General features: G+C 50.6%; 1 long non-coding RNA gene across 2 annotated transcripts; it reads right to left on the bottom strand.

Annotated features, from left to right (window-relative positions):
- Positions 1–28,882: 28,882 nt before the first annotated feature.
- Positions 28,883–59,913, bottom strand: LOC309613107. Of its 2 annotated transcripts, XR_014235529.1 has the most exons (4): positions 59,466–59,913; positions 42,004–42,069; positions 32,416–34,501; positions 28,883–31,566 (listed from the first exon to the last, which is right to left on the bottom strand). It is a non-coding gene; the product is annotated as an uncharacterized lncRNA (long non-coding RNA). The 2 variants fall into 2 exon arrangements; XR_014235528.1 differs by having other exon boundaries at positions 28,883–34,501.
- Between the last annotated feature and the right edge of the window lie 11,914 nt (positions 59,914–71,827).

The following is a 71,827-nucleotide window of genomic DNA, read 5'->3' as shown; positions in this document are numbered from 1 at the left end:
GCACAAAAACCATAAAAACCACACAAGGTCTTTCAACCAAGAGAATTTAATATAGGAGGTTTGTTTTGCAGCTTGGACTTTCTGAGGAGCCAAACGGGATGGCAGGGTGACCAGAGAGTTTAGTAACAGCGGAAAGTCACTGCTGCCACCACTAGGGCCAGGACAGGAAGGGAGAAGCTGGGGTTACCAGAGCCCACAGTTCAGGCCACCTGGCAGGAGCTGGAACCACAGCAGAGATGTAGCCACTGCCACGTAAGCCACCAGAAGCACGGGGTGGGGTGGGAAGGAGATTTCTAACCCTAGCAACTTACCCTCCAAGGTAGTTATTTTTACCCCATTTTAGAGATGAGGAAACTGAGACTTAAGTGACTGACCCAACCAAGACAGAGGTCAGTGAAGCCCTGATCTAAACCCAGGTCAGGGTGTCTGTCTTCATGCTCTGGCCAAACCAGTCACCTCAGGAACTGTGTGAGCCATGAAGACCTCAACAACAACAAAAGAAGACAATCTAGGAGGCTTCAGTTTCCAAACACTTGACTAGTATGGGGTCAGGGATCAAGGGGTGACAATGGTGCCTACGTTTTTCTCCTCTTCTGTCCCCCTAGGTCCCAGCTCTAGCCCAGAGAGGAAAGTTACATGAAGCCACAGCCAGGATTCTAGGTGTTGGGACTACAGGGCCATTTTTACCTTTGTGCTCTTCTGTACTTCCCAAATTTTCCCGGAGGAACATGCACACCCTCATTAATGGGAAGGACAAATCATCTCCAGGCATCACTAAAAAGGTAGAAGGCTCCAGACGAAGCCTTTAGCAGAAAAACAGCTGGGGCCAAAGATGGTGACAGGAGGGAAGACTGGCCAACACAGATGGCTCGTCACTGGCCTCCTCCCCTAGGAGGGGACACAACCAGGAGGCGAAAGCATGCCATGGCACCAGTTGCTCTTCACACATACACACACCCACCCCTCATATGCACAAACACACACACGACACACACAAATGTACACACACAAACACGTGTGCTCTTTTTTTTTTTTCATTTATTTATTTTTGGCTGCGTTGGGTCTTCGTTGCTGTGCACGGGCTTTCTCTAGTTGTGGCGAGCGGGGGCTACTCTTCGTTGCGGTGCGTGGGCTTCTCATTGTGGTAGCTTCTCTTGTTGAGGAGCACAGGCTCTAGGCGCGCGGGCTTCAGTAGTTGTGGCTCACGGGCTCAACAGTTGTGGCCTGCGGGCTCTAGAGCGCAGGCTCAGTAGCTGTAGCACACGGGCTTCGTTTCTCCGCAGCATGTGGGATCTTCCCGGATCAGGGCTTGACCCCGTGTCCCCTGCATTGGCAGGCGGATTCTTAACCACTGCGCCACCAGGAAAGTCCACATGTGTGCTCTTATAAGCAGGACCAGCCACAACACATATGCACACATATCTGCTTACATGTACACATGAAAGACATATAAACACACATTCCCATACACATATCCACACATGTGTATATACTAGCACACAAGTGTACATTTACACATGCCAAACAGAAGTCTCTTGTACACATGCACACATCACACCCATGTACACGGGCACACACACACACACACACACACACACACACACAGGCTCATTCTGCTTCACTTTTAAAATGGGACTTGGCAAAATGTTCCTGTCATAGCATCTCCCAAGGTAGTATCTGGCCTCCTCAGAGCAGCTCCCAGTGACACCTCCCAGGGGCAGGGAGGCCTTCGCCTTTCAGCCCCAGAGCACGAGCCACAGGTGCCATCTCAGGTGTGAGCTCCAGAGAGCAACTCCCCCGTGACAGCGGCTGGAGGCCCAGCGCGTCCCCTTGAGCACCCAGAAGCCCAGCAGTACCCAGAAGGGCGGCCCATGAGCTCCCTGGGGACCCACACCCCGATGAGCCACCCACCACTCTCAGGAGTGGGTGCAGCTGGCAGAGTCCACATGTGCCCAGAGGAAGCCACAAGGCCAGACCTGCCTGGGCTCACAGAAAGGCCCGTGGAGTCTCTTCCGCGAGTGGTGCTGGGAAAGCTAGACAGCCGCGTGCAAGTCAATGAAGTTAGAACACACCCTTACACCATGCACAAAAAGAAACTCAAAATGGCCTAAAGACTTAAATATAAGACAAGACACCATAAAACGCCTAGAAAAGAACACAGGTAAAACATTCTCTGACATAAATCATACCGATGTTTTCTTAGGTCAGTCTTCCCAAGGCAATAGAAATAAAAGCAAAAATAAACAAATGGGATGTAATCAAACTTATAAGCTTTTGCAAAGGAAACCATAAACAAAACAAATAGACAACCTATGGACTGGGAGAAATTATTTGCAAATGATGCGACTGACAAGGGCTTAATTTCCAAAATATACAAACAGCTCATACAACTCAACAACAACAAAAAACAAACAACCCATTCAAAAAATGGGCAGAAGACCTAAATAGACGTTTCTCCAAAGAAGACATACAGATGGCCAACAGGCACATGAAAAAATGCTCAACATCACTAATTAGTAGAGAAATGCAAATCAAAACTGCAATGAGATATCACCTTACGGTCAAAATAGCCATGATTAAAATGTGTACAAATAACAAATGCTATATACTTAAAATCCAAAATGCTGAGTCACAGGCTATCTTAGAAAATGGTACTAGATGGCTCTCCAGATGACCAGCCTATACTCCCACCTGCAATCCATGCTAGTGTCAGTATTCCCACTTCTCCTCAATAAAAAATATTTTTTCAGCTTATTAAGGTTTACCATTCTAAGACATATAGTGATTTCTCATTTTTGTTTTAATTTGTATTTTTATGGTTATTAAAATTTTAAGTACTCCTTCATATTCTCATAAGCCTTTTGAGATATCTTCCTCAGTAAATATCTTGATCATAAAAAAAATAAAATAACAAATGCTGGAGAGGGTGTGGAGAAAAGGGAATCCTCCTTCACTGTTGGCAGGAATGTAAATTAGTGCAGAGAACAGTATGAAGAACAGTATGGAGAACAGTATGAAGATTCCTCAAAAGCCTAAAAACAGAGTTGCCATATGATCCAGCAATCCCACTCCTGGGCATATATCCAGAGAAAACTCTAATTTGAAAAGATACATGCACCCCTATGTTCATAGCAGCACTATTTACAATAGCCAAGACAAGGAAACAATCTAAATGACCATCGACAGATGAATGAATAAATAAGATGTGGTACATATATACAATGGAATATTACTCAGACATAAAAAAAGAATGAAATAATGCCACTTGCAGCTACATGGATGGACTTAGAGATGCTCATACTAAATGAAGTAAGTCAGAAAGAGAAAGACAAATGCCATATGATATCACGTATATGTGGAATCTAAAATATGACACAAATGAACTTATCTAAGAAACAGAAACAGACTCACAGACAATAGAGAACGGACTGGTGGTTGCCGGGGGTGGGGGAGGGATGGAGTGGGAGTTTCGGGTTAGTAGATGCAAACTATTGTATACAGAATAGAAAAACAACAAGGTCCTACTGTACAGCACAGGGAGCTATATTCAATATCCTGTAATAAAACATAATGGAAAAGAATATGAAAAAGAAAGGCCCTTGCTGTCAGAAGACTTGAGCCAAGCCCCTGCCTGTCTGTGGGCCTCTGTTTCCTTATCTGTAACGAAGGGGCCTCTCAGCTCTAGACCCAGCTCGGCGCGTCCCTCGCCTGCTGCATCAGGGCCTTGTAGCTCGCGCTGCAGATTTAGCTCCTGACCTTACGAGCAGCTGGAGAGAAATTTAATTCAGAGGCTGAAGTGCACCCACCACAGTCACTGCCACTATAAATATACATGTGGCTCACTCACCAGAGAGCCCAGGTGGCCCAGGGGAGGCTGGGGGACAGACCCCCCACGCCAAGCAGTGCATTCACCCACTCCTGGCCCCTTCAGGTTAACCGCAGCCCCGTGGCTTGCCAGAAACATCTGCCGGCGTGTATCCTGGATGACAGTGGAGCAGCAAAGGGCCTGGGACGGGAGGGGCCCTCTGGGAGCTGAGGGCCTCCAAGAGGTCTAGAACAGGAAGGGGGTGGCAGGCACTGTACCTGCAGGTGTGGGGACAGGGGCTTATGGGCAAGCCTGTGCCTTTTGAGCACCAAGGCAGGGGACATGCTCAGGGCGGGCAAAGATTCCCCTCTGCAGCGAGGTAACCTTCCAAAGAGGGTGCCCCGCAGAGACTGAATTTAGAGCTTTTGCTTCTTTAGAGGAAGACCTTGCCCATTACATTGTAAGATGGGTGAAGACTGGACATTAGCTTGAAATGACCTGAACTTGGCATCCCTTGGAAGAAGGGATGAGCCCCCGACGGTCCAAGGAGTAGGGAGTGGGCCCAGAGGGAAGGGGGTAACTCAGGGTGCCCAGAGCAGTGCTGTCCTTTGACCCTGGTGAGAGCCCCAACCCTGGCTCTTCTGGGCCACGTTCCTCCCTACAGGGTGAGGAGTTGGTGAGGCCAAGGGGACATACCCAGCTAGACGATCCCACACACCCCCTTCTTCTAGGGTAGCATCCCCAGACTCCAGGGGTGGCCCGGGGCCGCTGTCTACCTGGGTAGCTGCAGCGGCCAGGGTCCCAACCGGAAAACAGAGCCCAGGCCAAGTGATTAATCGTGAATTAATGTAAGGAAGGAGTAGCTGAAACCCTAATAGGGGCAGTGAAGCAACCTAAATTAGAAGCGGCAAGAAATCGCTGCTTCCCTAGGGCTGGAGGGACAGAAGAAGAGAGGGTGCTCTCAGGAGCTGGAACCACGGAGGCGACACAGCCCGCTCTGGAGACACCACTCAGAGCAGGGGGACGGGAAGGAGCCCCACCCGCTTCTCCCCTCCCCCACGGCGCCAGCCTCCCTCCCCGCTTCCCATTGGCTGCACCTACAGGAAGCCGGCGTGCAAGGGACCCTGGGAAATGTGGTCCATGGGGTCGAGACCCGCAGCGCCGCGGAGCAGGGGAGGCTGAGGGGGGACCGGATGGCTGTAGCTGATACCTCAGCTGTACGGTGGGGCGGAGAAGGGCCGCTGTGCCCGCCTGAAGGCAGGAGGTGGCCTCTGCTGACACCTTCGGGGCTCCTCTGATCCACCCAGCGGTGGAGGGTGAGTCCTGGGGGAGAAGCCGCTGTCACTCTGCACCATCCGGAGGGAGAGTGGGAGAATGACCTTGTGAGCACTGCAGGTCCCTTGACCCGGGGTCTGGGGAGCCAGCGCGCTGGATCCCAACCCTTGACCTTCCTGTACGGTGGCTCCTGAGCGGCCCTGCCGGCCAGAGCTGGGCACCTGACTCCTCCTTAGCAGAGCGCCGGCAGCATTGGGGGCGGGGGGTGGGGGGGTGGGATAAGAGCAGCAGTTGCTGTTGGTGAAGCAATTAGGAGTCTAGGCGCTAAGCTTCATGCTCTAGGTGGGCTGTATCATTTCATTCTTTTAACAACCTCTAATACACACCAAGTGTGTCCCCATAAAACCCAGGAAAAAAATTATTATAATCAAAAAAAATTAAAAAGTGAGTCCCACGTGTACACAAATAAATGAGCAAAGTCAAAGTCCTGAAACTGAAAAAGGGGAACCTCCCAGAAGGTCTGAGCACATGTGGTGTGACTGCTTGAGGCCAAACTAGACCTTGGGGTCAACATAGTTTTCTATGAGGTAGATAGAAAAATGTTCACTTCTGCATATGTTCTATGTAACAAAGCCTGCATCAGCACCACCTCTGTTTTCATTCAGTATTTATCGTGATTCAACATTGTAAATGTTTCACATGACATCATACTTTAGAGGAAGAAATGAAGGATCAGAAAGGTGGAATAACCTGCCCAGGGTCACACAGCTTATCAATGAGAGACTCCGTGATGGAGTAGCTGCTAGTTAACCCCCCACTACTGACATTTCCCCACCTGTCAAGTCAGGTTCAAGGCTCCTGGCACTGAGCCGAGGTGGGCAGGGAAGGGGTGTACGTTCTGACAGCATCCCAAGGCCAAATACAAACTGGGGAAGGCACCAGAGTGTGATGCCACCCCCGCCTCCACGTCATCACAGTGAGTACATTGTGTGCAAACAGAACGTGGTCAGTACGCTCTCCCGGTGGTAGAATGGACAGTCAACTCTCGGAAGCCTCTCTGGCCCTCCCTGGCTTTTCCCTTTAAGCCAGTAAGAAGGGGCTGTGGAGCATTCCAGTCTCCCTTACCCTAGGCAGGCCCAGAGGCGTTGGGTGACTTGCCCAAGGTCACACAGCTGGCTGGAGGAGAACCCTGGACCACACATGCAGCTGCAAACCCGTTTCATGGCCTGCTTCCTCTCTCCTTCTCTGGAATGCCCCTTTGCTGCTAGAGTTTCAGTGGTTCAAACCTAGAGGGCAGAATGGGTTGGGCTGGGTTTTTCACAAACTCCTTCACAGGTTACAGACAAGATTTTACTCTTGAACAGAAAGTAGGAATTTATTAAGTATGGTTTAAGGCACAGCTCTCTCCCTCCTCCCCACTCCAAACACATTAGTATCTTTTTTCCCCACCCACCCCTCCCCCAAAATTATTCTACAGGGCAGAAAAGAGGAATTTGTGAGTTTTCCCATTCCTAGTGGGACGTTTCCCAAAAAAAAGACAATTAAATCTTCACTGCTCAATAGGAAGAGGGCAGCTCCCAGCCCCGTGGCTGCCTGAGACAAAGGCAAACGAGAAGAAAGCTCAGCTCAGGTCCAAGGCCACAGAATCCAGGCCTCTCGTCCAATCGTTCCATCTGGGACCCAGGGGTCCACATCTTCCAGGTCCCTCTAGGAGGATTAATAGTCTGCCAGAACTCATGAGCTGTGGGGTCAGCAGTGCTGATACCTGAGTTCATGGCTAATGAGCTGCAGGGAGCAGGAGGCCATTTCTACCTCACTCAGAGATGGACCGTCCAGTTGGAAGCTAAGCTACTTCTGAAGGATGGTAAGATATCAAGGATGGTATTATATCAGTGAGCTTTTGCTGCATAACAAACCACCCCAAAACTCGGTGGTTTAAAACAACAACCATTTATTTAGCTCATGATTCTGCAGGTTAGCAATTTGGGGTGGGCTCAACTGGGTGATTCTTTTGGCCCCAGCTGGGCTCACTCCTACATCTTTGGCCAGTGGCAGGGTCTGCCGGGCCTGGCTGATCTAGGAGGGCTCGGCCAAGGTGGCGTGCCCCGGCTCTGTGTGGCCTCATCCTCAGCAGGGAAGCCTGGGCTTTATACCTGGTAGCTGGCAGGATCGCAAGACAAGAGCAGAAGTACTCAAGGTCATAAAGTCACTTTGACCATATTCCAATGGCTAAGTCAAGTCACAAGGCCAAGCCTGAATTGAGGATTGAGAAACTGGCTCTAGCTGTTCACGGGAGAAGCTGCAAAGTCACATCACAAAGGGGCATGGATACAGGGAGGAGAGAAGGACTGTCACCATCTTCCCAGATGCCCTTTCTAAATTCTTCTAGGAACAAAGTAGGGGCTCCAGACGAAAACAAAAATGTGGAATAGAATAGTCCATCCAAGCAAGGGTTCTGTGGCACCAGCCTGACGTGCACCTGCGAAGTGCAAACTTTAAGCCTTAGCAGTGGTGAGCTAGAGCCCATGAATGCTGGTGCACGACAGCCAACTGTTAAACACTCCGGAATTTTGTGAGCCCCTTGTTAAACCACCATTGCTTGAAATTGGCCACGGTGGGAGTACTTACACCCTGGGAATTGGCAAGCACTACAAATCAGAGAGCTGGCTTAGCAGGGCACCACTGCCCTTAGGCCAAAACAAATATTTTCTCTTCCAATCTAATGAGTAAGATGGACAGATACACAGTGAAAGAGTATAACACACTAATCAGAACATGATGAGTGCAGTACAGGAAAGAAATGGAGAGACCAGAGAGTCAGAGAGAAAGGAACTCATAGTTCCCGAGAGGTGGGGATTAGCTAAGTCATCGTGGAGGAGGTGGCCTTTTAGCTGGGCCTGGAAGGATAAATAAGCAGAGGCCAGGCGGCAGCACAGGCAAAGGCGGAGAGCGGGGCTGAGATCACACCGTAGTGTTTAGTCTGAGTTTGGCTTCCAGCGAGGTCAGAAGTTTAATTATCCCCATCTCCATCTTGGGAAGTAAGTGGTCCAGGCAGGCACATGGCCCTGCCCCCTACCTGCCCTTCCCCCACCCTGTTCTAGAATCTCAGAGAACAGCTGCAAGACCTTCTCCCTCTCCCTCCCCTTCTCGGCAGCAGCAGCAGGTGGTCTATCCACCACCGCGGATTTGACACCTGGCTGTGTGCACTCAGACAAGTTGCTTCATCTTTCTGAGTCCTGGTTTCCATGTCAGTAAAACAGAGCGAAAGTAATTGCAGTGTCACCAGGATTCGGGGGTGGTGCCTGTGTAGCACGGTGGCTGACCCCGAGGTGTGGACACTCGGGGTGGGGAGTGTGTGTGTGTGTGTGTGTGTGTGTGTGTGTGTGTGTGTCTCACTCGGGGTGGGGTGTGTGTGTGTGTGTCTCACTGGGGGTGGGGAGTGTGTGTGTGTGTGTGTGTGTGTGAGAGAGAGACAGACAGACAGACAGATTAGTTTTTTCCTTCTTTCTAGGCCCTGGCCAACCCCCTCTTGGCCTCCTCCATCTGCTCTGGGAGGTGAGGCCGCTCTCCTTCCCAGGCTTGGGTGGGTGGGGAGAAGGCCTGGGTGGCCTGGCCGTCTGTTGGTTGGTTCTAGGTGGGCAGCTGCGCTGAACCTTGGCCACTTCAATCCAGCTTCGCTGATGTAGCCACTTCAGACAAAGGGTCCGTGGTGACGCCTGGCCCCAGCCCCCAGCCTGTCCATCTTTGCCCGCAGCCCAGGCCCCCCATGAGGGGACTGTGCCAGCCAAACCTGCCCGGAGAGACCTCTTCAGGAAACAGCACCAACCCCTCCAGGGACAAGGGGCGGGGTATCTGGTTGGGACAGGGCCCAGGAACAAGCGGGCCGCACATGAGGGCGCCAGGTCAGCCAGGTCAGTGATCCAAGCAAATATTTGGCATATCAGTGCTCAAGGCTGACCTTGACAGTGCATCACTGCGTCCTCGGAAGTGGTATCAGGCTGCTCTCCCCCACACCTCCCCTCATTACAGCGATAGGTATTTCTAGCTGGGGGCAGGGGCCCACCCATCTTCCCAGCCCCCGGCCTACAGCTTCTGCCTTGCCCACCTCATCCCGGGTGGTCCCTGGACAAATCAGTTTCTCCCCCAGAGTGAGCTGCTGGGGGAGCCAAGCATCCGTCCCTCCAGGAGAAAGGCCGGCTGGCTCGCCCTCCCCCAGACCACCCCAGCACACACCCCGGACCCCTCCAGCTGGTGAGGATGTCCCTCTCCAAACCCCTGAGGGAGACAGCCTCGGAGGGAGGCGAAGGAGCTGCACCCACGCCCCCTGCGTCCCCCGCGGCTGGAGAGGGCGTCCTGTGCTTTCTCAGAAAGCTGCTGAGCGTGGCCCCAGCCAAGAGCCAAGAGCGCAGCACTGCCTCTCTGGGTGCTTTGTTCCACTTCCTGGAGGCTAAAAATACCCTGGCGCTGCCAAGGCAGCCCTTGAGAGCCCAGGGGAGCCGGCAGTGGGAGCGGTGATCCGGCACCTGGCACAATTAAAAGGAGAAACGCAGTCACTCCTTCAGCTCAGAATAAGCCAGCCTCCTGGGCGCCCCGCCACCTGCCCACTTGGTCTGCAAGGGAAGCCTCCCTGCACCCCTGCTGTGCCCCTGCTTCCTTTCTCCTTCCCCAGGCTGGACCACCTCCATCCCCGTCTGGCCGGAGCCTGGGGTTGCCTACACGACTGTGCTCTGACACGTGTCAGAACAGCAGCTCTCCTGCAGAACGTCCCGGAAGCCTCACATTCCTCTAGCAAAACCGCAGTTAGCACCCAGGCTTCAAATGGAAACTCCCTTAGTGGGTGACAACCCAGTGGCTTAAATTCAAGACAACCTGCCTCAGTCCATCTGCATCTTCTCAGGACCTCACGCCTCTGTGAGCATCTGATGAGAGCACTGGCTCCAGGGCAATATTCTCCAAGCAATTCGAGGGAACGTACGGGTGGCCTGAACCCCATCCAGGACTCCCCACAAGCACCCCCAAGTGAGGAGCCCTCCATGTTCTGGAAGCCGGGCCCTGAGCTACACCCTGAGATGGAAGATGGCGGAGTGGCACGCGGACGAACACCAGCCAATGGCGCGAGTGCGGGGCGGTGGGGTGAGGACCAATGGGCTATGGGACTGCGGAGGGGAGGAGGCGCCGGGACAAGCGGGTGTGGAGGGGAAGAGGGTGCGTTAGAATGGGGTTTCGAAGGACAGACAGGATTTAACCAGAGAGAAAATGCAGGCTCAGAGAATTTGTGTTCATAGCAAGGCGTGAAAAAGCAGCCTGGTTTGGGAGCAGGGGTGGCCAAAAGACTTGTACAGGGTATGAAGGGCGAGTGTGCTGGTTTTCCATTGCTGTGTAACAAGCAACACACGCTGATTATCTCACGGTTTCCGTGAGTCAGGAGTGAGCACAGCTCTGCTGGGTTCTCCTCTCACGAACTGGGTTCTCAGCTGGGGCTGTGACACCCCCCCACCCCACGCCTGAGGCTTCAAGGCAGGAAATCTGCCTCCCAGGTCATCCAGGGGATTGGCAGAATTCCCTGCCTTGCAACTCCTACTGCCTGGGGGCTGGAGGCTGCCGTGGGCTCCTAGAGGCCTCCGCAGTTCCCAGAGGCTGCCCCCAGCCCCCTCCCCGTGGCCTTCTCACTCCATAATTTGGCCAAGACAGAATCTTGTATAAGGTAACCTGATCAGGGGCAACATCCCTCTGCCTTTGCCATATTCTGTTGTCAAGCAGCCAGTCACAGTTCGTCCACACTGGGGGAGGGGATCATACGGGGCCGGGGGGGGCGGCGATTAAATATAGGGAGTGGAAATCATGGGGCCATCGTAGAATTCTGCTGACCACGGTAAGACTTAGCTGGAAAACAGGGTTACAGCCCAGTTGAGAAAGCCCTTGATTCTGTGGGAGACAGAACGCCACTGAAAGGGGATGGGAGGGAAGAATGAGAGCAGAGGCACAGGTCATTGCCCTTTGGGAAGGTGGTTGCCATGGTTCCAGGGGAGAGGATGAGGGGCTGTGGCCATGGGGATGGAGAAGAAAGACCCGATAGCCACCCAGCTGTCTAGTCAAGTGTCACCTGATCAGTAAGGCTCTCCCTGTCCACCTGACATAAAATGACCACCTGTCTCTTCTCCCAACTCCGCACCCAGCCTTATTGTCTCACAGCCCTGACCACCATTGGTCATGCTCTGTGTTTGCCTGTTTATCAGCAAACATAATTGTCTTTCTCTCCCTCATAGAATGTAAGGACTTTGTTTGGCTTACTGCTGTATCTCCAGCCACTAAAACAGTGCCTGAAAAAACAAACAAACAAACAAACAGTGCCTGGAGTATAGTACATGCTCAATAAATATTTGCTAACTACAAGAATGAATGGATGAATGAATGGGTTTAAGAAATTCTGGCAATAGACTTGCTTGAACTCCATACAATTAAAATGTAGCAGCAGAAGACGGCTGCGTTGCTGATATGCTGAGGTTGGTCTTGATAGATTTCGTGGTGGTGCTCAGCATCTCCTTGGGAAGGGGTAGGTCAAGATGGGAAGTAGTCACTGAGGTTAGCTTTGGTCGAGTGGATCTGAGATGGTTAGGATCAGCCAGGTCGGGATATCTAGTGGGCAGTCGGAATTGTGAGATTCAGAGCTCCTGAGATGAATAGAGAACAAGGGAGTAGACTCTGCAGTCAGTGCTAATAGAGGGCAGACGAAGTCATGAGGGTAAATGACAGACGAGAACCAAGGATGCGCCTGGAAAGAAGGAGCCCCTCTGAGAGGTAGGAGAAGAGAGGGGAGGGGGTGCCAGAGAAAGAGTTCTGGAAGGAAGGCAGGCCAAGCAAACAAGACAAGGACCGAAAGGCTGTGGCGATGAGGGGGCTGCCGGTGACCACGTGAGCGCAATCGCAGAGTCGTTGCGGATTCCAAGTCAGCGAGAGGCTGCATGTGGGTACCAACCACCCTTCCAGGAGGAACCTGGGGCGATGCTGAGAACGGACATGATGGCGAGGAAGGGAGGAGGGGGAAAAAGAGGGCGGGTCCCAGAGTGGGCGGAGGAGATTCTGGGATGGCCTAAAAGCACAGACCCAGCAAACTCACCGGAACATTCCCCACCCTGCCTGTCCCAACCCTCCCCTCGGCAGAACGTGGGCAGGCACAGGAGGAGCTGAGGAAAGGAGGGACTTGGGTGCAGAACACATGCAGGTCCTTGGCCTTGAACTAGCTGTTGAGAGAAGCTTAAAATGGAAACCTCAGGGGAGCTCAGGAGCTGAGGGCGCCTGGTTACACGTGGAGCGTCCTGCTCTCAGCCTTTCCTCCGGGCTGGAACCCGTTACAGCCCTGTGGTGGATGGCATTTTCTAAAAATGGCCACAGTATCTCCCATCCCATGTGCTCTTCCGCGATGGGACCTCGACACACTGCCATCAAGAGGTGAGGCCTGTGTCCCTCCACCCTGAACCTGATGGCCTTTGTGACTCAACTAGTAGAGTCTGGCATCAACCACGGCAGGTGACCTCATCCTCGTGGTTGGACCTCACGGTTGGACAGGGCCATGCAGCTTCCGAAGGTTTCTGTCTCTGGAGACATGTGTCTTTGAAGCCCTGGATCACCATATAATAAGTCTGATTAACCTAAAACCACCACAAAGAGAGACCCTCGGCCCAGCCTCAGCTGAGCTCCCAGCCAACACATCCATACCACGCCTCTCGCGAAGGCTCTTGACTGTGGTCTGCCTTGTTCCTGGGGTGGATCACAAGGTCCTGCCCGTTCCCCTTCCCCACCGAGCATTCCCTGGGAAGGCTGGCTTTATTCCCCCATCCGGAGCCCAGAGTAAGTGATAAGCAAGCAGGCCCTCGGCGGGGTACCCACCCTGAGCAGGTCCCAGTGGTCGTGGGCACAGGTCACCTGCCAGCTCCCAGACCCCCACCTACTCCACTCCAGGAAACATGGAAAATCCAGAGACCATCCCGGGCCCAGCTGCACTCCAGGAAGAGACTGGGCAGGTTGCCCAGAATTACACAAAATGGACTTTGGGCTGAGCGCCCAAGCTGGACTGATGCCCCCACCTGCTTAGAAAGGGCACTTTTCCGAACCAAGGCCACACCTTGTCACGAAAGCCAAATGTTGGCAGAGCAGGACAGATGGGTGGGAGGGGTCGCTGGTAGACGAGGCACCTCCCCGGTGCCTCCCCAGCCTGTCAGTCGGGGGAGGGGAAGGTGGCCCTCACGTGCAGGTAGTCAGTCATCCTCGTTATTGAGGGCAGCCCAGCTGCTTCTGAGAACGGTCTGCTAAGGCATCTGGGACTCATCCCCCAAATCCCAGCCTTTAGCAGTGAGACAAATAGAGTTTAGGGAGCCTCACGAGATGGTCCTCCTTAGAGCAAAACCGATAAGTGAAAATCAGGAAAAAATTGTTTCATATCCTGCACTTGTGATGGGATACATGTAACCTGCCATTTAAGATAGGATTTGATTTATTATTTAAGTTGCTTTATTCCCAGTTATCCATTCTTTTGATAAATATCCAGGGAGCATCTAGTATGCGCCCAGCACCAAAAGAAAAAGACATGTTTTCATGAATACCTATCAATATATGTGAGAATATGCAAAGGCTATTTCCAGAACAGCGGTCCTCAACCAGGTCCCTGGGGACATTTGTTAATGTCTGGAGATATTTTTGGCATCTAGTGGGTAGAGGCCAAGGTTGCTGCTACGTATCCTACAGTGCACAGGACTGTACCCACAACATAGAGTTATTTGGTCTGAAATGCCACTAGGGCTGAGATTGAGAAACTCTGGCCTGGAAGGATGAACATAACACAAGAAACAGGTGAGCAATTGTTACCTGTGGGGAAGGGGAACTGGGAGACCAGGATACACGGGTGTGTGAGATGATTATTCTTCATCATGTGCTGTTTTGAACCATTTTGTAGGATTTCTTACCACGTGCATGTATTACTTATTTTCTAAAAGGAATAACTATGACTTGTCGTTGCCATACTTACTTGGTGGCCTTCTCCTGGCTGTTGGGGGAAAGGAATTTGAAAAGGAGGGAAAACCAAGGTGTTCACAGCCCATGGTGCCTGCAGCCCATGGGCCATCCAGCCTCCTCTGGTCCAGGACTCCTCAGCCTCGCCCCACTGACACTATGGACCAGATCGTTCTTTCCTGTGGGAGGCCATCCTGTGCACTGTAGGATATGTAGCAACATCCCTGGCTTCTGCCCACCTGATGCCAGCAGCGTCCTCCCTTTCGTTGTGACAACCAAAGATATTCCCAAATGTCCCGGGGGAGGGTGGCAAGGGGCAAAATCACCTCTGATTGGGAACCACTGTGCCAAACCTCCTCTGCAAATCCAAACACAAAGAATTTCCCATTCACTGACCTCACAAATCTACGGTGGTGCAGCTGGACCCTCAGGTGGACACATAACCGCGCAAACTGGCACAAGGACGTGGAGGGAGCAGAGGCGCATGGAGCAAAGAGTGGGGTCCCAGCTGCCCGCGGGAACTGATGCTCACAGAGACTAAGAGGGGTCTCAGGGCTCCTCTGAACCATCCACCCATTTCACTGAGGAGGAAACAGAGCAGAGAGGTGATGTGGCCAAAGTCACACAGTGTATGATGACCAGTGACACTGGCACCACTCTATTCCCTGTAGCATCCCAAGACGTCCCTCGGAGGCTTTCCTTGTCCCTCATCCACTCCCTGTTCCATGGGCACCCCAGAGTCTCCTGGGATCCCCTCTTGAAAGTGGACCACCTAAGATGGTGCTTGGCTAGTGCGTGTGTTTTCTGCATTCACCCTCTCTTTCTAGACAAGCAATCGCTCTGCTGTTCCCGGCACAGCATGGGCTCCAGTGTGAACCAGCTTGGTTGTGGACACAGAGTTGTCTCCTAGGGACTCCTTCTGCAGCCACAGGCAGCTGGGACCTGGGGAAAGCTGGTTTACAAAACTCTCTGACTTTTCATTGATAGAGAGCAGCAGGGAGGAATGGCATGAGAATCAAACCCCACCTTGTTTCAGCTCCCTGGGGAAGGCAAGTCAGAGTGAGCCTGGCCTTGGCAATGAAGTCAGCCAAGCCAGCTGGTCCCTTCTCTCCTTCCGGTGTGAAAACCAGGTTGCTTTTTTCATGGTGAAGAACCCAGGCTTTGAAGCTGGACTGCCTGGGTTGGTAACTCCACTCTGCTACTTCCTGGCTGTGTGGTCTCAGGCAAGTTACTCAACCTCTCTGAGCCTGAGTTGCTGCATCAATAAATAGCAATAACAGTGTTGGCTTCATAGTATCATTAGAGTCAGCTGAGATAAAACACGTGACATTCTTAGCATGGTGACCAGCACATTGTAACTACGAGTGAAATGATTCCTGCTGCTATTACTGTATGATTCATTATAAATATAAGTATGAATATAATGTTTATAAATATAATTATATAAATTTCATATATATTATAATAAATATAATAATACCATGGCTCACGGGCCCAATACAGGTTTTCACAAATAAATTCCATTTGGGGACAGACGGGCTGGAAAACTAATGAGAAATTTCTGGTCATTTGTATGACATCCCTCCCCCCACCCCATATTGGAAAATAAAAGGATCTTTTAAAAACAAATTTTAATGGTGGTCTAGCTCATCTGAACAGGACACAATTGCCCTGTTCTTGGTTTTGGCTGTTTTCCAGCCACGGTGTTCTTCTCATTGATCAGAGAGAAATCCCCAAGGTTTGGCAAAGGAAGCTTTTAATAGCTCTGGATGGACCGATTTTTGGCTTAGCTGCTCAAGCATATAATTGAGGGAGAGACACAGAGAAAGAGAATGAATCACTTTGAGATTACTTTGAGATAAATATATAGTCAGACCTCCCCCTTCCTGATCAGACCTAAAACAGACACCTCTCCTGTCTCCCCCAGCTCTGGGAAAGGAGGGCACAAAGCAGGAACTGCATTTTCTTGATCTTTATCAAAATAATGATGTGTGATAATAACAACTGCTCTCCTTCATCATATGTGCTTGCTGTATGTTGGATTTCCCCAGAAACAGACCCTGAGACAAGTATCTAGTCAACCTACTTTATTTGGAGGGAATCCTGGAGGCACCAGGAAGGGATAGGGAAAGTGAGTCAGAGATTGGAAGTCAGCCACTAAAGGGTGTGTTATCAAGCACGTTATCACTGGGGCGCCCGGCACTTACTCTCCCCGGGAACTGTGGGACGAGGGAGCTGGCGAATGTATACCCCAGCCCATCAGTCACGGCATGAGGGCTGCTCCTGGGGGGGTCAATTCCCTGGCACCTGCAGCCTCCCCCAGTGCAGGCAGCCAGAGGAAGCCCTGGGCAAAGGGTCACAAGAGACAGAGTGGGGCTTTCTGGAAAGAGAATGTGTGGGGTGAAGGGGCACCAATAGCACCCAAATAACAAACTCCAAAATATGATGAGTCCCTATTTCCCCACTCAAAAGATCCAAAGGATGTGTGACATAATTGAATGTATAATCTTTCTTTTTAAATAGCTGAACTATTTAATCATCTATTTATAACAAGTAACTTACTTGCCATCCATGCCCACGATCACAGGTTACATGTAACGATGTTACTTTAGAAGATTCCTCTCACCCTCAGTCCGTGACTCAGTTTCTTGCCACCCCTTCCAACGCATCTGTGGGCTCAGGGTCTCTGCCATCATCAAAGGCACCTTTTGAGTCATCTGAGTTTGCTAAGCACATCTTCTTCCCTACCCTCTTGGTTCTCGGCGATGCAGCATTTTTGGAATCTGTAGGACGCTTTCACTGGCGTTTTTATCCCAAGCCTCCAGCACCTATTTACATAACATTAGGGCAGCTGGTGGTCCCACTCATCCAGAGGTGTCTGTGCTTCATCCTCATCCTGTAACCACTGACTATGGGTTCTTAAGTGTCCTCAAAAGATCTGTTCACACTCACACTGCAAACTATGACGCCACAGCATTGGTTCCAAATCTGGATTAAACTTCCTAGCCTCCTTTTAAGCAGTTCCTCAGATGACCTCAGTAAATGGCCATAAATGTATCAGGCAATGTATCTCACCCAAACAGCACATGGTGGTTCAAAAAATAATAACTGAGAGCCCTCCACTACACGAAAGAATGTGTGCAGCCTTCCTTGAAAATAAACAGCCTCTTGTTCCGAGAGTCATTTGGGGAGAGGGGAAATTCACAGTGTATCCAAATAGAGTAGAGTTTTGGTGGTTCAAAATATAATAACTGAGAGCCCTCCACTACACGAAAGAATGTGTGCAGTCTTCCTTGAAAATAAACAGCCTCTTGTTCCGAGAGTCATTTGGGGAGAGGGGATATTCACAGTGTTATCCAAATAGAGTAGAGTTTTGGTGGTTCTAGGCATAAACTCACCTAACCCTCGCAAGCATGCCCCATGAGGTTGGTTCTGGGATCGTCCCCATTTTACAGATGGAGTAACTAAGGCTCAGAGATGGGAGGGAGTTGCCTGAGGTCACACAGGAAGTGGCAGAGGGGCGATTTGAACCAGGGTCTGACTGAAGACAGGAGGGGGGGAGGGCTGCCAGGGGGCTGGGTCCCTCTGGAGTTGGGAGGGGGCCTGGATGGAGAGGAGAAAGCTGCCTTGACACTAATGGACCCAGACACTTTCCCTCGCCCATCAGGGGCACCTCCGCTGAACCCCAAGGGCTCCTTGTCTCCCAGGACCCCCCTGAGCCCGCTGGAGACTACCCCAGTCCAGGCCTGGAGCCGACGGCCATGTGTGGGCACCGTCGTCTCCCCAAGCAGGGGGGTCGAGGAAGCCCAGTAGCCACACGTGCACCCCTGAGTCCCAGGTGTGTTTCTTCCCTTCTAGAAATCAGGATGAAAAAAGAGAAGAGGAAGAAACGGGAGCGGGAGAACGGAGCCCCAGCGAAGAGAAGACAGGGACCCGCTTTCCCCCAAATGGGGACACGCTGCAGCCACAGCCGCCGGTTCCTGGACAAAGCTGGGGCCTCCCGGGGATGCTGGCGATCCCGCCGGAAGGCCACCCTCGGCCTTGCTCTCACGTCTCCTCACAGCCGCGATGTGCAGAGGGTTCTCAAGGGCAGGGTTCAGGTTCGCAAACGGATCCTCAGAAAATCGTGCCTCCCGGCTGCCCGCAGCAGCCACGTCAGCAAAACACACCGCGGAAGAGAAGTCTGCGGCCATGGGGCCAAAGGCGACTCAGGATGCTCTGTTTTAAATTAGCCAACGGCTGTCCCCTCCCACCGGTGACAATGACCAGATTTGGGCGGGGGGAGCAGGTGTGCCCCAGTTCATGAACATTTAACAGACAATCCCCAAAGCTTGAGGCTGAGATCATCCACAGCCACACAGAACCTCTGTCTCAGGCAGCCCAGTGACCTCAGGAGGGACCAGAGGGGCCTGTGCGAGGTGGCTTCTGTGACCCGTCTAGCTGGGACACGCTCTAATTCCATAGTCTCCCAGCCGCCTTCTAATGGCTCCACTGGGCCCCTGAGTGGTCCCCCAACTGTTTAAAAAAGGAACGTGTGTACTTTGTGGTGAGAGCACTTACAGACCTCACAATTTAGTCTCAAGAAGAGACTGGAAGACAGCTGTCATTTTTGGCAGCCCTTTTCTTATGGGGCGGGGGAGGTGCGCCCATTGTGTGGACCTTGGTGGACGGGAGGCCCCGCCTCCTAGTCCAGAGGCTGGAGAAGGACATCGGCCTTGGCCCAGACGATGGGACACCCCTGCCCAGGACTCCAAATGTGGAGCAAGAGGTGAAAACATGCAGGAACCAGTTAGTGTTCATTTCGTGGCAGCAGCAGCAGCTGGTGGCCCAGGCAGAAGCCAGAGGCTATCAGCAGCGACATCCAGCAGTGCCAGTGTCCAGGCGTGGTTGCCAAGCCAGCCCATCCCATGCCTTTGCCTGGAGTCCTGCCACCAAACCACCCATGGCTCCAGTCCACTTTCCAAGCCCACAACTTCGGACTCTTTGTAGATCCTGCAGGCTGCCCAATAAACTCAATAGATTTGTTTCTTGCTTTGAGTTTAGCTACAGTTGATTTTTGTGGCTTGTTCCCCCAAAACACTGACTGATAGGAAGCCAAACCATTCTTCCTTTTTTTTTTTTTTTTTTGGCTGCATCATGTCTTCTCTGCTGCACGTGGCCTTTGCTGCGGTACGCAGGCTTCTCATTGCAGTGGCTTCTCTTGTTGTGGAGCACAGGCTCTAGGCGTGTGGGCTTCAGTAGTTGTGGCATGCGGGCTCAGTAGTTGTGACTTGTGGGCTCTAGAGCACAGGCTCAGCAGTTGTGGCGCTCAGGCTTAGTTGCTCCGTGGCATGTGGGATCTTCCCGGACCAGGGGTCGAACCCGTGTCCCCTGCATTAGCAGGCGGATTCTTAACCACTGTGCCACCAGGGAAGTCCCCAAACCATTCTTTCTTACTTCAAGAGTTAAATAATGTCAACGAATAATTTGAGGAGTAAAAAGGTAAAATTATGACTCTCATCAAAATATAAAGGTTCTGTTTAACTCATTCATTAATGAGGGAACCAATTAAGGTGTTCCAAGTGGTTCAGAGGAGAATTCCAAGGACCACACACATAGAGGTAGTCAGAATGCCAAAATCACCTTACAAACGGGTGCAGAGGAAGTCTGTCCACAGGGTGATAATCGATTGAATTCCACGGGACCAAATTAATTTGCATTTCTATGAACATAAATCACTAGCATTATTGTGGGGTTTTCCGTGACTTACAGAGTTGTAAAACAACTCAAAGACTGTGAGAGGCAGAGATGGCCTGGAAGGATGCCCTAGACAGGACACCAGGGATCTTTTTATTTTTCTTGTCCATTTGCAAGTCTGTCACTAATTTTTCCTGACGGTAATATAGGAGATGATCAAATGGACGGAAGAGACAACACAGGCTACACTCAGAAGATTCTAACCAGTTCAAGATGGAATCATGTGAAAAGTCCTCGGGGCAACTTGAGCTGGGTTTTAAGGCCTAACTCAGAGTTGGAGAGGAGGGTTTTCTGGAAAGTGTGAGCAGAAGCTTGGGGGCAGTAAGGAGGTTGGCAGGATTTACTGGCAGGTTGGATGCGTCTGCCCAGAAAGGCTGGCTTGTGAAGGCAACCGGCAATGACAAGGTTGGAAATATAAACTGGAGCATCCTTGTGGCTTCTTATTGCAGCTCTCAGAGCTTATTAAAGGGAGAGGGGAAAGGGAGGTAAGATGACCAAATAAAAATAGTGTAGAAAGAGTCACCTGAAAGGGCTGCTTGATTTAGTCTGCTCACAGTAGGCAAGGCTGGGGTGCTTTCCTAGGGACTACCTTTTGGAAGTGTCCCCCCTCCTTGCTGAGGATGAAGCAGCAGGCAACCAGGTTTGAAACCAGATGACCCCACCCCTTGGTGGGAGTGGGGAGGGATAGGGTTTACACTCAGACCCAACCACAGTCAGGGGATGCTAATTCTGGAGTGGTGAGAATGTAGAAAATTGGGGCCTAGGTTATTACTATGGCAATCTAGAGTCTGTTGCCCACTGTATCTGGAAGAGCAGAAGGGCAGAGCCTCTAGGACATAGTCAGTCTGCAGGGAAATGGGAGCAGGCTGGCAGAGAAGTGACTGCAGGCCCGGGTGCCTGGCAACCTCTGGTCCACGAGGCCGCAGTCCAGGTCCCTCCAGGGAACACTTTCTCCCTTGAATTCACATGAATAGCTCTCTGCTCCTTGCCCCCAAACAGGCTTCAAGGAGCATGATGAGCCCTGAGACATTGCTTCTCTAGCACCCACTCTCCCTGCATCTGGGCAAGGTTTGCAGGAGAACTGTTGAATACAGATTGCACAAATGAATGAACAGTGAATGCTACAAAATCCCATCATTTCACTTCTTTCAGAAAGGCCCAGGAGGACATTCCACTCCATCCCCCATGTATTAATTAAACGCCCATGGCTCCCTTTCACTGGACACCCACCGTATGCCGGGCACTGTGCTGACCCCTGCACATTTCAGAGGCAGCTCTGAGCCAACTGCCTGAGTCTCAGCCTGATGCCCGGCTCTGCCTCTTACCAGCTGTGTGACCTTGGGAAAGTTACTTAACCAACCTCTCTGAGTGTCCATTTCCTCACTCACAGAATGGGAACAATAACTTCCATGCCTCCGTAAGCTGTTGTGGGGATTTCAGTGAGTGAAAACAGGCAAAGCCCTAAAAATGATGCCTGACACAAAGTAAATGCTCAACAAATATTAGATCTGGTCTTCAAAATGCCCTTCTGAAGGTAAATACACGTATTACCCCCATTTCAGAGATGGTAAACTGATGCTTAGAGCCCTCTCCTGAGCTGGTAAGTAGTGGGGCTGGGGTTCAAACCGATTCCAGAACCTGTTTGCAGGTTATGTCATGTACCTTAAATACTCAGTGTGCACCTAAGAGGTACACAGTGCAAGGTGCTGGGGATACGGCTGTCACCAGAACACACCCAGCCCCGCGCCCTCGCTGGAGGCTGACCTGTCTGCCCTCCCCCCCTCCCCGTCCCTAGCAGCCCCAGCTGCCGCAGGGATGCCCATCGCCCTCAGACGACTCAGGCCTGCGGGCTGGGCCGTTCACGTGTCGGGAAGGGAGGGGAAACCCATCGCTGGGGGAGCACCCTCCCGCGGGTGGCCGGCGTCCCTGAGGGCGCCCGCTGCAGCGCTCACTGAAGCTGGCAACGCTTAAGTCCAGCTTTTAATAAAGTACAGTCCGAGCTGGAGTAAACCCGGAGGGAGACGCGGTCGGGCTGCGACGGAGGCCCTGCCGCCCCGGGCTTGGTGGCCGCGAGCGCGGAGCCTGCCCCAAGGCCGCCACGTAGAGGAGCCAGCCTTCCGGTCCCCGCCCGGCCCACCCCGCAAGCCGCTGCCCATCAGCCTCTCGAGGGACGCGGACTCGGTCAGGGCTCGGGGAAGGGCGGGGCTCGAGGAGGGCGGGGCTGGAGGGAGGCCTGCTCACCAGGCCCCGCCTCCCCAGCGTCGGCTCCCACCCCAGCCCCGCCCCCCAGCGGGGCTGGCCTCTCCCGAGCTCCAGTTTTCGCATCCTCCCTCTGCGGCGCCCTGTCCCTCTGCAGTGGCCTGTGCCTGCACGCTCACACTCACACAACACCCGGCACCCGGTCCCTCTAGGCTTTCTTCCTTATCCAGTTAGAGCCCTCAGAACCCCCAGAGGTTCAAGGGCCTGCGGTCCACCAACACATTGGCTGGGTTCAAATCCCTGCTTGCTGGCTCTGTGACTTTGGGCAAGTTATTTAATCTCTCTGGGCCCCAGTTTCTCCATTTGTAAAATGGGGATGATAGTAACAAGTACTCACTCCATAGGGTTATTGTGGAGCTTAAATAAAATAACACAAATAAAGCTCCTGGCTTTAAATCAGTGCTGGTCTCCCATAGCATGACAAAGGCTAATTAGAATACAGAGCCTCATCTTCCCAAGGAGACTTAGGCCAAAGGAGGGCCCTGCTTCCAGGACAGGAATTAAGGTTTTGCTTTAGAATAGGCACGAGGTAGGAGTTGGAGGGGCCCCCTCTGTATTCTTGATATCACAAAGGCAGTCGAATTCCATGGTCTCTGTTTGCTTATCAAGCACTTATCGAGCACCATCTGTGTGCCAGGCCCTGCGCGGGGAAACCACAGCACCTGCAGATCAAGGAGCTCTCAGAATCCAGAGGCACGAAGCAGCATAATGCTGAAGGCAATACTGAAGAGTGTAGAAAGTGCTACAGAAACAGGAGACCAGGAACCAGCCCCAAGTCCAAGGGAGCAGCTAGAAACCTTCCTGGGGTGTCAGGGAGCTGGGTGTCCAAGGAGGACCACCCACATGGACAGAGGGCACCCTCTTCCTGAGCTCTCAGATGCGTAGTAGGTCCCGTTTGCTCTGCCAGGGAAGCAGGAAGAATTCCTTAGCCCCGTTCAGCTGATGGAAAAGTAGAGGCCTGGAGAGTAAGTGACATCTTCCCCAAGAGCAGACTTTTAGTGAAAGGATATTCTGTCCGATCCTAAGTGGCCAGCTCTTTCTGCTTCCACACTTGCCAGGAGTTTGCCGGCAGACCAGAAGATGAGGGGGAGGAGAGAGCCTGCACAGATAAGCCAGGCTGGCTGGCCACGGGCCTGGCACCAGGTCTGGACTTTGTCCTGTGTGGGCGCGGCGAGCCTGCACAAAAGTATCCACACCCCCACGTTGCTCGGCCAGCCGCAAGGCCAGACTTTGTCCTCGCGACTCCCAGAACTGCCCTGAAACAGGGCTCCTTACCACAATGCCTGATTTAAACACAATGATTTAAAGGGGAGCAGGGGCCATTCCCACCAAGAATCGTTTCCTCACCTGCCTGGGCCTTTGTTGTGTCCACACAGGCATGAGCAGGACGAGGGGGTGCTTTCATTTATTGGGCACTGGGTGAGCCAGGCCCTCTGCTGGGACCCTCACAGATATCAATCCCCTCCATCCTTCAAATCAGAACCCTGGGGCAAGCATCATGGACAGCAAGCGGTCTGGAATGAGAGGACCAAAGTCTGGCTCTGACGGAGCCATGCAGACATCTCGGGGGGGCGGGATTTAACCCCCCTCCTCAGTGGAGGCAGGGGGCTCTCCTGGTTCACTTGGAGCCCACACGGGCCAGGCAGCAGGCACAGGGACCTCCTTGGCAGGGTGAGGTCAGACCAAGCAGGAGGCCCTGGCCAGCTTTGGCCCCTTGCAGGCGGGGCAGCCAGACGTACCAAATAAAATCGCAGGATGCCCAGGTACATTTGAATTTCAGACGAACTAGAAATAAGGTGTAGTATAAGGTGTTCCATGGACCAGGGCTGTTGGAATGGGGGTGAAGAGACGGGGGCAGATTTAAGCTTTAATTTGGAGAGAGGCTCTGCGGGGATTGGCCGTGAGCTGGATGTAGGAGTTGAAGACGTGGGAGAAATCAGGGACCCCCCAGGCTCCAGGCTGCAGCAACTGTGTAGTTAGCGGATCCCCTGAGCAAGCAAGGGAGACGGAGCAGGATCAGATCAGTGAGGGGAACCGTGGGATCTGTTCCTGGTGTGTTAAATTGAGGGTGCCTGTTTGGGCCCCAAGTGGAGGTTGTGCAAGTCTGGGGCTTAAGGACAGGCCCTGCTGGGGACCTACCAGCACGCGGATGGTATTTGAAGCCATGGTTCTGGATGCAACCACCTGGGGAGGGAGAGTTCTGAGAGCAGAGACAATGGTCCAGAACTTGGCCTTGAAGACTCTCAACATTTGCAGGTCATCCAGAGAAGGAGGGGCATCCAAGGAAACGGAGTCAGAGCAGTCAGGGAGGCAGGAGGAAAGTCCACAGTGGGTGGGCAACAGGGCAACAGAGGAGCGAGTCTCCAGAAGGCCGGGGCTGACTGTGGTAGATGCTGCAGGGAGGTCTGGCGAGGTGGGGAGTGGAAGCAAGGGCCGGCCTGCGGTGGACTGGAGGTAGAATTAGAGGGGAGGGTGCAGAGGTACCACATCCATCAAGAAGTCCTGCCGTGGACTTCCCTGATGGTGCAGTGGTTAAGAATGTGCCTGCCAATGCAGGAGACATGGGTTTGAGCCCTGGTCCGGGAAAATCCCACATGCTGCGGAGCAACTAAGCCCGTGCGCCACAGCTACTGAGCCTGCGCTCTAGAGCCCGCGAGCCACAACTACTGAAGCCCGCGTGCCACAATTAGTGGAGCCCACGCACCTAGAGCCCATGCTCTGCAACAAGAGTAGCCACCACAATAAGAAGCCCGCGCACCGCGATGAAGAGTAGCCCCCGCTGGCCACAACTAGAGAAAGCCCACGCACAGCAATGAAGACCCAACGACAAAGACCCAACGCAGCCAAAAATAAATAAATAAACAAATTTATAAAATAAACAAAAAAAACGAAATCCTGCCGTGCGGGCAGGGCTGGAGGCAGAGGGAACCAGAGGGCAGTGGGGTCTGGGCAGGTTTCCATCCATAACCTTTGGGGCACGTTCCTGCCTGGAGGCATGGAGACAAATCTTGACCACCCTCTAACTGGCAGTGGGTCCCTGAACAAATCAAGTCAAATGGGAACTGAAAACAAGGGTCTTCGAAAGTGTGTTAAGTGACGTAAAAGAGTGGGAGGGATAAACACACGCAATGACATGGATGGATTTCAGAACCGTTATGGAGCGTGAAAGAAGCCAGCCTCAAAAGAGCATGTGAGGTAGGAGTCCATTTCTAAGAAGGTCTAGAACAGGCAAAACTAATCAATGATGAACTAAAGATGAGAACCGTGGCTGCCTCTGGGGCAGGGTGGGGATGGGTGGACAGGGAGGGAACCATCTGGGTGATGGCAATGGTCTGAACCTGGACAGGGTCCTGATTCACACAGGACAATGCATTTGTCAAAACTCGGCAAATGGTACACTCAAGATTTGAACATTTCATTGCATGTAAATTTCACCTGAGAAAAATGAACTATAAAGTAATTATTCAACTGTACTTAATGATATATGTGCTGAAGTGTTTAGGGGTGAAGTGTGCTATAGTTTGCAACTCTCCTTAAAAGGTATGAAAAAAATAAGCTGGATTAATGGGTAGAGAGTTGGATGGACATATAATGAAGTAAATAGAGCAAAATGTCATCCAGGTGGTAGGTATTTGAGTGTTCACTCAACTTTTTTCACGATTCACTCAACTTTTCTGTATGTTTGAAATGTCTGTAATAAAATGTTGGGGGAGGGGATAAAGAAAAGAGGATGTGAGAACACTTTTCACCCAGTCCTGAGATGCTTTTTGAGCGCTAGCTGTACATCAGGTGCTGCGAGACAGGAGTGGTGCTGATGGCGATCCCAGCGCCATGGCGTGAGGCACCCTCCAAGTGGGTTCTCCTTAGAGCAGAAAACTGTCACTGTCCCTTCTCACAGGGGACACCAGAGGTCAAGAAAAGCACGCACAGGCCTGCCAGGAACTGATTTAAAGAAACAAGTTGCTGGAGCCAGTGGGGCGGGCAGACAGCCAGGTGGCCTGGCCCCTGGCGATTTGGATTGGGATATTCAACACATGTTAAAGACAGTCAGGTTTGGGAACAACTGCTTAAACTCCAGAGGTTGAAATATGTCCCATCTAATTTGCCCACTGGTAGGGTTTTTGAATAATGCTCCAGGTCCCTCTGTCTGTATTATAGAATAGGAAACCCAGACCCGCCCCCTGAAGGATGTATCCTCAGGGAAGTTCATCATTGCCTGTTTTAAGAGTGAAAGTTTGGCAACAGCTGACATGTGTGTTGTCGGGATAGAGTGCTGGTTAAGTTATTTACGGTGGTTTAGAAATGCAGTGAAATTCTATGCAGCTGTTAAAAATGAGTGAGGTAGATCTATATGTCCTGGACTTTAACAGCTGAAATCTTAATGTAAAAATAATAATAAATAAATACATATATATAAATGATCTTATTTATATAAAATTAAATGTAGGTAAATGTCTATGGATATACATATAAATGGATATGAATATAAATATATATATCTCTTTATATTATGTCCTGCATGTTTGTGTCCCCCCAAATTCATATGTTGAAGCCATAACTCCCAATGTGGTAGTATGAGGAGGTGGGGCCTTTGGGAGGTAATTGGGTTTAAATGAGGTCATGAGGGTGGGGCCTACAGTATGGGGTTAGAGCCCTTATATGGAGCTCACTCTCTGCCACGTGAAGAGAAACAGTGAGAAGGTGGGATATATAGCCAGGAAGTGGGTCCTCACCAGACACCAAATCTGCCAGCACTCTGATCTTGGACTTCCCAGCCTCCACAACTGTGAGAAATAGACATTTATTGTTTAAGCCACAGTCTGTGCTATTTTTGTTATAGCAGTTTGAGCTAAGACAGTATATAAATGTACGCACACACAGAGCACTGTAAAAATGTTCACCAAAATGCTAATAATGGTCATTTCTCCATGATGGAATTTAAATTTTCTCTTTGCTTTCTTCTTCATCTTTTTCTGTATTGTTTAACATTTTCACAATAAGTATGTATAATTAATGAAGCAATTATTTTTAAAGCTAATTCTTAGAGTAAATTGCCACTTGCAAAGTGCTTATGAGGCTGCCGTGTAACCCCAACTGTTCACAGCTCTGTCCTCTATTCCCACCCTGAGTCCCAGAGCAGGAAGAACTTCTGAGAGGGGAGGTGAGCTGAGGACCCTCCCCGGCCGTGACTCAGTGCACCCCTACCCCTCCTGAGCCCCAAGACAGGAGCAGTGACATCATTTGTGGGGCTCAGCACAAAGTCAAAAGGTAGGGCCCTTGTTCAAAAATCATTAAGAATTTCAAGATGGTGACAGCAGAGCATTCAGCCAAGCGTGAGGCCCTCGTGAGTACAGGGCCTGTGTGATCGCATGCACTGCACGCCTGTGAGGCCCCGCCTGGCAAGACCATCTGAGAAACAGCCAGAGAGGCGGCCAGGAAAAACCGTCCAGGAGGAGCTGAGCATAGCCTTGGGAGGCTGAGTGAGAGGGAGACCCACACGGACCATCGGCTCTCCAGGAGTCTCCCCAGAGCCAGCGTGAGAAACATGCCGGGTGTGGGTGTGGAAGGCACACAGCGGCAGTGGGGGGGAGGTGTGTGGAGCTGCTTTAATTAGTAAGGGGCGGTCAGGAGGGCCTCCTGCCCTGGGAGGGTGTGGGCCCCTTGGAGGTGGCAGTCACCCACCGTTCGGCACCCCTGGCTGCCCGAGGGAACCTTCTCCAGGGACCCCACACACACCCCGGGAGCCCCCAGCCCGGCCTGCCATCCCCCCAGCGCCCCCCGCAGGGCCCTGCGACCACCGTATCCAGCTGCTCACGGAAAACCTGCGCCGGCACCGGCCACAAAGAGAGCCTGTGTGGGGCCGGTGGCACAAAGGCCGCTCTGTGCGGGGAGGACCCGCCACCCCTCCTCCGCCAGGCACCGGGCGCAGCGGGCACCGGGGACACGCTGGCCGAGTGCCCGGGGCACGGGCAGGGCTCCCGCACGGTCTTCGGTCCGCCGAAGGGCTCCACCGAGTCCTCCCCTAATCGCGTCCCAGCCACCAGCCGTCCCACACCCTCCAGCCCAGCTGAATGGGACCCCGGCGATGGGAGCGAAGACCTGCGGCGGCCCCGCGGTCTGCGGACACAGCCGACCCGTCCGGCGGGCACCCGCGGTCCTCCCAGCTGACCCCATCCTCGCCCCGCTCCACTCCCTCCAAGCTCGGAAGCCTGTGCTTCTGCTAAACCAGAGACCCTCCCGGGCCCCCGCCGAGCCTATCTCAACCCTTCAAACCCGTCTCCTCCACTGTCCCCTCGACTCCCCACACCGCAGGACCCCAAGGCTTTATTGGGCGCGCGTCCACGGCAGCACCTCCAGGCCGGGCGCGGCGCTCAGCGGTTGCCTTGCCCGCCCGCCCGCCCCGGTGCACACAGCAGGCGCTCGGTAGACGGGCCTCCCCGGCAGCCCCGGTGCACACAGCAGGCGCTCGGTAGACGGGCCTCCCCGGCAGCCCCGGTGCACACAGCAGGCGCTCGGTAGACGGGCCTCCCCGGCAGCCCCGGTGCACACAGCAGGCGCTCGGTAGACGGGCCTCCACCGGAAAGACCGCGTCTCCTCCGTGGACCCGGAGCGGCTGTAGCGCCCGCGCCCCGCCCTCCTCCGAACTCACCTGCGCTTCGCGGGCAGCTCCCGAGGCCCGGCTCCCGCCTCGAGCGCCCGCAGGGCTTTGCTCCTCCAGCTGAAGGCGCTCGGACAGCCGGGCGCGGGGCGCGGGGTATCTAATGCCGCCGGGAGCCACCTCCACCCACGAGGGTTAGGAGCTGGCCGGTACGTCCCGCAGCTTCCCCTTCCCGGTGGGACAGTTCTGGGGTGCATCCTACCCGGTCCCTCAAATGGTCCCCGGAGGATGGAGTCCCCGGTGCTGTTGCAGGTAACCACCCACTATCGCACCATCACCTCCCCCTTCCTGTCTCCTCTCTCGTCCCTCCCTGTGCTCTGCCTGCACCTGGGCTTGAGCAGGGTCTGCTCTGGTGTAGAACTTCATTCCAGACCTCGGTCTCACCTCCTGCTTACTTCACACGCGACAAACTTTTGTCCCGCGTCTGCTGGCATCAGGCAGTGGTGACGGGGTGAGGAGAAAGTTCTGTAGCCCCTGCCCCGCCCCCTGCGGTGGGCATCTGGGCACCACGTCCAGGGAGAGAACTGGGAGGTTTCCTCCCTCGGGTCAGTCCGGGGTCTGGGCACCCTCTCTGGCTTCTCCAGAAAACCCCTCCATCCACGGGTGGCCCCACGGTCCTGCAGGCGTTGATCCCGCCCCTCACTCCTCCCTCCCTCAGTCATTGGGGTCTGGCGGGGCTCCTGGTCGGTAGCTGCCCTGGAAAACCCTCTCCCTGGGCCCTGCAGGCTGGTGCTGCTAGTGGACGGCTCATCAGCCCCTGTGGTTCCCTCCACCCTGCCCACCTGGCTGTGAGCAGCCACTCCATTAGGAAAACATCCTTAGTGATCCCAGCTGAGTTGCTGCTGGTCTGTTGTTGCCTTGACAGAGCTGGGGGCCGTGGACAGCATCCGGCTCCAGCAAAGTGTTCGGTATTCAACTCAGATGACCTCGACTCAAATCCCAACGCTACCTTTTACTTCCAAGCTGCTAGGTGTCTCTCAGCCTTTGCTTCCACGTCTGTAAAATGGGTATGATAATAGCTATGCTAATGTCTCGGTAATCTCAAAGTGGCAAATAACAGACCCCTCTTCAGACCCACTCGGAGAAGAAGAGGACATTCTCTAAGGGCCCTGGGGCTCCTGACTTGACAGAGGAACCCGAGCCAGGTTCTCATCCAGGTTCCTTTGTCTCTCTGTCTGCTTCTCTCCTTACCTCACACTTGGCCAACTGTGGTTCCCCTCCAGTTCACCAGTCTTTACACTCTGAATAAATACAGACTTTATTCCACAGAAATGGGCCCACACGTGCACGCACAATGAGCTGCAACCCGCTTTTATTCACTGATCGCCAGAAGCCTCCCCCGGTATCACTGGATATTCTTCTGTGCTGCAGCCGCACTGCCCCACGTACTCTGGATGTTCTACTAATATTTATTTCTTTGACTTGTCCCTTACCCTAGGATGTTTTGTAGTGACTGTCACCAGTGTTTGGGGCACACGTCCCTTCCAGAGCCCTCTTCCAGGACCCTTTTTTGGGGTGGGGGGGCCACGCTGCATGGCTTGTGGGATCTTAGTTCCTGGACCAGGGATTGAACCCAGGCTCTCAGCAGTGAGAGCATGGAGTCCTAGCCACTGGACCGCCAGGGAATTCTCCCAGGATCCTTTCTGAAGCAGGGACTGACTTCCTTCCCATCCTGATTTCCTTCCTCCACCCCAGCCCTCGACCTGGCTTCCACCTGGGGCTCCCTACACACAGCGCGGTGCAGGCACGCATCCTCCCCTCCAGTCCTGCTCTGACTTACTGTGAGCTTTCTGAGGACAGCCCCCTTGGGGACGAAACCATCTCCAGTTTGGTCCCCGTTCCCCGGCAACCGTGACTTTTAAAACACGGTTGACTCTTGCGCTGAAGAAAAGCACGAAGCTACTCTTGTCTCCTTCCCCAAAGGCCTGTTTTCAAGTTCAAACAATAGCAATTCGATTGAGCACACACGTCCACATCCCTCCTGAGGCCTTCGAAAGAGGAAGAGGACACCACAGAGCTTTTTAAAATATTGTACAAAATAAAGTTTTGAATATCGGGTCAGGCACAGTCCCTGGGGGCACAGAGGGCACTCAAACTGGGTGATTTGAGGGGAGTTCAGCAGAGAGATGATTCACAAAGGAGCAGCAGGATTTAGGAAACGAGCGCGGGGCTGTGCAGAATCCTGGGCTCAGCAACATCGAGGGGCCCTTCCCAGAGCTGACGAGTGATCACCAGAACCCAGAGAGAATGACCGCGTGGAGAGGGCCCTAGGCAGGAGCTGGGTGGGGCCTTTAGGAGAGGGAGGCACCCGACCTGTGCAGACCCAGAAAGGAAGGAGCTGGGGGGGTAAATACCCAGACCTCACTTTCCTCCTGCCCCCCAGACATCATCCCACTGGATGGACCCAGCTGGAAACAAGACATCATGGCTTAAGTGTCCAGAATCCCAGGACCCAGGTCAGAGTGGAGAGGGACCAGGGGGACCTGGGCGGGGAGCAGGGAGGAGGAGCGCTGAAAGATATACTCTCACAAAGCCTTTGAAAGTGTGCAGTCCAATTAGAAATTATGAATTTATTGAACAGGGAGTAGTCATTTGCACAACTAAATAATGGTTTTGATTTTACAAACATTTTCAACTCGTTCCCTTTAAACTAACAAACTTCCCCCTGCAGTTAAAATATGGTTCAATTTATGGACAATTCAGCTGATTCAGAGCTGTTCAGGACCCCAGACGTTCAGGTAAATCAAACCAGGGCGCACGCAAGGGCTGGCTTGGAGTTACGCATACTTCCCAACAATGTCCCCTCCAGCGACCTCCCTGACAGCACCTGAGTGGGGAAAGGGCAGATAGTTTCCCAGAAGGAAATTAGAGGCCGAGAAAAGAGGGGGCAGATGCTGGAAGGCCAGGAAGCCAGCCAGCCATTCCATGAGGCGCAAACTAACTTGCAAAGCTCACTCCGTTCATTTAGTGGCTGAGTCCTGATCAAAATACCAGCCTGTCCTCCCCGACAGCTCTCGTGAATATTTCAGGCGGCCTTCCACCTTGACCTATGATCTTTAAGCGTCCGACCAGCACAATCTTTCCCAGAGATGTTCTTTCTTGATGCTCCCATCAGGAACACTCAGGCCTACCACAGGAGCCCCCTGCCTTGGGAGATCCAGGAGCCAGTGAACATTTCCCAAGGAAAGTCCTTATGATGGGATTTTTTCCTGTGCTCGTAGCTCCCCAGGTACGAGAGGTCACTGCAAAGGTGTACTTCACTGGTAACAGTGTAACACATGACAGCATTAAGGATAGACCCTCATGCAGCTGGGGGCTCTGCTCAATGCCAAGCCCCAAGGTGCCCACAGAGCCCCAGCCAGCAGACATGCGGCTGAGTCCACTGTCCTCGCTGCTGCACCCAGGACAGCGCATCTGCCAGCACTCTGCTGGATACCTGACCTCAGCTAGAAGTCACGGACACAGACAGAACCTCCACGTTCCCTCCAGCCGTCCCAAACGGCCATGTGCAAACCCTCTCCTGGTTCTTCATCTCTTCTCACCTCGTGCTAACGGGTAATAGTGCTTCACAAACTTGGAAGGTGGATACAGAAAGCGCCATCCCGAACCGGGCGGAACAAACTGCAGGAAGCTCAGAAAACACTGTGTATTTAAAGAGCCGTTTTGAACAACTGACCTTTTCAGACAAATCCCAGCAACCTTGGCACCGCCCCTGAGACGGCAGAGTGGGGAGGGTGTGCGGCCATGGTGGCGTGTCAACGACCGAGTCTCAGCAACACCTCCTGTGCCCTCTTGAAATGCCTACTGTTTCCTGACAATCGTGGTGGCCGTGGACAGGCTGGTCCCCGATGTCATATTCCCTCAATGGAGGCCTTTGTCTCCTGCCAGCAGCTCCACAGGCCTTGTCTTCACGATGTGTCACCTTCCACCGGAGCCCTGCTCTGTGGACAGTGTAACATGTTCTGGCAGGGCTCAGAGGAGGCGTCCACTCCCTCCCAGCACGTGCAGAAGTGCCACTGACAGGATGCAGAGCGGAGACCTTCATCCCGGAGCTTGGCCGGAACTCAGCCAGCCTGAGTGGGGGACGGTTTCATCACACCCTCCAGCTCCAGCCTCTCCCGATCACCTTCCAGCCACATGGCATCCCGTCCCTGTTCCCATGGTAACCAGCCTTTCAGATGGACCCCCACCTCCCGGCAATCAGTCCCTTCCCACATTTCAGAGGGCTGACCCGAGCAATCTGTTGTGGAAGGGCAGGATGTGACTAGGTCATAACAGCCATCGTGGCTTCCACCTTGCTCTCCCCGGGATCACGCCTCTGCCACGGGGTGAGGGCACTCAAGCAGCCCCGTGGAGAGGTCCATGGGGTCAAGAACTGAAGCCTCCTGCTAACGGCCAGCATGAGCACTGCATCCATGTGAGTGGCCGTCTTGGAAGCCAGTCTGCCAGCCCCAGTCAACCCTTCGGGTGAGTGTAGATCTTGCATCTTGACGGCAACCTCATGGGAGACCCTGAGCCAGGACCGCCCTGCTAAGCCACTCCCAGATTCCAGACCCACAGAAACTGTGAGACAGTAAATGACTGTTGTTGCTTTAGGCCACTAAGTATTGTTACACATAACATGGCATTAGGGAGCCTGATATTCTGGGTGATAAAGTCTGAAGCCTGCAGGGGCAAAGAGCAGAGTGGTGAAGGGCAGAGAATGGACATGGTCAGTGATCCAGCACACGTGGTTTCCTGATTCCTTACTGTCCTGCCCCTCGTTGTAAAAAAAGGAAGGAGGTGTTAAAAATGCAAGTTATCCAATATGCTCCAACCACCAGTCAGTACCTAGGACACCCCCCCCCACCATGAACTGGACACTGCCCTCCCACAAAGCACCCCAAATCATGTTCTTCTTATAAAAAATTATACAGCTTTCTTGACTAAAGCCCCGAGCTCCTTTTCACAGAAACTACAGCCTGGCCAGACCCCCTCAACCAGTTCTGCACTTGGGCAATGGATTTCTCTTTAAAATCTAACCTTCTCTCTCGTCAGTTTTATCTTAGCTTCATTCTAAAGTTCCAAGCTATCGAAATAACTCATCTCAGCTCAGTGATCACTTTCACTCTTGCCCCCAACATTATGTCACCTTCATATCTGATGCCATAGTTTCTCACCATCTGCCATCTGGAAAGTTGACTGAAATAGTGACCTGGGCAGAGCTAACCGCAGAGCCCTTCGGCCCTCCATTACAGACTCCACTACTGTCTGGGGCCAGAGACCCCTTGACGACAAACACTTTGCAGAGAGTTGTGCAACCTGCCATAAATGCCCTGGAAATGCTCTCGTTATCAATGAGTTTTCCAACCCATTATTCAAATGCTGTTTGGATACAGTTTATTCATTCACTCTATTCACCAGCACTGTCTACAAAGAAGTCATCTTAGCTTGTGTATTAGTTTCCTGCAGCCACTGTAACAAATTACCACAAACCTGTTCATTTAAAACAATAGAAATATATTCTCTCACAGTTCTAGAGGTCAGAAGTCTGAAATCTGTTATCACTGGATGGAAATCAAGGAGTGGGCAGGGCTGTGCTTCCTCTGGGGGGCTCTAGGGAGGAATTGGTTCCTTGTGTCTTCTAGCTCTGGTGGCCGCTGGCATTCCTTGGCTCGTGGCTGCATCACCCCAACTTTCAAGTCCAGCATCTTCAAATCTTTCTCTGCTCTGTCTTCACTTCACTTTCTCCTCTCCGTGTGCAGGTCTCCCTCTGCCTGTCTCTTATAAGGACACACATAATGGCATTCAGGGTCCAGCCGGATAATCCAGGATAATCTGTCTTAAGATCCTTTGTCACATTGGCCAAGACCCTTCTTCCTTATAACATCAATAGGTTCCAGGGATGAGGACCTGATATCTCTGGGGGGCGGGGGGGGGGGGATGCATTATTCAGCTCACCCACACCAAGATTTCCCACCTCCTGATCACTGCATTCTTTCCTAATGTTTACAAATAAACCATGTCATGCTCTGCTCTATCATTTTCCAAAAGGTTACTGTCTCTACTTTTATCAATCCACTTAAGAACTCTGCTTCCCCAGGCCACATCAGTCCGGACATAAAAATGGGGTCATACAACCCTCAGAATGGGAGAAAATATTTGCAAATGAAGCAACTGACAAAGGATTAATCTCCAAGATTTACAAGCAGCTCATGCAGCTCAATAACAGAAAAACAAACAACCCAATCCAAAAATGGGCAGAAGACCTAAATAGACACTTCTCCAAAGAAGATATACAGATTGCCAACAAACACATGAAAGGATGCTCAACATCATTAATCATTAGAGAAATGCAAATCAAAACTACAATGAGATATCATCTCACACCAGTCAGAATGGCCATCATCAAAAAATCTAGAAACAATAAATGCTGGAGAGGGTGTGGAGAAAAGGGAACACTCTTGCACTATTGGTGGGAATGTAAATTGATACAGCCACTATGGAGAACAGTATGGAGGTTCCTTAAAAAACTAAAAATAGAACTACCATACGACCCAGCAATCCCACTACTGGGCATATACCCTGAGAAAACCATAATTCAAAAAGAGGCATGTACCAAAATGTTCATTGCAGCTCTGTTTACAATAGCCAGGACATGGAAGCAACCTAAATATCCATCATCGGATGAATGGATAAAGAAGATGTGGCACATATATACAATGGAATATTACTCAGCCATAAAAAGAAACGAAATGGAGTTATTTGTAGTGAGGTGGATGGAGTTAGAGTCTGTCATACAGAGTGAAGTAAGTCAGAAAGAGAAAAACAAATACAGTATGCTAACACATATATATGGAATCTAAGGGAAAAGAAAAAAAGGTCATGAAGAACCTAGTGGCAAGATGGGAATAAAGACACAGACCTGGGCTTCCGTGGTGGCGCAGTGGTTGAGAATCTGCCTGCCAATGCAGGGGACACGGGTTCGAGCCCTGGTCTGGGAAGATCCCACATGCCGCGGAGCAACTAAGCCCGTGAGCCACAACTACTGAGCCTGCACGTCTGGAGCCTGTGCCCCGCAACAAGAGAGTCTGCGACAGTGAAATGCCCGCGCACCACGATGAAGAGTGGCCCCTGCTTGCCGCAACTAGAGAAAGCCCTTGCACAGAAACGAAGACCCAACACAGCCAAAAAATAAATAAATAAATTAAATTAAATTAAAAAGACACAGACCTACTAGAGAATGGACTTGAGGATATGGGGAGGGGGAAGGGTGGGATGTGACGAAGTGAGAGAGTGGCATGGACATATATACACTACCAAACGTAAAATAGATAGCTGGTGGGAAGCAACTGCATAGCACAGGGAGATCAGCTCTGTGCTTTGTGACCACCTAGAGGGGTGGGATAGGGAGGGTGGGAGGGAGGGAGATGCAAGAGGGAAGAGATATGGGAACATATGTATATGTATAACTGATTCACTTTGTTATAAAGCAGAAACTAACACACCATTGTAAAGCAATTACACTCCAATAAAGACGTTAAAAAAAAATGGGGTCATAATAAACAAAAACAGCATTTCTCAAGTTGGCCATTATTGCTGGTTCTCCAGCCCGCTAGAAACATCGGGAATCCCTAGAACGTATCTCTTAAGTGGAGGCAGCTTAGAGGTTGAGATCACAATCTCTATTTGGACTGTCCGGGTTTGACCCATCACTGTGACCAACTGTACTTTCCAAAGATGACCACAAAAATCTCTCCCATCCCAATGCTCTTCTGCAGTGTGGACTTGACCCCCGATCCCATCAAGAGGTGGAGTCCATTTCTCCACCCCTTCGATCTGGACGAGTCTATTGTGCGTTCTCCCATAGAATGTGGTGGAAAAGACACTGTGCCATCTCCAGGCAAAGCCCTAAACTGGGCTGGCAGTTTCCCATTCCTGCCCTTGGAATGTTCTTTCTTGGGATGCTCCTTTCTGAAGCCAGCCACCCGGCTGTGAGGAAGCCCACCACACAGAGAGACCACTTGGCCGACAGCCCCCGCTGAGCTTCCAGACGGCCAGAGTGAGAAGCCTCCATGGACGTCCAGCCCAGCCAAGCCTTCAGAGGCCTCATGCCCCACCAACATCTGACTGCAACCACAGTGGACCCCAAGTAAAGACCACTCAGCGAGCCCAGTCAACGCGCAGAACCACAAGTGACAATAAATTGTTGTCTTAAGCCACTGAGTCCTGAGGTGGCTTATTATATACCAATAGATACTCAAATGAGCCACTTATTAACTGTGTAACCTGAGGCAAGTGACAGGCCTTAGTTGAGGGTCCAGCCAGAAGCAGACCCTGCAACAAAGACCTTGTGCATGTAGTTTATCTGGAAAGCCAGGAAGGAGAGTGGGGAGGTGAGACAGGGAAGAGAAGGCAGCCAATAAAAGGATAGCGTTTATGAGTGGGTTACCACAGTGACCAGTCCCTCCAGGGACCTACAATTGTCTCATCAATGAAATGGTGCAGCCATTGTGGACAACACTATGAAGTTTCCTCAAAAACTTAAAATTACTGTGTGACCCAGAAATCCCACTCCTCAGTATATATCCAAAATAACTGAAAACAGGATCTCAAAGAGATATGTGCACACCCATGTTCATAGCAGCATTATTCACAATCACCAAGAGGTGGAAGCAACCCAAGTGTCCATCAGTGGATGAATGGATAAACCAGATGTCGTACATACCTACAGTGGAATATTTTTCAGTCTAAAAAATAAGGAAATTCTGTCATATGCTGCAACATGGATGCATCTTGAGGACTTCACGCTAAATGAAATAAGCCAGTCACAGAAGGACCAACGCTGCATGATTCTGCTTATGTGCAATATTTAAAGTAGTCAAATTCATAGAAACAGAAAAGTAGAATGGTGGTTACCAGGGACTGGGGGAGGGGAATAGGAGCTGTTCAATGGGTATAGGGTTTCAGTTTTGCAAGATGAAAAGTTCTAGAAATCTGTTGCACAACAAGGTGCATGCAGGTAACACTGGAAACTTAAAAATCGTTAAGATGGTAAATCTTACATAATGTGTTTTTTTACCACAATTAAAAAAAATTGTCTCAGCAAGGAGCAAACAAGTTGGGGTATTCACCATCAACTCCCTTGTTGAGGGTCACTCTTGGGGTGTTAACTCCCCCCCCCCCACGCTAAGGGCCAGAGAACACCCTGTACAGAGATGCAGGAAGCCATCAGCACATATGGGACTCTCGGGGGTGACCTCTGGGTGAGCAAGGACCTGGGTGGGGCACTTATGGGGTCTGACACATCACCTACCTTTGAGTCTCAGTTTCCTTGTCTGTAAACAGGAATAAGCAATACCCACCTGGACGGAGGTTGTGAAGGCTATTTTGGGTGACAAAAGCTCTCTGCCTGCTCCCCCCCACCCCCGGGGCCTCCCCAGTCTGAATTTAAGTGCACACAGCTCAGTCTCGAGTTAGGACCACCCCCACCATCACACACCCTGCCTCCCCGCTTTTATTTTTACAAATCAGTGAAATATTTGCCCAGCCCCAAACTTTTGGAGCCAGCCTCTGAGTTTTGCAAAGACCGAGGCAGTAGCTCTGGGTCCCAAATGCACACTCCACCTCCTCCTGGACTCCGCCCCCCCCCCCCCACCCCGCGCCAGCTCACAGATGTCCCCGCTGAGAGAGGTGGACACACAGGCAGCCTCTCTCACCAACCTCCACCAGCGTGACATCGCCTCCTCCGGCAGACAGACTTCGCCCTTCTTTATCTCGCTCGTTTCAGGCTCCAAGCACGGCTTTAGACACCCTTTCTGGAGGCTGGGAGAAAATGTGCTAAAATACCAGCAGCGGTCCAGCTGGTTGTAGGACTGAGGGAGTAGCTCTTTTCTTCTCTATGCTTCCTGGATTTTCCACAATAAACACATTCTATTTTTTTATTGACAGAAAAACCAATTGTGTTTCTTAAGCAAGCCACCTAAAAGCCCTGGTTGCCTCCTCACTTTTCGTAGCCTCAGCTCATTCTGAGTGTCAGTTTTTCAGCCATTATTCTATTTCCTGCCTCTCTGGTTTGAGTCCTCTGCCTTTGGACCTTTGCTCCGTCCTTTGAACATGTGAGCTAATCACAGATGCTTGTGCAAACCACACCAGCCTCCCTCTAGGTGCCTTGATTTTCCTTCTCACTGGGAATATTTACAACCCAAATTTGCTTTACAGTCTCCCAAACCAAGAAACTACCCTCACGTTCTCCTGATACAATGCACTGAGAAGAACGTGCCATCCCGTCCCTAATATAGGAGGAAACATCAGACAGACCCAAACTGAGGGACAGTCTGTAACATAACCAGCTCTCACTCTTCAAAACTGTCAGTGTTGACAATGGCTCCTGTCCTCCTCCCCAGCTGGAAGCACAAGGGGAGTTTTCCCCCAATATTCACCTGTGAGAGCAGATTGGGTTTCTGGAGGTAATTCACAAACAGGTGAGGACTCCTTTCGCACTGGGCCCCCTCTGAAGTTTCAACTCTTAGCCTGGTCTACACTGAGCCCCTGGCAATTCGTCAATTTCCGTTCCGGTTCCCTTCCCCAGCCTGGGTTCCTGTGCAGCTTTCTGCTGCTGGGGCCGTGATTCTCTGCGCTTACCTGTCGGTGCCTCCGATGCGGGGGCAGCAGTTTGCCCTGTGGCCTCACTTCTTTCACAAATCTAACAAGAGTTGTTGATTTTTAAAAAAACAGGACTTCCCTGGTGGCGCAGTGGTTAAGAATCTGCCTGCCAATGAAGGGGACACGGGTTCGAGCCCTGGTCCGGGAAGATTCCCACATATCACAGAGCAACTAAGCCCGTGCGCCACAACTACTGAGCCTGCGCTCTAGAGCCCACGAGCCACAACTACTGAGCCCACGTGCCACAACTACTGAAGCCCGCGCACCTAGAGCCCGTGCTCCGCAACGAGAGAAGCCACTGCAAGGAGAAGACCGCGCACTGCAACGAAGAGTAGCTCCCGCTCACCACAACTAGAGAAAACCCGTGCACAGCAACAAAGACCCAATGCAGCCAAAAATAAATAAATAAAATAAATAAATTTTTTAAAAAAGAAAAGCATTAAAAATATATATATATCTTAAAAAAAAAAAAAAAACTGTCAGTGTTGTGAAAGACAAAGAAAGCCTGAGGAACAGCTCCAGACTGGAGGAGACACGACCTCAGGCAACTTGTGATCTCGTGATCCTGGATATCCTTTTGTTTAAAAGGAAGGTATTGGGACAATTGGTGAAATCTGAATCTGGATAAGGCCTGATATTACATCACTGGATTGATAGAAGTTTCCTGAGTGGGGTAAACGCACTGTAGTTCTAGAAGAGAATGGCTTTTGTATGTTTTGGAATTATACAACTGAAGCTTTGGGAGGTAAAGGGTATCCTATCTGCAACTTATTCTCATATGACTCAGAAAAAACAAAACCAACACACACACACAATGTGGGTGAAGAGTAAAAAACAAGTTCTTTGTTCTATTCTTGTGATTTTTCTATAAGCCTGAAATTATGTTGAAATTAAAAGGGAAAAAAATCCCACAAACCTCAGGCACCGCAGGCCCATCAGCCCCTGGGGCTGTCCTTTCCGTGTCTGTACCTTTAGTTCTCTGACGAGAACCTCTTCCTCCTGTCTGGGGGCTCATCCCTCTCTCACCCACAATTCCCCGCTGACTGTCAGGATTTCCATCTGGGACTATCTCAGGATCCCTTTCGCTAATGAAGATAAAGAGGCCCTTCCCTACCCTGCTGCAAAGCAGGAATTCCCCTCCACGGGGGATCCTGGATTCTCTCCATCACAGCAGTGGTTCTCACCCTCAGGAGTCCTAAAAACTCCAAGCTGAGGAAACACCCTAGATTAGAATCTCTGGTGGGGGAACCCAAGCACCTGTGCTTGGAAAGCTCTCTAGGTAATCCTACTGAGTAGCCAAGACTTTAAAAAATCGACCCTACATCCCACCCAGAAAGACAACAATAAAGGCCCCCCCCCACCCCGGCTGCATTCCAGAACAATCAAACCAGAAGCTCCAGGGTTGGGGCCCAAGCAACTGACTTTTTTAAACTCCCCAGGAAATTATACCGCCATCACGCTGATTTCTAAATACAAAAATAAAAGAAACAATCGAAAACAAATCAAAAAATAAAGAAAAACAATCAACTGGAAACAGGTGATTCCAAAGGGCACCCACGTTTGAGAACCAGCGACTGAGGACGGCGGTTCCCAAACTTCAGCTGCATCCGAGTCTCCAGTGAGGCCTGATAAAGCGCAGATTGCTGGGTTCCACCCCGGGGTTTCTGATTCAGTCGGTCTGGATGGGGCCCGAGAACCTGCATTCCTAACAAGTCGCTTGTCAGGGGACGCGCCTGCTGCCCCTCAGGACAAGACTTTGGGAACCACTGATGAGAATCTCCCTATTGTGTGTGGCGCTGGGATCAGCGAGGTGGCACCACCTGAGAGCCTGTTAGAACTGCAGACTCTCAGGCCCCCCAGATCTCCTGACTCAGAATCTGCATATTAAACCAGCTTTCTTGATTTCCGAGCCACACTGCGCTAAAGGAAGCCCCCACCATCTCACACACATACACGTGTGTTAGGGCCCCGAGCGCTCAGGACTCAGGATGGGGTGGCTGCATCTGGGGAGGACCCCCATCAGTATGACCCAAAAAAGCCCTCTCGTAAAAGATGGTTAACATGACCCAGACAGGCAGAGGCCGCCAGTCTGCTGGACCAGGATGAGGGGAAGGGGGAGGGCAGAGGCCCTGTAGGGGTTAACCGTCCAGAAAGCACAGGTGGGGGTGAACACCCCAGGAGCCCCCTGGTCTCCCCTTTGATTTGACCTCCAGAGAATGAAGTTGACACAGCTGCCTGACTCCTAGGAGACTCCTGGCTAACCCAGTCACTTGACGTTCTTGACCTTGGACTGATGCAGCCCCTTTAGCGACACTGAGCAGGGAGACCAGCTCAGAGCTGGGTGTCTGTCACCGCCGCACCGTCATCGTTGCCTGCAGGGGCTGCACTTAATTGTCTGCGGGCGCTGCCCCGAGGCTGCACTTCACCGGCTCCTCACGAGAGTCTTGAGGTCGGTATTTATTATTAGCCCCAATTTACAGATGAAGGAACTGTGGCTGCGAGAGATGAACTTGTTTGCCCCAAACCACAGCAGCTGTTAAGTGGCAAGGGCAGAACTGACTCCCAAATCTCTCTGGCACCACCGTCTTGACAATAAACTAACCTGAAGCAGAACCCTTACCTGGAGAGCAGGAGCCTTAACTGGCCACTGTGCTCTTCCTGCGTTTCCTCTCTGGTTTCTCCTTTGCTGAAATGACAGAAACAGAACTTATTCTAAAGCTGTGACCCTTGGGCATGTGTGGCTATTTACGTATAAATTAATTAAAAGTAAATAACATTTAAAATTCAGTTTCTCAGTCACACTAGCCACGTGTCAAGCACTCAACAGTTTCACGTGGCTGGTGGCTACTGAAATCGCATAGGACAGATTGTAGAGCAAATTTCCAAAAGTTCTATCGAACAGCACTAGTCCAAAAAATTTTACATGCCCTTCACTACCCACGGTCACTCTTCATTCCAAGTTAACTTTAAAAAAATAAAGAAATGAAACTTCAAACCCACAGAGTGTGCTTTTACCTTGTTCTCATTTGTCAAATAGAAGCCAAAATTTTCAGCCATGAAACATCAGGTGTTAGAAGGGAGGCCCCTACTGGCAACACATGGGATTACAACCTAGCACAATCAGACACTGGAAACTGGCCAGAGGCTGGGGTGGAACAGCCATCGCTGAGGTATCAGGGAATCCACAAGTGGGGGAGAAATTCCATATCTGGATGGGATCAGGGATGAGACTCCATGAGGACACCCTGAGTCAGAGAATCCATCCATCGCCAGACTGAAATCTCCAGTATCATATACCTCATGCCTAGCACGATGCCTGACACCAAGAAGACACATAATAAATGTTACTTACTACTCAATTTCTAAACATCTAAAATCAGTAAATGGCACGAATTTTCCAGTCACTTATCAAAATGGGCATATAGGTTTCTGCCTTTGATATTCTGATGTGATGATTATGTAACTTCCTAATAAAGCTTGGTCTTGATATTAAAAAAAAAAATTAGTCACTTAAATAACTGATTGATTGATTCTGAGGATTCCAGAACTGCACCACTGATCATTTAATCCTTTAATCTGTTTTTTTCCCAATTGGACACGTCCTTTTTTTTTTTTTTTTTTTAATTTTTTTTATTTATTTATTTATCTATTTTCGGCTGCATTGGGTCTTCATTGCTGTGCGCAGGCTTTTTCTAGTTGTGGCGAGCGGGGGCTACTCTTCATTGCAGTGCATGGGCTTCTCATTGCGGTGGCTTCTCTTGTTGTGGAGCACAGGCTCTAGGCACGAGGGCTTCAGTAGTTGTGGCACGTGGGCTTCAGTAGTTGTGGCTTGCGGGCTCTAGAGCGCAGGCTCAGTAGTTGTGGCACACGGGCTCAGTTGCTCTGCGGCATGTGGGGTCTTCCTGGACCAGGGCTCAAACCCTTGTCCCCAGCATTGGCAGGTGGATTCTTAACCAATGCACCACGAGGGAAGCCCCCATCCTTTATATTAAGAAGCCAATGGAGAAACAGGATTTACTATTTCAGACACTTAGCTGACACGAGAGTGTTCAATAATCAAGGGTGGTTAGAACTTTATGAAATCATCAAGAACAAGATGTCAAAATTTTTGAGTCTCTGGTAAAACATGAAAAGACATTCCTGGTTTTTCCTTTGGCCCAAGGTGGCAGGAATGAAAGATCGCCTGCCTGATTGGGAGATGAATCAAATCCCAAACCATTCATTTATCCATTCAGTTCACAAGTACGGACTGGGCCGCATGGGAGCCAGGTGGCAAAGGAAATGAGCTGGCGGCTGCTTATCTGAGCCCTGCACACAAAAGAACACAACGCATCCAAAGCTCATCCCCAATCTGGAAACACCCTGGGCCGAGCAAATGCTCCACAAAGACCTGGGCTGGGGAGGGCAGCCTGTGGTCTCTGAGGTCTCTTCTGGGGATCTAGGGGTCCAGGTGCTGGGAGCCCTGGGCTATTGGATGCAAATCTTGACCGTGAAGAAATTGGAGTATAGATAGTGATGCAATCCTAGGGCACTGCAGAGGACCCCCAGTTACTGGGGAGGCTTTTCATGGGATCCAAGCAAGCCAATCAACAGGTCTGAGTCAGGGCTGTATTAATGATCTGGTGGCCTAAGGCTGCCTATAGGTCGCTGTCCAGAACTGGAGGGGACACAGGGTCTGGCCTAGCTTCACGGGGATGGAAGAGTAGAGAATGGAGAATATCATTTATTGCAAGATCCAAAACAGCCCGCTATGGATGGTCCCCCATTTGATGAATTTCACTGGGTTCCAGTCTTGTGCGTGGTCCTGTTCTAGGTGCTGGGGAGACAGATCGGTAAGCTTCCGGGGCTGGGGTCAGACTCATTAAAAAGGGCCCTTCTCTCTCATCCTCCTCTTCACAAGCCCACTTGAGCCCCCTCTCAATTCCTGGCATAAGTAAGGCACTATTTCACGACACTTTTACCTTAATTAAAAGGTCTCAGATACCCATACCCAATGCGCAAACGACTTGGACAGGGGAATATCCGAATGGCTGGGAAACATGAAAAGATGCTTAACATCAATGGTTACAGGGAAATGCAAATTAAAACTACGAGTGCTGCGACTGCACACTCACCAGCATGGCCAAAACCAAACCTCTGGAAATGTCCAGGGTGGGTGAGGTTGGGGAGAAGCATGCACTGTCAGTGGGAGTGTGGATCGGTCCAAGCACTGCAGAGAACTGTCGGGCAATTTCTGTTAAAGTTAAATAGGGACTTCCTTGGTGGCGCAGTGGATAAGACTCCATGCTCCCAATGCAGGGGGCCCGAGTTCGATCCCTGATCAGGGAACTAAATCCCACATACCGCAACTAAGAGTTCACATTCTGTAACTGAGGAGCCTGCCTGCCGCAACTAAGACCCGGTGCAACTAAATAAATTTTTTAAAAAAATAATAATAATAATTAAAGTTAAACATACACTTAACATACAACCAAACTCCAACTCCTGGGGATAAATCCAAAGGAAAGGAGGGCGCTCGTGCACCACAAAGGCCATGTCCAGAAATGCACATCACAGCTGAACCGCGAATAGCCAGATCCTAAACATAACCCAAATGCCCATCAGTGGAAGAATGGAGAAATAGCATGTACAGCACCAAAGGGAAATGACCGAATTGCTCTTGTATGCGATAATATGGATGAATCTCAAAAACAATGTTAAGGAAAAGAAACCAGACACAAATGAGCACATCCCGTATAACTAAATTTATATGGAGTTCGACAGGCAAAACTCCTTGGGGGGAATTCCCTGGTGGCGCAGTGGTTAAGACTCTGTGCTCCCAATGCAGGGGACCTGGGTTCGATCCCTGGTCAGGGAACTAGATCCCATATGCATTCCGCAACTAAGAGTTCACATGCCACAACTAAGGAGCCCGCGAGCCGCAACTAAGACCCAGCACAACCTAATAAAAAAAACAACAACAAAAAACACCTCATCCATGGCGCTGGGGTCAAAATAGTGGCCGCCTGCTGGGGCAGTGGGAGGTGGCGATTGGGAAGAGGGCTTGAGGGGACTCACTGGATGATGGAATGTCCTCTGTGCTGATCTGGGTGGTGGTCACACGGGTGTAGACACAGGTAAAAATTCATCAAACTGTCCACCTAAGATTTGTGCATTTTACCGTGTGTAGATTATGCCTCAATAAAAGCGTAAAAGCAATCAAAGGTCTTGGTGACCACACTTGACAGAAGCTTGGCTGAACATCAAAAGCTTCCATGAAATCCCATGACCACATCCCCTGGGAGTTTAACGGAACAGTCCCAAACACGGTCACAGTCCCCAGGCCCTTGGCAACAGTTTCCATCCTTACTGCTCACCTAGCACAAAAAAGGATGTGTCCCTTTCCAGCCAAGCGGGCTGCAGCCCCTCCCAGAGCTCTCAATGGACTCACTCCCTGGAGTTGTCCCCCAACAGCTCCCAAGCACCTGGGGCTGAGTGCTGCCGGCGCAGCCCTGCACCCCCGGAGCCAGGCCTGCTCAGAGCCTCGGAGACGGCCCTGCTGGACTTTAGTGGAAACTTACGGGGCCCTGAGCAAACTGGACACGCAGGGCTGGCCTGCAAGGAAAGATTAGACAAAGGAAGAAACGCTTTAGGAGGGTCCTGTATGTTAAATCACCTTTTCTGTCAATCAACTATAATGTAAAAAAATTTTTAAATAAATAAAACACTTTTTTTTTTAATACACATTTCTTCATTTCTTTATTTATTTATTTTTATTTTTTTTGCTGCATTGGGTCTTTGTTGCTGCATGCGGGCTTTCTCTAGTTGAAGCGAGCGGGGGCTACTCTTTGTTGTGGTGCGTGGGCTTCTCATTGCGGTGGCTTCTCTTGTTGCAGAGCATGGGCTGTAGGTGCGTGGGCTTCAGTAGTTGTGGTGTGGGCTCAGTAGTTGTGGCTCTCCGGCTCTAGAGCGCAGGCTCAGTAGTTGTGGCACACGGGCTTAGTTACTCTGTGGCATGTGGGATCTTCCCTGACCAGGGCTCGAACCCGTATCCCCTGCATTGGCAGGAGGATTCTTAACCACTGTGCCACCAGAGAGGTTCAATAAAACACTTTTTCTGCTGGAATTGTGCAGCTTCAGCCGTGTTGCACCCTAGCCCGTGGACTTCTCAACTTTGGCTGCATGTCGAAGCACATGGGAATCACAGGGAGCTTTGAAAGGTAGGATGTCAGGCCCACCCCAGCCCAGAGCAACCGAATCAGACTCTCTAGCACAGTGATACTCAGAGCGTGTTCCTGAAGCAGGAACTTGTCAGAAGTGCAAATTCTCAGGCCCACTCTGACCTCCTGGATTCTGGAGCTGGCCCTGCCAATCTCTGTGGTAACTGTTCTAAGAAGCCCTCCCAGTGATTCTGACACACGCTGCAGTGTGAGGACCACTGCTGTAGTTAGAAGTTCGCATTTCTAACAGGTTCCCAGGTGGTACAGACGCTGCTGTTCTGGGGACCACACTTTGAGAACCACCACTGTCTGTCTAAAGGTTAGAGCCAAGCTCTGGGAGGTGGGAGGGGAGATTAAAAGCTACGCAAGTGAGTGACTCTGATGCAGGTGAGGGTTAATAAGGGCTTCCATGGACTTTCATCATCGAATCTGGCAGGAGGGGCACACCTGGGCGGGAGGCCCACACAGATGAGAATGTTACAGGAGAAGAAGTGCAATTTGTTCCTGGGGCTCCTTTTCACCCCATAAAACTGCAATGTGGGGTTCCTGGTGTGGCAGGAGTTACTTTCCCATCCCTGAGAGTTTCTTCTGGCACTCCTGGACCTGGCGAGGTTTCTGGTAGAACACTTTGCATAAAAGTCTCAACTGGGGGAAAAGCCTGATTTTACCCTCAAAGGTTAATCTTTGGTCCAAGATAGATGGGAAGCAAGGGCAGGGAAATCGAGGAGTAAATGGAATGAAGAAGAAGAGGGTCTGGGCGAGGCTGGGCATGAGACAGGGATAGGCTGGAAGAGAGAGCTGGGGTGGGGGGGCGGGCAGGGAGACATGTCTTCTTTCTAAGGAAGGCTGACCCTTTTTTTTTTTTTCAATTGAGCCCCAAAAGGGTTTTGTGCAAGATTAGAGAGAGGCGCTGAGCAAGCTGATCTGCACAGCAGGAAAGAAAAGGATTGAAGTGAGTCCAGAGGACTGGGAAGGGCAGGGAGGCCAGCACTTGGGGAGGGTGGGAGCATGGTCAGGCTCAGAGGATTAAAGCTTCCTTTTCTGAAAAGACAGACCACAGGCTGGGAGAAAAGAGTCACAACACATATACCTGGAAAAAGACTTGCATTTAGAATATAGAAAGTACCTGTACACCTCACTGGTAGGAAGGCAAACAACTCAATAAAAAAAAATGGCCAAAAGACATGAGTAGGCCCTTCACAGAGGATACACAGATGGCCGACAACCACATGAAAAGATGCTCAGCATCATTAGTCATCCGGAAAACGCAAAATACCACATAACACCCACTAGAATGGCTAAAATTAAAGACTTCCAATACCAAGTGTTGACAGAATGGAGGGCATCTGGAACTCTCATACCCTGCTGGCAGAAATGGAAAATTGTACAACCACTTGAAGAAATTCTGGAGTTTCTTTTAACATTAAACATACACCTACCCTAAGACCCAGCAAATCCACTCAGATCTTTCCCAGAGAGCAATAAAAACTAATGTCCACAAAACAACTTGTAGCTATATTTATATATACGCCGCAAAAGTCTTTGCAAGTGCCAGGGAGGAAAAGTTTCCTCCACCTTCTTAGGTTTGTGATTGGGGCCTGCAAATTAAGGTGACAAAAGACAGAGTAGCAAGAGAAAAGGCAGAGTTTATTTATTCATACATGCAAGAGTGCCCAATGATGAGTAACAAAGTAGTCTTTAGAATTTGGGCCTTATCTACTTATATACCTAACCTAGTAGGGGAAATGGAGGGGGAGAAAAGAGACTTCTATAGGAGAACAAATAGGTTTCTTTAGGAAAGACAAATGGGTTTTTAGGAAAACAAACCGGTGATGAGAAAGTTTGTGATAGTGTTTGTTCATGCAGGTCTTTCCATTTTCTTCATGGCCGTGAAACCCTCCCAAGAGGGGATTTTTGGAAGGTTCATTCTTGGTTTCTCTCCTGGAAGTAGAAGCTGCCCCAAAAAGGAAATTTATGGTGGCCCTCATTTCTCAGAAGTTTATGCTTTTAGTCAGATAAAGGAAGCTCTAGGAAGACTTCTTTCTGCATCTGTTGAATCTCAAACGTCTTCAATATAAAATAATCTTTATACCAACTCTGGGGTTCTGAGTGGATAATAATGGTTATGCATTTGTAGGGCGGGGATGGAGGCAGGTGGGAATTGGGAGGTTGGGGACAGGGGTATAAGGAAAACAATTTTGGCACACTTTTTAAATTTTTAAAATTTTAGAAAGATATCAGTGCATTGCCCATTCAAAAAAAATTTAGGTCTAAGTATGTTTCCAATCTATTTAAGGATTAGTTTCAACCTCCTATTAAGAAAAGATGGATTTTTGCCTCAGTAGCAAGGCTTAATAGAATCCAGCCTGAGGGAAGTGCAAAGATTTTATCATCATTGGCTGCAACTTCTACCCGGAAAGGTTTTAAGAATCAGGTCACCCTTTCCACTTTGCTGGGAAGGACACTTCAGCAACATCTCAGCTGTTAAGTCCCAGGACCGTCTCTCATTGTTCCCCTCTGGTCACCAGCAATACAAGGGCAGCTGCAGAGGACAGTGGGTGGGGTGGAGGTGGGTCTCCAAGACCCAGCAGACAATGGAAACCTTCCCCCTTTAAGCAGATGTCAGGTGATTATTTGGGCTTTGCACATGGGTAAAAGGACGGGTGAAACTCTGACAGACACCTGCATCTTGTCCTGACATTCTGACTTGTTGCCCATAAAAGGATCAAAGTACTTTCTGGCTTAGAGAGGGAGCCATTCTTGATCTGAAGAAGATCTCAAAGGGACTTCCCTGGTGGTTCAGTGGTTAAGAATCCATCTTGCAATGCAGGGAACACCGGTTCGAGCCGTGGTTGGGGAAGATTCCCACATGCCGTGGAGCAACTAAGCCCACGTGCCACAATCAGAGAGAAACCCTTGCAGCACAACAAAGAGTCCACGTGCCACAACGAAAGACCCCGCATGCCACAACTAAGACATGATGCAGCCAATAAATAAATAAATAAATAAATAAATAAAAGAAGATCCCAAAATAGGAATTCAAGGTCAGTTCAAGGTTTTTCAGATAGAGTTGACGAGAGGGTCTTAAATGCCCTGAAATTTTAAAATACAAACCAGAGAGGAAAAGGATCAAGGTTCTGGTTGTGGGGACACATCTCACTTCCAGAACAAGCCAAACCCATTCCCACCTGAAGGCAACTAAACTGACCATGTCCTCTACCTAGACTCCTCATCTCAAATCTTCTCATCCTGATCTCCATTTAAATGCACCTCCCTCAACATACACCTCTGATCATCCAAAATATAAGTCCACCCACGCAGCCTCTAACACATCCACCTTTACCATCTATTCTCTTCAGAGCCCTTACCACCCTCAAATCCTTTCTTATTTGCCTGTCATCTGTCTCCCAATGAGAATGACTCCAATGGTGTAGCCATAACTGGCCCTTCTTCCCGTGCTTCCCCAGTGTTTCGAGCAGTTGCCTAGTACACACTGGGTGCTCAATATGTGCTCAACGGATGAACAAATGAGTAAAAGTTAAACTTGAGATGTCTGTGAAATAGCCAAGGAGCGATATCAAATAAGAGTTGTTAAAGGTCCTGCTGTATAGCACAGAGAACTATAGTCAATATCCTATGATAAAGCATAATGGAAAAGAATATTTTAAAAAAAGAATGTATATGTATAACTGAAGCACTTTGCTGTACAGCAGAAATTAACACAACATTGTAAATCAACTATACTTCAATAAAATATTAATTAATTTTAAAAAACCAAGAGAATGAGTTAAAAAAAAAAAAAAAAAAGAGCTTTCAAGTGGTGGGAAAGATCCAGACTGGAGGTATATTTGGGCATCATTAGAACAAATTCAGTTTTTAAGTCCATAGGAATCAATGAATCACCTGAAGAGAGATTTAAAGAAGAAAGAGCCTGAGCTCCTAGGAACCCAGACTTTAGAGATTGGGTAGAGCAAAGGGAGCAAGTAAGGAAGCGCAAGAAGACTCCAGTGAGGCAGAAGGGAAACCAGAAGAGGCAGGTGTCGCCGAGGCTGAGAGACAAGAGGATTTGGAGAAGGAAGTGGCCTCCCGTGTGGGATGTGGCCCATAGGGTGGGCAGCACGGAGGCGGTCAGGATCTGGACGAGGCAACTCCAGTGCGATTATGGGCAGAAGTCCACTGGGATGGACCAAGGGATGAATGGGCGGAGGAGGCGGGGAGTGGAAGCTTGAGTGTCAGTGACTCTATCCAGAAGGTTGGATAAACTGGGTGCAGCTACAGGCAGATATGGATAAAGGGTTGATTCTCTTCTGCTCAACATATTATTGTGAAAAACTTCAAACCTGCAGAAAGTTGAAGGAAGAGTACAACGCACAGCTCTTCACCCTTCACCTAAATTCATCATTTGTTAACATTCTGCCTCATTTACTTTCCACACACACACACATATTCATTTTGGGGTGAATCACTGGAAATAAAGTTGCAGGTACTCCTGAATACCACAGCATGCCTTTCCTAGGAACAGGGCCATTCTCCTACATGACCTCAATGCCACATCCCACCCAAAGAAATTTAACATTGAATCGGTAACATCATCTAGCAAACAGACCATATTTACGTTTCCCCAGCAGTCCAGACACGGCCTTTATAGCTGCTTTCTATTTCCTGGTCCTGGATCCAATTGACGTTCACTCATTCCCTTTCGTTGTCAGGTTTCCATACTTTAATCGGAAACAGTCCCTGCCCTTTTTCTTGTCTTTCAGGGCACTGACATGCTTGAAGAGTTTAGGCCAGTTGTCACGTTGCCTGTCCCCATACTGGATTTATCTGATTGTTTCCTCATGACTGGATTCAGGTTAAACATTTTTGGCAGGAATACCACATAGATGATGTGAGCTTCTCAAGGGAGAGTTTTTAAAAGATGGAAAATACTCCATCTACTTGAATGCAGATGTAAATGATGCAGTAGATGACGGGGAGGGAAATTGGCTCAGTGAAGGAGGTCATAACATCCTTAAATTGGCCGGAGGTGGGGTGCGGGGCCGGGAGATGGGGAGGGTGGAAACAGATGAAGGGATAGACATACCTGACTGGCAGCAGGTACATCTCCTTGGTTGTAGCGAACAAAGAGAAGTAGAAGGTGGTGTGAATGAATGAACATAGTCTGAGGCAGGGAGGTGAGTCTGTATGGATCTGACAGCTTCTACCTCCTCACTGAAATGAGGCGGCTGGTGGGAATGTAAAAGGGCACAGCCGCTGTGGAAAACAGTATGGCAGTCCCTCAAAAAATTAAGCAGACAGGAATTCCCTGGCAGTCCAGTGGTTAGGACTCTGTACTTCCACTGCAGGGGACACGGGTTCAATCCCTGGTCGAGGAGCTAAGATCCTGCGTGCTGTGCGGCATGGCCAAAAAAAAAAAAAAAAGAAGAAAAAGAAGAAATTCCCAGGCCTAGATGTTTTCACTGGATAATTTTATAAAATATTTAAGGAAGGCTTAACACCAAATTTATACAATGTCTTCCAGAAAATAGAAAAGTAGGGAGTACTTCCCAACTCATTTTATGAAGCTAGTATTATCCTGACACCAAAACCAGACAAAGATAGTACAGAAAAGAAAACTAGAGATCAATATCCCTAATGAACATAGATGCAAAAACCCTTAACAAAATATTAGCAAGAAAAGTCAGTCATATATAAAATGAATCATACATATTGACCAAGTAAGATTTATTTCAAACAATAAAATATTTGAATGCAAGGTTGGTTCAATATTTTAAAAATCTATCAATGCAATCCACCATACTGACGGTCTTAAGAAGAAAAATCACATAATCATATCAATCAATGCGGAAAAAAGCATTTGACAAAATTCAACATCCATTTATGATTTTAAAAAAAAAGCTCTCAGAAAAATAGAAACAGAGAGGAACTTAACTTGAAAAATGAATCTACCCAAAAAATCTACCACTAATGTTATACTTAATGGCAAAAGACTGAATGTTTCCCCCATAAGAGCAGGAAAAAGGGCAAGTAAAGGCTCTCACAACTTGTATTCAGCATCGTGCTGTAAGTTCTAGTCAGTGCAATAAGGCAAATATGAAAACGAAAGAAACAAGAAAAGTAGGAAGGGGTAAAATGCATATGACTGGAAGAAAAGAATTGTTCCTGTTTGCAGAGAACATGACTGTCTATGTAGAAAATCCCAAGGAATTTGAAAAAACAATTCTAGAACTAATAAGTGAGCTCAACAAGATCTCAGGACACAAGTTAAACATATAAAAATCCATTGTATTTCCATGGTCTAGTAATGAACAGTGGACACCAAAATTAAAAATACAATACCACTTACAATTGCACAAAAAGAAAAGGAAATACTCAAGAGTACACATCTAACAAAACTTGTTCAAGATCTGTATGCTAAAGTGACAACATGCGGGTGAAAGAAATGAAAGCAGATCTAAATAAATGGAGAGACATAGTATGATTGTGGATTAGAATACCCAACATAGCTAAGATGTCAATTCTTGACAAACTGATATACAGGTTTGAAGCAAACCCTATCAAATTCCCAGAAAAGGGTTTTGTTTTTTTTTTTTAAGATACAGACAAGATTATTTTAAAATTTATACTGAAAGGCAAAGAAACTAGCATGGCTAAAACAGTCTTGAGAAAGATAACTAAAGAGAGAGGAATCAGCCTATCAGATTTCAAGACTCACTGTAAGCCTGCAATAATCAAGGATGTATGGTATTGGCAGAGGAATAGACATATAGACCAATGGAACAGAGTAGAATATTCAAAGATAGATGCACACAGACTTGCCCAACTGGTTTTTTACAAAGGTGCCAAAGCAGTTCAATGAAGGAAAGAGAGCCTTTCCTACAGGAGCAATTAGACATCCACAGGCAAAAAAAAATTAACATCAACCTAAACCCCACACTTAATACAAAAATTAACTCCAAATGGATTGCTGACTTAAATGTAAAATGTGAAACTATAAAACTTTTAGAAATATGCATAGGAGAAAATCTCTAGGACCTAGGGCTTATACTTGATACCAAAAGCGCTATTCATAAAAGGAAAAATCAGTAAATTGAACATCAAAATTTAAAACTTTTGCTCTATGAAAGATCCTGTTAAAAGGTAGAAAGACAAGGTACAGAGTGGGGAAAAAATATTTGCAAACCATGTATCCAACAAAGAACTATTATTTTGTGTATATAAAGAACTCTCAAAACTCAATAATAAGAAAAACAAACAATCCAATTAGAAAATTGGAAAAAGACATGAAGAGAGATTTCTGAAGAGGACATACAGATAGCACGTAAGCAGTTGAAAAGATGCTCAACATTATCAGCCATCAGGGAAACGCGGTTTGAAACCGCTATGAGATATCAATACACATTTATCAGAAGTCTAAAATAATAATAGTGACAACACCAAACACTGGCAAGGATGTGGAGTAAATGAATCCCTCCTACATTGTTGGAGGGAATGTGAAATGGAACAGCCCAACTGGGTCTTGAAAAATCTAAACATGCAACTCCCATATGAGCCAGAAATTGTACTGTGGGTAAATTATCTCAGAGAAATGAAAATTTATGTTCAGACATAAACTAGTACATGAATGTTTATAGCAGCCTTATTTGTAATAGCCAAAAACTGGAAACAACCCAAATTCCTTTAAGGGGCAAATAGTTAAAACAACAGTAGTACATCCATACCATGGACTACTGCTCAGCAATAAGCAGGAACAAACTATTGATATGAGCCGTAACCAGGATGAATCTCCAGAAAATTATGCTGAGTGAAAAAAAAGGCCAATTGCTAAAAGAAATCTAAAAAAGAATGAATATATGTATAACTGAATCACTTTGCTATACACCTATAAAACAAATTGTAAATCAACTATACTCTAATAAAAATAAAATATTTTAAAAAAACAAAAATTTTTTCAAAAGCCAATTGCAAAAGATTACACATTGTGTGATTCCATTTATGATTCCACTGTTGAAATGGCAAAATTATAGAAATGGATTAAGGAGGGAATGGCTGGGCTTCCCTGGTGGCGCAGTGGTTAAGAATCTGCCTGTCAATGCAGGGGACACGGGTTCGATCCCTGGTCTGGGAAGATCCCACATGCCACGGAGCAGCTAAGCCCACATGCACAACTACTGAGCCCGCGCACCTAGAGCCCGTGCTCTGCAACAACAGAAGCCACCACAATGAGAAACCCGCGCACCGCAACAAAGAGTAGGCCCCCGATCACCGCAACTACAGAAAGTCCGCGCACAGCAACAAAGACCCAACGCAGCCAAAAATAAATAAATAAATATATATATATATATATATATAAAAGGAGGAAATGGCTGCAGGAGGCGAGTGGGTGTGGGTATAACAGCTCAACATGAGAGCCCTCCCCATGTACACAGGATCGCTCTGTATTACTTCTTACAACTACATATGCATCCACAATTATCTCAAAATAAAGTTTAATTGAAAAAATTCCAACTGAATTATTAGGAGATAAAGTCAATGACATTTTCCAAAAATAGAACGGCAACAAAACATGATAACCTGGAAACTAGGAAAGAAAACGTAAGAAAAATACAGCATTCATCCAGGTGGTCTGACATCCAGCTAAGATGAGTTCCAGAAAAAAGAACAGAGAAAAACAGTGGGGCAGGAGATTATCAAGGAAATTATACAACAAAATGACCAGAATGAAAGGAAGTGATTTTCCTACTGAAAGATTCATATAAATGTAAATCATCACGAATGTCAGGACTCTAGGGTGGAAGAACCCAGAGAAGGAGAAAACAGAAGTGTCTCTGGGGTTCTTTGGTGTCAGTACTTTCCGCTTCCCCACTGCCGGCCACTATGGGTCCCTGTGTCCTGGCTGCTCAGTCAAGTAACAGCCCCTCCAGCTTCTTGTCTCTATAGGGTTTCTCTCCCTTTACTGTCACTTGGATTCAGGAAGGAGTCGAGACTAATACCTGTGCTCGGTCTACCCTCAACTCAGACGTCAGGTGCTAGAATTTTACTCTGTGTTTGAACCTAAAATCTAAATTCTCTCCTCTGCCACCTCACAAAAGGCTCATGTACAACCAAGAAGCCAGTCCCCTCCCAGCCTCTCGGTCTGCAACTGTGCCTTCTTCTTCACGGGAGTTCGCGCCTGACTCTTACTGTTGTCTAATCCACATTTCACCTGCATGGCAGAGTGGGTGGTTTATCCCTCGGTTGGGAGGTGGGGCGGAGTCTGGAAAATTCACTTTCCAGTGTAACTTGCCTGCCTTAGATCAACATTGCCTAGATGTCATGTTTTTTAATTATACAAGTAATATTTGGATGCATTCTTTTCATAAAAATTAAGCCCTTACAAAAGATTCCCCCTTTACCCAGCATTCCCAATACAGGCAGACCTTGCAGGTTCGGTTCCAGACTACGGCAATAAAGCAAGTCACATGAACTTTTTGGTTTCCCAGTGCTCATAAAGTTATGTTTACACTATACTGGAGTCTATTAAGTGTGTGATGGCATTATGTCCGAAAAACAATGTACACACCTTAATTAAAAAGTACTTTCTTGCTAAAAAATAACTCTCATCTGAGACTTCAAGGAGTCATAATCTTTTTGCAATAGTAACATCAAAGGTCACTGATCACAGATCACCATCACAAATATGATAATAATGAAAAAGTTTGAAATATTGCAAGAATTACCAAAATGTGACGCAGAAACACGAGGTGAGCAAATGCGGTTGGAAAAGCGGCACCGATAGACTTGCTCAACGTGGGGTTGGCACAAACCTTGAATTTGTAAAACATGCAATATCTGCAAAGTGCAGTCAAGTGAAATGCAACAAAACGAGGTGCGCCTGTACCAGAGGGATGCGTTTCCAGTCCCTTTTCTATACATTTTCATACATATTCACAAGCCCATAGAAAACATAGAGCATTGTTTTATTGCAGATTTTTTTTTTTTTTTACATTTAACACTTGAGAAAACTATATATCCTTTTTCTACTCAATAACATGTCTCAGCCACCTTTGCATGTCAGGTCTTATAAATCTCCCATCTTTATTTCTTACTATTACATGGATTTTATGCTATGGACATAACATGTTTATATAGTCATTCTTCTATTGATAAGTATTTAGGCTCTTTCCAGTTTGTTTTGCAAGCAGCACAGCTGAGCATCATGACTCGGAGTCTGTGGTCCAGCATCCGGGGGTGGCCCCGAGTTGTGAGGCAGGGGGTGGGAGGGAGTGGTAAATACTGAGAAACTTTTATAGCAATTTGGCAGTGATGTTATGTCAAATCTCACAATAAAAATCATGGGCTTGTATTTTGTAAACCTTTCATTTTTAAAACTTTATTTCTCTAGTGATTCATTTTTACTGTAAAAGTAAAAATGTATGAGTTTGTGACAGATTGGAAATAAAGGCTAGAGCTTGCCCAGGACCGCTGAGAAGCCCTGCTTTTGTGAACAACCTCACGCACACCCAAGACCTTACCCTCCTGCTCAAGGGTCTCTGTCCCACAGATTCAAAGACGTGATTCTCTGGGTTAGAGGATGTGGACATTTTTTTACTGTAATAGATAGTCTCAACTTGCCTCTTTAATTCACTAGTATTTTTTTTTTAAGAATTTATTTTTTATTATTTTTTTAATTTTTTCTGCACTGGGTCTTCATTGCTGCGCGCGGGCTTTCTCTAGTTGCAGCGAGCAGGGGCTACTGTTCATTGTGGTGCACGGGCTTCTCATCGCGGTGGCTTCTGTTGTTGCAGAGCCTGGGCTGTAGGCGTGCGGGTTTCAGTAGTTGCAGCACACGGGCTTCAGTAGTTGTGGCGCACGGGCTTAGTTGCTCTGCGGCATGTGGGATCTTCCCAGACCAGGGATCGAACCCATGTCCCCTGCATTGGCAGGCGGATTCTTAACCACTGTGCCACCAGGGAAGCCCCTTCACTAGTATTTTTAATTCATACGTTCCTGAAAACTGGTGAGGTGGAGCTTCTTTTTAGTTTGTTTGGTTTTTTTTAATATTTATTTAATTATTTTATTTTTGGCTGTGTCGGGTCTTAGTTGCGGCCACAGGTTCTTCGTTGGGATCCTCCACTGCAGCGGGCGGGCTTCTGGTTGCAGCGCATGGGCTTCTCTCTAGTTGTGGCCCACGGGGTCAGTAGTTGTGGTGCGTGGGCTTAATTGCCCCAGGGCATGTGGGATCTTAGTTCCCTGACCAGGGATCGAACCCAGGTCCCCTGTATTGGAAGGCAGATTCTTAACCACTGGACCACCAGAGAAGTCCCAGAGCTTCTTTTTATATGGTTATTGTCTCTTTCTGTTTCTTGGAGGCCAGGAAGTCAGCCAGGCCCTGGGTTGTGACAACCCTTTTGTCACCTCATCTGCTTTGAAGCCCTAGGCAGTCCTAGGAGGGGGACCAGGCGAGGGTAATTTCCTCTTTAAATTTCCTCCTGTGGGTAATGGAGGCGGGGGCTGCACCCGGGCCCCACATCCACAGATATTTATTGGCAAAGCCCAGGTCCCCTCCCTCCAGACTCAGAACGAAAGCCCAGGCCCAAGAGTTCACCAGGAGAACAGGCTGGGAATACAGGAGGGGCCGGGAAGAGTAGTGAGAACATGAAACAAGAACTAGATGCAGGAGGTCAGGAGGGCCAGGGGAACAGTGCGGAGCTGGGACACACAAAGCGTGACTCGGTTCCCTCTTCTGGAGCCGTCAGAGGGGCCGCCTGGGGCCAGAGAGACAGCAGACCATCCAACAGCCCAACAGTCTAAGTCAATAAGAAACCAGGCGTTTCTTCTGTCTATTCACCTAATCTTTTAACACTGTTTATTGGAGGGGTTGACATAACTCAAGCCTCCTGAAATAATGCAGGGGCTTTTCCCCAACCAACTCAAACATCGAACCTGCAACTACCAAGACACTAGGCGGAACCATCACAAACACGCACCCTGCCCAGCCCGGGAGGCAGTTTCCAGGCTAGCAAGGGGGCTACAGAGGAGGAACCTGCCGTGAGAAGCAGGGGCAAAGGGAGAAGGCTCCAGAGTGTTCGGTGGAGACTTAGAACTGTCCTCACCCAAATTCATATCTTCAAGCGCCAGCTCTCAGTACTGTTTCTAGACCCCAGGTAAGTCACTTAGCTTCTCTGTACCTCAGTTTCTTCACCTGTAAAATGGGGCTATGCCTGGAGTGGATGCTGTGGGTGCCCTGCCCGTAACCTGTAGACCCTCACCATTCCCGGGCACAACTTTGCCTGAGGACTTTCTCCAGCCACCATAGCCCGCTCTGCCTGCATCCTTAGAAGAACTAGAGAATGAACACGCCCAGGAGCAGCCATCAACCCAAACTAACGGGAATCAGTATATAAGCACCCCTGCTCCTGAGGGGCCGGAGAACTCAGGTATGAGTTCCACACTGTCTCCCAGGCTCTCCAGCAGGACTGAAGTCCAGTTGCTCATGGTGATGATGTGCTTGATTATACAATAATAATACAATAATAATACAGCAATGGCTGCCCTTCTCTCCCTGTCTCACTTCCCCACGCCCCCCTGAGATCACCTCCCACAGAAAGCCCTTGCCCTTGAATCATTAAAACAAGGTCAGCTTCTGAGGGACCCAAATGAAGGACCTTCCTTCCAACAACATTCTCAGTTGTTGGTAAGATCAGTCGAAGCTCGTAGACAAAGGTCAACGTTATCATCATGATATCTTGGCACTTTCTGTCTGCCACGCAAAGGGAGCTCCTGGTCAACATGACTTGGGTGTTCTCCAGCTTTTGAACCCTAGGGGCTCCCCAGGGGGACTGTAAGGTAGAAGGAACAGAAACCATAAAAGACAATAATTTGGAGCCAAACTAGGTCCTACCTGGTTTGATGGCTCCCGACACAACAATCACAACTTCCAACCTCCAAATGGTGGGGATTTCTGCAAAGATTCAGCTCTGCCAACACACCAAACAACAAAGAAATATGTTTTAGGTATAATCTGGCCCATAATTGATTCAAACAGAAGATGTGACCTGTGGCCTCAATAGCCCACAGAACCCAAGGAGAATATCTAACGATTAGCTGAGTGAGGCCGGCAGCAAATCCTAGAAAACCGAGGGGAACCAGAAAACATGGGGCTGGTCCAAAGGATACAGGGGCCCTGAAGGAGCTCCCAGCAGCCAGGGCTGAGAAATGTGAACAATAAAATAAAAAATGATAGTATCAGATTATCACCCACGGAATAAAATATCCCTAAGTCCACACAGATATAAATAAGTATTTGATTAAATAAGTCGGAGCAGAAGGGCCAGCTCTTTCTTTTTTTTTAATTTTTATTGGGGTATAGTTGATTTACAATGTTGTGTTAGTTTCAGGTGTACAGCAAAGTGAATCAGTTATATATATACATATATCCACTCTTTTTTAGATTCTTTTCCCACATAGGCCATTACGGAGTATTGAGTAGAGTTCCCTATGCTATACAGTAGGTCCTGGGACAGCTCTTTCTTGCAGTGGAAATCCAATCAATACATGTGGAAGGAAGGAGGGAGGGAGTGAGGGAGGGGAAGCCAAAGAAGTGATGCTGCAGACAAGATCTGATGGAGGCTAGAATCTTGAAAGGTTTAAGGAGAAAAGGCATCTGCATGGCCTCAAGGAATCTCTCCTGAGATGTCTGTCGATGGGGCTGGGGGTGGGGATGGGAGGTGAATATAACCTTACAGAAGAAAAGCCCCTCAGGACCACCTGACCAGAGAGCCAGGCATCGCTGCACAAATCAGCGTCGTGACCCCGTGGCGCCAGGTCCGGAGCTCCACGGCAATGGTGCCCTTGCCGGATGTACGCCCTCCACCCAGACATGAGGACCCCACAAAGCCTGGGCTCAGGGGTGTCGGCATGGTGACTGGTCAACACTCCTCGTGGGTATCCGGGTCCGGGCAGACAAGGAACAACTTAGGGACCGTTGCTGATAGCAAAGCAGCAGAGACGCAGAACAACTAAATGCACGGGCGGGACCCTGGATGCATTCTCCTGGAGCCAAGAAGGACATTCGTGGAAAAGCTGGTGAGGTTCACGCAGGGACTTGGGTTGGATTAAGGGTGTTAGGACGAGAGCTAACCTCCTGGCTTTGATCGCTGGGCTGCGGGTTTGTAAGTCTGGGGAAGTTGGGAGAGGAGGACAGGAAACTTTCTGTACTGTTCTTGCAACTTTAATACTACACTTACTACTTTTTACTCCTACTTTTTGAAATGTAGTTCAAAATGAGAAGTTTAAAAAACAGCAGCAAATGTCCAGTTTGCCAGCAATGTCCTTCTTAGAAAAGGAACAATCGCCACACCTGTGCTGATCTGAGCAATGCTCAAAACTGGGGCAACAGACCTCAAAATATTCTGCCACGTGTGAGTGGGGAGGTAAGAGCCAAGGCCTTTTCTCTCTGCAACGCGCCCCCCAGGTTCAGAGGAGGCAAAAATTACAGGATCTCATCTGAATAAACTTGGCAGAAAAAATGTTTGGTGGCCTGTCCGAGGGCCGGTCACACATTTACCAACAGCATTCGCAGCTCTGGGCTCCCCGCTGGGGTCTCCCAGGCCTGTGCACGGCATCCGCCAAGGCCAGGAGCTGATTTCCTGGAAAATAATGTGCAAAACTGTTTCAGACAACACGTCCTTTCACCACAACCTCTATGTGGCTTGTTCGAACTGGGATCAGGAGCCCGAGTTGCAGCCAGGAGCAGTTTGGACATTTAGAATATTCTCGGGACCTCAGTTCTAGGCCCGTGGACCAGACCCGACATGTGTGGAGCCAGAGGACAGGTTCGAGGTGGAGTCGAGTGACTTGGGAAAGCCATGCTGGGCCCGGGGAGCCTGCTGGCAGAGAAGGGGGAGCCCCCAGGGAAGGACAGGGAAGCAGAGGGCAAGGAGGTGAGGGCTGCTATGTCTGCTGCCGCCCTTTAAGCAAATACCAGCCTGTTTGAGGAATAAATATTGACCAAGGTGAAGAGCAGCACAAGGCCAGGAGGCTGAGGCTGCAGAGGGAGCCTGGCTTATAAAGGGTCCCCTGGAGAGAGCTCTCAGGATTCCCAGGCCACTGAGCTCCTCTCCCCAGGGCGTTGGAGAGGGGCCCTCACACACGTCCTCGATGTCTTTCAGCTGATGCTCCTGGGGGACTTGGGGTCAGTGGCCAGGATGGGAGCCACACCAGGGGCAAAGGCGTAGCCCAAGGGGCTGTCCCTGGTCTAGGATGAGCGCCAGGCCTGGAAGGTCCTGGGTAAACACAGTCCTGCTTCAGCAGGTGTTTCATGGGTCCCGGGTCCAAAAGGCCTACCAGCATTCTCAGGGTCAGGGGAGCTTCTCAATGTGTGGGTACAGGGCTCTCATCAGAGGCCCCTGGGGCGCTGGGTAAAAATGCACATTCCTGGGCCCCCCAGGCCCCTCCATACACTCAGGGGTGATGCCTGGGACTGTGCATTTTTAGCGCCTTCCCTAGTGATTCTGATGCCGGTTCAGGCATGAGGCCGGTTAGACCCATTTTGCAGAAGAGTAAGTCAAGGTCCAGAGTGGGAGGGCGGGCACGGCTTCCTTTGGCTGCAAGGGGGGTGAGGGGCAGCGAGAGAGGGAAGGGAGCCCTGGCTTCACCTCTCTCAGCCCCCCGGGAACAGCCAGCTGCTTCCACCGCTTTGACTGGGAACGCCTTTCCCTCCCCCGACCCAGATTGTCCAGACGACTCCTCTGGGCCACGGGGGTCTCAACCCCTGTCTCCAGCCCAGGAAGGAGTCCCTGCCTGTCCTCGGCCCCCAGCCCCTGGCCCTCTCTCCTGGCACTGGCCACAGCGAGTGTGACTGACCACGACCCCCGGAGGCCCCACAGCAGCACGGACACGGGTGCTGGAGCCACAGCCTCAGGGATCGCTCTGCAGCGCCACGCTGCCTGCCCCCACCCGGCAGCTCTAACAGACAAGGAGCTGGTCCTCCAAGTCCCAGGGCCATCCCCCATAGGCCTGCCCGGGTCAGGGGAGAAGCTCACCCCAGCCGGACCTCAGTGCTCCGGCCTCACCAGGCATGGGGGCAGCCCCAGCAGGAGGGCGGGGCTGGGAGTGGGGGAGAGGCTCCTGGGATGGGGGGAGTTCCTCCCGGAGGAGGGAGCAGCGGCTGAGGCAAAAGCCAGCACCTGCCACCCCGCCCACCCCCTACTGACCCGGGTCTCACCCTCCGTGAGGGCTGCGTCTCCTGACCATCCCTTTCGCTCACCAGACGGCCCCTAACGGGCTTGCTGGCAGCTCCCGTGTCCACCCCCCCAGCCACCCCAGACTCCACTCCCCTCACATGGGTGTATCCCCGGCCCAGCACTCTCATTTCCTTTGCCTAGAATTGCAGACCCCTCCCCTGCCCAGCCATGGACACCTGCCCTTCCTCGCACGTGGCCACTTCCCTACTCAAACCCTCAATGGCTCCCTATTACTTGCCGTCTGAATCCTCACTCTGGGGTTTAAGTTCCACCTAAATCTGGCCTCCAAGGTGTCACTGGCGCTGTCATTATTCCATAAGCCTGTTTTGATTACTTATAATAAAAAAGGTAAATACCTCCAGATTCTCCAACCCTCCTAGAGATTGGACCTGCCTGTGGCCACTCTTTTCTTCTTTATTCCCACATGGGATGGAGAAGACACCAGCCACCTCATTACCTTCCCTCACTTTTCCTCTGAGCCTAAAACTGCTCTAAAAAATAAAGTCTTAAATAAAGCCACCCCCTGAAAAAGTACTTGCGAGAGAGGAAGGGAGAGAGTGTGTTTGGGGTGGGGTGGAGGACCCACACTTGTGCAGAAGGAAAGGCTGGAAGGTTGTGTGGGCTGGGCGTCTCACCTCTCCGTCCTGCCACTCAGTGACTTAACATGTGATTTGGGGGACATTAAAAAATCAGTTTAAGGAACTTGGGGGACAAGAGGCAGTTTTCATGAGAAAAGGCACCAACCACAACATTACACAGGCTGGGTTGGAATCTCCGTGGTCATGTGGCCTTGGGAGAGTCACTTGTGCCTTTTTCTCTCTGAGCCCTGGCTTCTCACCTACAATGTGCGGGATTATAGTAAATTGCAAACGTGGCCGCAATCTTTGCAGCACCTGCTATCAAAAATTGGATGGATTTGCCCTCCCCTTGAATGTTATATGTTGACAAAACATGTCCGAAGTGACCGTGTCTGTTCCAAGCCCAGACTTGCTCTCCTGGAAGCTTGTGCAGCGGCCACGAGCACAAGCTGGGTAAGGCCTGCTGGGGGCCGGGAGCCGAGAACACTCACCCCAGTGGAGGCTACCTGAAGCCCCCCTACCCCAGCCAGCCTGGCCGCTGACATCAGGCAGTTGAGTAAGCCCAGCTACCAGAAAAACTGCACTGCTGGGTCCAGCCAGTAAAAATAAACAGCTGCTATTTTAAGCTACTAGGTGCTGGGGTGGCTGTTATGCAGCACTAGCTAACAGATATACTCACCAAAAATGCCCCTAACCTTGCAACCTTTGCCCTTGCTCTTTCCTCGGCCTGGACCCTCTTCCCCAGATACCCACATGCCTTTCTCTCTCATTGTCCTCAGGTCTCTGCTCAGTGAGGCCACCTCAGTAGGTCCACCCCCGCTCACCCTCCCAGATGTGTACCTCACCAGAGCGCCATCACCTTGCTTCTTTATGTGCCTGCTTGTTTGCTTACTGTCTCTCTCACCCCAACACTCACAGTAGATTAAAGCTCCACAAGGGCAAGGACAGTGATTCCTGCCCAGCTGGCTCTGGACCACCCTTGGTAGCTTCATGCCAGCTGCCCCCCCACTGGCCCGCCTTGCTCTGGATTCTCACTGCCCTGGTCTTTGCATTTGAACGGTCCCTTTAGAGTGTAAAAGGGACTCCACACCATCCATTGGTCCCCTTTCCCTCCTTCCACCACTGGGGACACTCCCACCCCTATTTTTCAGAGGGGAAACTGGGGCCTGAGTGACTTGCCCAAGGGGATGGGGGTATTTCAAGGCACATCTTGCCCAGAGCTCCCTCAGACCACTGGACAGAGGTACCTCCTGCTTCCTAGCCCAGGGACCCACTAGAACCCTGGTCAGGAGACCGTGCTGGAGCCTTTTCTCCTGCTCCAGGCTGCACTGGGGCCTGATCTGCCCTCCCCGCAGAAGAAATTCCAACAACCCCAGTGCCTCATGACGCTGACCTCAGCATTGTTTAATGTGAAGCAAATCACAGGGGTCTTCGACTTTGGCCTGGGGCCCCTCTACACCGAGAGCTTCAGAGACTAAGGAAGAGGGGCAAGGAGGGGGTCCCCTGCAGCCTCGGGGCTGCTGTCACCTGCACCTCAACCTCCCTCCCGCCCCCATGGGCACCTCGGGGGTGTCCTAGTAATTTGGGAGGAAAAGCACCGAGGGCAAGTCTCTGGAGTTCCCGGGTGGGTGCTCCGTCCTGTTTGCTGTGGTTCGGACTCTTCCCAAGCGTATGGGGAGGAGGACTTGGGCACAGCGCTGTATTTGGGATGTGGCCTGGGAAGCCCTGGAAGGGGGTGTGGAGGTGAGCAGGGTCTGGGACTGTGGACCCACCTCTAACTCATCCCACCGAGGGCCAAGGACCCCCCAGCTCCTGCCCCTCTCCAGGTGGGGTCCCTCCCAGGGGAGCAGCCAGGCCCGGGGGGCAGAGGGCCAACTGTATGTGCAGGAACAGCAGCAGGTGGCCTTGGTGGCCAGGGTTGAACCCAGGGTACCTGCAGTGCCGTGCGGGACAGAGACCAAAGAGTAGCTCCCCAGTGGCTGTGTCAGAGGAGAGCAGGGCCAGGAGGAGGGCTCACGTGGTTGACTCTCCATCTCCAGGCCGAACGCTGGGTTTTCCGAGCCCACCGGGCTAAGGGCCTTTGCCCGCAAAGGCCCCTGTGTGGACACAGTGTTCTCGGAGGGCAGCTCCAGTCTGGGGAGCAGGTCTAGGCCGCTTCGGGAGCTGCCCGCCTGGCCAGAGAAAAGCCTGTTGCCTCTGGCTGCCCTGCGGGCGCCTGAGATATGAACTCTGGCGGAGCTGGAACTCCTAGAATGAGCCCCCAGGAAAGTGGCTCCAAACCAGTGGAACAAACAGCAGTGATTGGGAGTCTGCTGTGTGCACAGCCCTCAGCCAGGAGATGGTGGGATGGTAACAGGACGACCTCACTTTTGTGAAGCACTGACTGCGCCGCTCAAGGCTTTGCGTGGACCACCTCCCTCGGTCCTCACAGCCCCTCCAGCTAGTTGGACCTATGACACTCATCCGAGACGACACTGATATTCCAGCATCTCAGGTATGCGCAGGGGTCCGTACCTCCCCAGCTGGATCCTCTACTGTGCTCAGAGCAAGCCCTACCCTGTCCCCCATCCCTGCGCACATGTGCAGAGGCTGAGCTTCGGGAGCGGAACCCCGGTCACCGCTGATGGGAGGGAGGTAGATAACTCGGCCTGGATGACCCGGAAGCGTCACGGAGTCCTTACCCACAGGAGACACAGTCCAGGCAGAGAAACAAGCCCCGGAGGCAAATGAGCAAGAGAAAAACCCCAACACAACGCAGTGACACGGGAGAGGGTGCCACCCAGAGCCAGACGCTGGGCGCCAGCTGTCCTGCCCCTGCTCTTTACCAACCCTGTGAAGTTTCTAACAAGTGTCTGAAAAAGCACTTAGAACAGCACTGGGTGGATGGAGGGGCCGTTGCCTCCTACTCTAAACTGTTTGTTGGCAACAGATCTTCCCACCCCTTGCAGGGCTCTGCAAACAGCCACTGTCCCCCTCCGCCCTCCCCCAGAGGGGTCAGCCAGCAGGAAAGCAGCCCCTTCACTAAGGCAGGGAGGGGCCTCCTACTGCAAACGGAGCCCCCAGGTCTTGGGACACTGCTGGGGAGACAACAAAATTAGAGGGAAGGGCAGTGAGCAAATCACAGAGTGGGAGTGGGCGGCTAGAGAGCCTCTCGTTAGGCTGATTAGCTGCAGTGCGAGCCCAGGCCCTGTGGAGGGGTTACCTAGCTCCTGGGGGGGTTGAGGGCCCCTCTGAAGCCCAGGGCACCCCAGTCCTGGCTTCCGCCTTCTGGGCAGACCCTGTCCCCTCACTGTAGCGGAGGAGCCAAGGGGCTCCCGGAAGGACCCTTTGACCCGCGTGCCCGGCCGAGCCTCATTTTCCTCATCTGTGAAATGGGGCTTATGAGAACCTGGCGCACAGGCAATGACCAGGGATCCACCTAAACAAGTGGTTCTGATCCTGCCTCTCCATCAGAACCACGGTGAGTGCTGTCAACTGCCAGCACTGGGGCTGGACCCCCCACCACTGAAATCAGAACCTTGGGGGTGGGCCCAGGCATCAGCATTTAAAAATCTCCCACACCAACAGCAGGTTGAGACTAGACCAGGCCTGTGAAAGCGGCTACAACTCCTCGGTTCGTGTCACCAACACCAAGTTAAATGGCCGATTTGGGGTCGCCCTCCCAGATCCCCACCCTCCTAGAACAGAGGTTACTTGAGGACAGGGCCCTCATCTGTCACAGCCACCTTTGCAGCCCCAGGGCCTGGGACGGTACATGGCATACAGTGTTTGTTGCATTCATTCATGTTGAATGAATGCTGGTAACAGAACGAAACCTTACACCTACAGGGAATCTAGGGTCAGCAAACAGCCGGGCTGAATACTCGAGGCCGTTTGGAAAGACGGCCCCGCCTCTCCACTAAGCAGTGGTCACTCCTTCCACAGACGCCTGCCGAGGACCCACTGCATGACAGGCGCTGTCCCCGGCGTCCGGGCACATCAGGGAACAGAAAAGGTGTGGAGCCCTGCCCGGCCTCCCTGAGCTCACAGTCCAGCGAAGAGACAGAAAATAAGCTGCACGTATCAAGAGTAATGATGAAGAGGTTTGTGAAAATTGTTTCAATAAAGTAGGTAAAGTAGATCAGGAATTTAGTAGGATGGTCAGGGAGGCCTCAATGAAAGGCAAGATCTGAGCAAAGATTGGAAGCAGGTGAGGGAAGGAGCCAAGGGCGTGTGGGAGAACATTCCAGCTCAGGGCCCGGGGTGGAAGTGAGCTGGGTTCCTGGGGGCCTGAGGGAGTTCCAGCTACAAATGACCACAAACTTAGCGCATGAAACAAGCACCATCTTACTGCGCTCAGGGATTCTGTGGGTCAAGGACTCAGGGCCTAGGGGGACAGCTTGTCTCTGTTACACATCGTCTGGGGCCTCAGCTGGGGAGCCGCAACTGTCCTGGGGTGAATGACTGGACCTGGCTTTCTCTAGAGGACACTGGCCAATACAGTAGCCACCAGGAACATGTGGCTGTTTAAATTTATTCAAATTTTTAAAAATTGAAAAGTCACTTCCTGGGAATTCCCTGACAGTCCAGTGGTTAGGACTCGGTGCTTTCACTGTCGTGGCCCAGGTTCGATCCCTGGTTGGGGAACCAAGATCCCACAAGCCGTGGGAAAGAAAAAAAAAAAAAAAGTCACTTCCTCAGTTGTACTAGCTGCATTCCAGGTGCCAGATTTTGCAAATAAAAATGCCCAGTAAATTTGGATAGCTGAAAAACAACACATAATTGTTTTGGTATAAATATATCCCAAATATTGCATGAGACATACTTACACTAAATAAGTAGTGTTGAATTCAGAAACAATTGGACAGGGTGTTCTGTGTTTTGTCTACACCAGAGCTACCATGTGGCCGATGGGCACCTCGCTGGACCGCAGACAGAACCTTCCCATCACACGGAAAGTTCTATTGTCTGCTTCCTGGGCTGGGATGGCTGGAAGGCTGGGCTTAGCTGGGATCCGTGACCTCTCCTGCATGTGGCTTGGCTTCTCTCAGCACAGCAGCTGGAGAGAGAGACAGAGACAGAGACTGGAGGGAAGAGAGAGAGCAAGGCTTCCTCTGGTCCCTACCGGGAAGTTCCACCCCCACTCCACCCGCAGTGTTACTCTGTCCCATTCTATGGATTACAGATGTGTCACTAAAGCCAGCCCAGGTTCAAGGGGAGGGGAATTAAATGCCTGTGCCGGGCAGTCACATTACAGAAGCACACAGGGGACGTGGACACCTTTGGAAAATACCACCTCAGGGTGGGGTCTACAAATCAGGCGGGGTCTTGCAGTCGTTGGAAGGACTTGCGCCTTTATGTTGCATCAGATGGGGGCATCCTGGAAGGGTGTTTTGTGGATGAGGGTCATAATCAGACTCGGGTTTTAAACGGAAACGTGAGGAGCGAAGTGGGGGACCGTGAGCTCGTCCAGCACGTGGCTGCCAGCGCTGGTGATGCGGAGGCTCCCTGACAATCCCGGCCCCTGCCCACCTCCTCTCCGCTTACCCAACAAGGACCCTCGCGACAGCACCCCGCGCTGGCCTGTCCCCGCCCCCCCCTCAATGGGACAAGCGCTTTGCAGGCGGTGTCAACGGGCCCAAAGACAAAAACCAGACTCTAGAAAACCACTTGTGCACGCCCCACAGGCTTCTGAGCAGGCGTTTCCAGAGTTTCCCTCTCGACATGGGCTTTATCCATCACCTGTTTGTGGGCGCTCACTGGCTGCTTCTCCCCTCATCTCCTGAGAATCCCTTTTCCTCCCCCTCCTCCTCTGGCCACTTTTTCTGCCCCCAAATCCATGCCGTCTGCCTCCCAACAAGACCAAATGGGCTCGTGATACGATCAACAACCCCGAGGACAGGGAGGCCCCAAGAGCCTCTGCTGGAGCCAAAGGCTGACTCACCCTCGAGTGACCTGCTCAGCTGCTTTGCAGGAACTTCCCTTCCCCAGGCAGAACAGGCCACTGTGGCGTTGGGACTCCCACCACTAGGCCAGGAATTAGCACGTGTACCAGGCCTGAATCTGGGGAAACTGGTACTAGCCTAAACCCAGCAGCAGCGTTTTAATTTGCTGTCCCGGAATCTTGCCCTGTCTTAGGTTGATCATCCAGAGCAGGCAGAGTCCCCTCCTGTGATTCTTCAGTGTGAGGGGACATGGCAAAGTACACACACAATCTCCATTCCATCTCCAAACCACCAAAATGACAAGAGTGTGCGGCGTGGCAGTTAAAAAATGAGGCCAGTAAACAGTTCCTGAAATGTAAGCATCTGGCCAGCCTTCCACTACATAATCTGCGCAGCAAGCTTCAGCGGAAATCCTATCCCGACCCCCCAAGCCTCTCCCCTTTGACTGATGCTAAAAAATCCTCCTTCAGCTGAGGGTGCACCAGATGAATTAATAATGCAAGAGCTGGAAGGCAGCCATCAGAAATAAAATGGCTGTGGGCTGGGATTATGGGCTCTCCTTTTTCCTGAGTGTTTTGAAGATCACAGGTCTCACAATTTAACGAGCTTTAAAAAGAGGTTTTGTAAAACATGAAAGTAAGACACAATTAAAATTAAAATCTTCCTAAAATGGCTAGGTAAGTCTTTGGTTTAACAAGTGAAGACTTTGCGGGATGGGGAAAAAGATTGCTGAAGAGAGGCCCGAGGGTGGGAAGGCCAAGAAACCCTCACCTCCTCCACACTTGACCTCCAGGGGGTCCTGCCCTCTTTCTGGTGGGACTGGCAGTGGAAAGACAAAGAAACAAAACGTGTTCAGGCCTCTGGACCATGGAGACCATTCCAAAGGGAGAGAGAAGGTACTCAACGGTTAGGAACCCCCAGAAACCAAGCCCTACTCTGGCATCCTGAACCGTTCTCTGTAAAATACACTACCTACATACGGGGAAAATCAGAAACATATTAACTGACTTTTATGGGATGTGGTAAAATAGGATTTTTATTTCCTAGTTTAGTTTGTATTGTCTGAATTCCTCTTTAGTAGTCAGAAGTAAAGATTAAAAACAGAAGTTAAATGCCTTTTGAATGGCAACAAACTAAACCTGCAACAAGGAGTCACTTTGCTCTGCCCACGCAAGCAAGGGAGGGGCATGGGGAACAGGGCTGGGGGAGGCCCCTCCTGGACCGCTCAGCTCCCAGCTGCCTCTCAAGCTCATAACCGGCCCCTGCCCAGCTGTGGTGCTCCCTGCCTTCCTTCCAGACTTGTCACACGGCCCAGCTCTGAACCCATTACCGCCCATCTGTCTGACACCAGTCCCAGAACGCAAGGAGCAGCCTCAGCAACAGAGAGTGTCTTGGGTCACCCAGAGAGGACTGCTGCTCTGGGAAGAGACCATCGGAAACAACTCTGCAGACACCGGGCTGTCCCTCTGTCCCACAAGCTGAGGGCACGTGTGGGCTCTGGGTGCCTCTGCCCCTACAGGTGGAAGCTGATGGTGCAAAGTGACTTCCAAATGGAAACCACCTCTTACAGAGCTGGGTCTAGGCATCGCCTCAGATGAACCGCGAAGGCAGTACCTGGCATGCACTGTATGTGGTACAGAAGAGTCACTAGCTACCAGGTCTCTCAGAGCAATCCTCAACCCTACAGCACACGCACTGAAGCTTTCAGAAGACACCCCAACAAAAGCCTCCCACACACCACACAGAAGTGGCCCCAGTTCACCCATGGGCTTGAGGAAAAGCATTTTAGAATGCTCTGTGCCCACCTGTGCCCCTGGAAGGTGCCTGGGCAGCTGTAAGTTTCCCACTTGGCTCTCCTCCTGCTGAGGCTGCACAAGGTAGCCCCTCCCTTGGGTCTGCACCCTCCGCCGCCCGCCAGGTGGCACGTAGATGTCAGCACCCAGTCCCACACCGAGCCTTGCCTTCCTGCATCAGGGCGTTGGCTCCCTCTTAGCCAGGTCGCCTGGCTCCTCAGGAAGAGCCCAGGTTTGCAGAGGCAGCAATGGCTCCACTGGTCGACGTGGGCAGGGAAGGGGAGGACTAGAAACACCCTCACTCGCCCAGAACCCCGTGCAGTTCCATGAATGACCAGCAGGCCCATGACTTTAGTGCAGAAGGTAAACACAAACACTCCGAGATCACTCGTATAAAATTAACTTGAGAGGCACCTAGTTTAAAGCATTGCTGCACCTTACAGATCTGTCTGGTTCAGAAGGGAGCCCCCTTAGCCACCAAGCAGGGCCGGGACTTGGACCCCAGCGCCCCAACCACCTGTTCCACATCCAGCAACAGACCTAGTCCAAAGTGGCCCCCAGTCACGGGCTGAAGCAAGGCGAGCCACAGCCAGAACTCCTGGGACCAGCTGTGACCCAGGCACACTAGGCAGAGTCGCACACCCCAACGCCACATGACGCCTGTGTTACTGTGGGGGATCCCGGGGTGACAGGTGTGCGGGAACCGAGACGTGGTTAGGAACCC

Source organism: Balaenoptera borealis (assembly GCF_965194805.1).
Source record: "Balaenoptera borealis genome assembly, chromosome: 16".
Classification (NCBI taxonomy): Eukaryota; Metazoa; Chordata; class Mammalia; order Artiodactyla; family Balaenopteridae; genus Balaenoptera; species Balaenoptera borealis.
The sequence above is the reverse complement of the archived record's forward strand: the minus strand, read 5'-3'. Positions and strand labels throughout refer to the sequence as shown.